We start from the raw sequence: 72,089 nt of genomic DNA, 5'->3' as shown, positions 1-72,089 counted from the left end.
ACATTCAGAATAGAACTGATACAATTTTGAGAGTTAAAAAAGTGCTGACCATGAGGACTTTTGTGCAGACTTTAGAAAGGAAGTGCCAAGAAATGCAAGCAGAAATAAGCACCTTCAAGGAGAAGTTTGCAATGTTGCAAAGCAAAGGCTTACCCAGTTTGTTGACCAGCAGTGGAAGACTGCTCACACATGAACAATATGCTCACAGGGTGAATACTTATGTTTCAAATCAAATTACAGCATCATCCAGCAGCTCAGAAGACACAGGGCTTCCCTCTGGACAGGTTTTATATGACAGATTAGAGAATCTTTTCTACATTGAACATGAAATGGCACACCTTTTTGAAGTCTAGCCAAATTACTACACATACACTGAAGCTGATGAAACATTGATTAAACTACAGAGACACCAATTGCCAACAGATCAATGGTGGGACAGCATGCTGGAGGTTTTTCCAAGATAATTTTGATTCTCTCCCGTTGATCAGCTACACATCAGCAAATTCAAATGCAAGAGCCACCTATCAGAAAATCAAATTAACAAAGGAAGGAATGCGCGCTAAAAAGCATTAAGGCAAACTCAGGCACAAGTGGCAAGTGACAACACATCAGGAACGCAAGTCAAAGAAACAACTATCAGCCGACTAGTGGAGCCAAAAAGTAAACAATAGCTGAACACCTAAGGTGGCCAGTATAGCATAGTTACTCCTTCATTCATTCTGCGTGGATTTCCATATCAGTTATTGCCTTTGCCAAAGTAGATGGATAAATTTATTACTTGATATTTTTCCTACAGGATATTTTGTAAAAACTCTTTTATAAATATTGTCTCAAGAGATGTATTATTGTTGACTGGTGAGTATCATTCTGGACTTGCGTTGTATGCTCTGAGAACTCTTTTGAAATAAAATTGCTGGAATGATTTGCTAGTGAATTTGCTGATTATGGAATCAATGGAAAGAATTCTTAACTTCTCTTGTCTCCCTGGTTCTTACAATTTAAATATAATTAAGGAATCCTTAACTGCTCCTTGATAATATTTACCCATCATTCCCTCTGTTAGCATAATGAAAGATTCTTAATTGCCTTTCATTCCCTGACTTCACTTCACCCTATTCCAGTTTATAATTGGTTCCATGTGTGACTATCTTGCTCTGTAATATTTCTTTTGCCAAAGAGACCATGCCCAGAAATTTATCCTTCTTTGGACTCCATCAACCCAATGGTCTGAACTTCTCCCATCTTGCAGCCCTGCTTTACTGAATGTCATCTTCCAAACACCAAACAAAAACTTGTGCTTCATAACTAGCCTAACATAAAACAAAACAAATCTAAATCATAAAGAGAGAGCCCTCTCTAGTTGCAGATTGGCTAGAATCTGCAGCTAAAAGACTGGTTAGTGGTTACCTCGGCCGTATTCCCTTTGGAGGCTTAGGGAACAACCTAAGTGATAACATCATTGGCGACTCCACTGGGGAACTGAATGACTATTTGTTATTGATGTCTATTTCTTAAAGCTACAGATGGAGCCTGAAGTTAGCCAGGTAGCCTTTGAAACTATTTTTGCTCTGCATTTACAGGATTAAATAAACGTTGCTTCAGTCAATCTCTAGTCTAGCTTTAGGCTGCAGACAGCTTCCCTAAAGATTTGATCAGTTCCCTCATTTTAACATATTCAAAGGAAAGCCCAAAGCCTCCTATATTTCAAACAGAGCTTCCTTTTGGAATATTGCCAAAGGCTGTGATCCTTAAACATTTCTAGAAAATACCAAAATAGATTTAGAAGCTGGCTCCAAAGAAGAAAGTACGGTATACCAGATCAAATCCTGATCCTGATCCTCCAGCTGTTTTTGAAAATCCCAACTTAATTCCTAAGACCCTAAGAAGACAAGGAAGTCTAGAAAATTCTGCTGATACAAAGTTTGATATCCTTCAGCAAAACTTGACCCAATTTCCTCCTGGGAAAGCAGTGGTAATTCCCATTGTTACTACAGCTCCTCCTAGTTCACCATCATCATCCCAAAGTACATCTTCCACCCATCCATTCACTCCATTTATCCCAGCTGTTATCCCTCTGTTACCAGTTGTCCCATTTATACCTCCAAACATGGCGAACCGTTATGCTCCTTTACAGTTGCCTGCAAATCCAGGGGCTATGCCTCAGGATTACCAGAGTAAAATAACATATTTTGATGGTACTGGCTCCTATACAGCCCAACAACACACAAAGAAAATGATGGACTATTTTGAGAACTATGAAATTGATGACGATGATGTTAGAATGAAAATTTTTGTTCAAAGCCTAACTGGTGAAGTGAGGACCTGGTTTAGGGCACTTGGTGCACATACAATTGCTGATCCTGATACCCTTTACCAAGCCTTTCTCAATAGATGGGAAAAGAAGAAAGATCCTTTGCATATCCTTTCAGAATATGACAGTTTGAAAAGAGGCCCTCAAGAAGCTGTCCAAGACTATTGTGCTAGATTTAACAATGTATACACTGCTATCCCTCAAAATCTTAGACCTCCACCTGACTTGGCTTTAATCAAATTCCCTGATGGATTTGACCCTGACATGGCATATCAGCTGAGGGAAAGAGCTCCCGCCAGCTTGGAAGACATGCACAGCATAGCTGTTAGTGTAGAGGCAAATCTGATCTCCAAAAGAGCCCGAGCGAGAGCTGAAAGAAGAACTACTTTCAAAGAAGAGCCTTCAACATTTGAACAAAAACTTGATGCAATCATCAAAGGAATGGATAGACTAGGTGACCAAGTGGAAACCATTGAAAGAAAATCCTCTTGGGAGGGCCAACCAGGTAACACCACTAGAAATCCAAACTTTAGAAGAAATCAAAATCCTAACAGTGGCAAGGCCGGCCCTGATCAGAATATCAGACCTCCATTTCAAGAGAACTATGCTGAAGCCTCAACCTCTAATGAACCAACAGAGGATATCCAAATTAATCTGATGGGTTTGAACACTGAACAACAATTTTTTTTTAACACAAGATGATCAAGAAACTCATAATTTTAACCAATTCCAAACCAAATCAGGAGAGTCATTTGATTTCAGAGAAGGGTATGATGCAGCGGTCTATGAAGTCCATAAACAATATAAATTAAGAAGCAGAACCATAGATGTGTCTGAGCCTAGTAAGCTGAAAGATACCAAGTAGCCAAAGAAAATGAAAGATAAAGCTGCCCTGACAGAACCCCCTCTTGAAACAGACCTCAACACAAAGCAACCCATTGTTGAGGACATATCTGACTTACAGCCTCCAAAAAATCAGCCCTCCGCATCCCTTCCCTCAAAAGAAATTCCAAACAACCCCTTGGAAAGTAATGTCAAAACAGGTTCAACCCACAATAACACTCAGGATGAAGAAAAGGTCATTGAAAATACAACAAAAAAGGAAAATCTTGCTGCCAGCAATACAAGAGTCCAAGTAGAAAAACCTTTCAACTTGGAAACAGAAATAGGCAAACTTAAAATAGCCATTCCATTGTCTGAATTGGCTAAACATGAAGTGTACAGGGAACAAATCAACAGGTCACTTCAAATATCAGAGAATAGAGATGCAGTCAATGTATTAGATGACCAACCAGAACTGATTTTTGGTCCTGAGGTCAATGGTAAAACAGTAGATGGTGGAATTCCTCCATTCTATGTGAGCTTAAACATTCATGATAAGGTGCTGCATAATGCAATGTTTGATTCTGGTGCTTCCCATAACCTAATGCCTAAGTCTGTCATGGAAATACTGGACCTAGATATCACCAGACCCTACAAAGACTTGTTCTCATTTGACTCCAGCCAGGTCAGGTGTCTAGGCCTAATCAAAGATTTGTGTGTATCCCTAGTGCAATACCCGACCAAGACAATCTTGATGGATGTGGTGGTAGCTGATATCCCACCCAAATATGGAATGCTTTTGTCTAGATCTTGGGGTGCCAAACTCCAAGGATCCTTGCAGCTAGACATGTCATATGCCACCATTTCTGTCTTTGGTCAACCAAAGAGATTATACTGAGAAACATTGATGAAGTATGTGGTCAGCAGTCAAGATAAGCCCCAAAACTTTCCCATTTATTCTGTGCATTCAGATATGGATTCATTCATTTTATACAATGCTGAGATATGTCCCAAACCTGATCCCAAATTCCTACAAACAGCACAAATGAAAAACATAAATGAACAATCAAGTCCTCAAAATCAGGAAACTGTTGAAGTAATTCATGCAACAATGGAACAAGATATACCATATGAATTATCAAAACCAAAATTTCCCATTCAGCAAGTCTCCAAAACCCCTAATGCTAATGGTGATAAAGAAATCTTATGGCACTTAGAGTTTGATGGATCTGTGAACAAATTAGGAGCAGGGGCTGGGATTTGGATACACAACATGCAAAATGACCATGCTCAAGGACATGCATATAGGCTAAATTTTAGATGTACAAACAATATGGCCGAATATGAAGCCCTTTTGCTGGGACTTAAACTGATTAGAAATCTAGGGGCAACTAAGATTTCCATCCTAGGGGACTCAGACTTGATTATCCAACAGATGAAGGGGAGCTTTGTCACAAATGACCTTAGGCTAAGATCTTATAGAGGGGTGGCCATTGAAATACTGAACACTTTCTTAGAATATCAGCTCACCAAAATTCCAAGAAAGCACAATTTACATGCACATAGTTTGGCAACTTTTGCTAGCACTTGCAAACTGCCGTTTGAACCTAACCACCACTTCACTGCTGAAATCAAACACAGACCTGCTGTCCCAGATAATGTGAAAAATTGGCAAGTGTTTGAAAATGATACACAAATCAATAATTTCCTCACTTTGAAAGAGGAATTCTCAAGTACAAACATAGACACAAGCACCATTGATGATCAACCCCAAATGGACAAAATTGAGCAAAATATGTCAGCTGAAACTACAAATGTGATTTTGCATCCAACAACCTTTGACAACAAAAGCTTTCAAGAGCTAAAACAAATGGACCTTGATGAAATCACTGAGGGAGAATCTGAAGTAATTGAACTGAAGGATAATTTCCTCCCCACAAGACTAACTCCTTTGGAGGATATATTTGATTCAAATGATATTCCAAAAAAGCCAAAAATGCAACCATTAAATGTAGAAATTGAGGACTGCAACATAGGGACTGCAGAGAAACCCAAAATGATAAAACTGTCCAAAGCTCTACCTCCTGATCAGAAACTGAAATACATTGAGTTGTTCAAAGAGTTCCAAGATGTCTTTGCATGGAGCTATGAGGACCTCAAGTCCTATGATACTTCGGTCATCCAACACACAATACCTTTAAAGGAAGATCAAAAACATTTTAAACAAAAGCTGAGAAGGGTTAATCCAGTCCTCCTTCCCCTCATTGAGAAGGAAGTCAAAAGAATGTACCAGGCTGGAATAATTGCTCCTATTAGGTTTTCAGAGTGGGTTTCAAATCTAGTGCCTACTAGGAAGAAAACCAGAGAGATAAGACTCTGTGTTGACCTAAGAAATCTGAATAAAGTCTCTCTCAAAGACCACTACCCCTTACCAAAAATGGATCATATCCTACAAAGGGTGGTAGGAGCTTCTAGGATCTCACTGTTAGATGGCTTCTCAGGATTTAATCAAATTTTAGTTCATCCAGATGATCAAGACAAAACTGCCTTTACAACACCATGGGGAACCTTTAAATATGTAAAGATGCCTTTTGGACTTAAAAATGCAGGGGCTACATTTCAAAGGGCAATGGACATAGCCTTTGCAAAGGAGATCCATGATTTCCTAGTTATATACCTTGATGATCTCACTGTCTTTTCAAAATCAGACCAAGAACATTTACAACATCTGAGACAAGTGTTCATAATTTGCAGAAAGTATGGCATATCATTGAACCCAAAGAAATCATTGTTTGGTCTTCAAGAAGGCAAACTCCTAGGTCACATAATTTCAAAAGATGGCATAAGAATTGACCCGGAAAGGATACAAGCCATCCTCCAAGTGCCTCACCCAAGAAACATCGAGGAACTACAAGCCTTTCTAGGGAAAATCAATTTCCTAAGAAGATTCATTCCCAATTTGGCCGAGCTAATAAGATTGCTAAATAATATGTTGAAGAAAGATTCAAAGGTCAAATGGACCATAGAAGCTAAACAAGCCTTTGAGGAAATCAAGACAGCTTTGACCAAAACACCTGTTCTCACAAGCCCCAAATTTGATAGAGATTTCATAATCTTTTCCTTTGCATCTCAGCATACTATTGCTGCTGTCCTACTACAAAAGGATGACCAAGGATGTGAGAAGCCCATCGCCTTCTTCAGCAAAACACTTAGAGATGCCCCACTCAACAACCAGATCATGGAGAAACAGCCCTATGCCCTCGTTAAGGCAATCAAGGATTTTAGAGTCTATATCTTGTATTCTCATGTGATAGCCTATGTCCCAAATGCCGTGGTCAAAGACATTCTGACTCAAGAAGGAATTGAAGGTAAGAGGGGAAAATGGATAGCCAACATTTTAGAGTATGACATTGAGATCAAGCCAACAAAACTCATAAAAGGACAAGGGTTAGCTAAATTAATGACTGAAACCAATTTTCAAGCCCTTGACATCAATGAACTGGATAACGAACAGGAGATGGCGACTCCACAGATCAATCAAGCCTTTTTACAATCTCCTTGGTATGCTGACATAGTTTATGTATTGTTAAACCTGCAAGCTCCTCCAGGGTTATCCAGAACCAAAAAGAGATTTTTGAAAATGAAAACTTCAAGGTTTTGTATTATAGACAATGTTTTATTTTGGAAGAATCATGAAGGTATTTTGCTGAATTGCTTGATTCATGATGAAACTGACAAAATACTTAAGGAATTTCATGCAGGGGACTGTGGAGGACACTTGTATTGGAAGTCAACAGCTGATAAAATTCTGAGAGCTGGTTTTTATTGGCCCTCCCTGTTTACTGATGTGAAAAAATTTGTAATGTCCTGCCACAAATGCCAAATCTTTGAAGGCAAGAGAAATCTCTTGCCTTTACCTCTAAAACCCATTTCCACAGAAAGACCATTTCAACAATGGGGTTTAGACTTCATTGGAGAGATTCACCCTTCTTCTTCTGGCCAACACAGGTGGATTTTGACTACCACAGACTACTTTACCAAGTGGATAGAAGCCATCCCCTGCAGGCAAGCCAATGATTCAATCATCATGCAATTCTTAGAATCCAATATCCTTTCTAGATTTGGCTGTCTAGAGAAAATTATTACAGACAATGTTGCTACCTTTAAATCAAAGAGAATGATTGCTTTTTTCCATAAGTACCATATTACCCTAGGCCATTCCACAGCTTATTACCCTCAAGGTAATGGCCTAGCTGAATCCTCCAACAAAAGCCTCATCAACATCATCAAAAAAGTTTTGGAGGAGAACAAAAAGAATTGGCATAAGAAGTTGGTTAATGCACTATGGGCAGATAGGTTAACTACAAAAAGATCCATTGGAACAAGCCCATATGAATTGTTCTATGGCTTGGAGGTTGTGTTCCCCTCCTCCTTGGGAATCCCTGTGATCAAATTGCTACAAGAAATACAAGCAGAGCCTAATGATATTCAAAGGAGAATCAATCAAACCATTCACTTGCAACAAACTAGAGAAGAAGTATATCAGAGAACTCAGGTTCTGCAAGATAGACTCAAGAAGATTTTTGACAAAAGAACAAAAGCTGAAGATTTCTTCATGGGAGACAAAGTGCTGAAGTGGGATTCTAGAAGAGAAGACAAAGGAAAGCATGGCAAATTTGATTTTCTGTGGAAAGGCCCTTTTGTCATTCAGGCTGTACAAGGAAACAACACTTACTTTCTAAGAAGTTTTGATGGTACAGAAGCTGAAGAAGGCCCAGTCAATGGGCGAATGCTCAAACATTATTTTGATCCCCTTTGTTGAAAATAGAAGGACTGTTTTGTATGTAAATAGTGTCTTTTCAGCAGTTTTTATTACAACAATTAGATAAGGGATAACATGCAACAAGTTTTGAAGGAAGAAAGCAAACAGTTGTGCCACCTTTTGTACATATTTTGAGATCATCAGAAGAAATCCAGAAGAAAACCAGGAATCCATAGAATGGCAAAAAACAGAGTTGTTATTCTATTCACATTAGCTCATGAGAAGTGTATACATGTTACAAAGATTCAATTATGTGTCTACAGCAGAAGGCACTTTCAGGTTGTAGCAAGAGCTAAAAAGAAGGCCATCTGACCTGCTATTCTTAGCTTTTCACCTAGAAAAGCCAACTCCAAGTGGAGCCAATGTTAGGTTCCTATACCAATAGGTTTCATTTCTCATGATTGACTATGGAAGTGTCGAATATGAGCATCCTTTTCATGCCGCAAAGGTTCCATATTTCCACAAAAGAATCAAAAATCTAAAAAATGTAAAGAGGGTATGCCCTAAAAGAGAAAATCAAAGGGAAAGAAGAATGAATTGGTCAACAAAAGAAAAAGAAGATGAACCCCAAAGAAAGACCAGGAAAGTGGCCAGTCAATATGCCACTACTGTCCTATTGGTGCAAGGCAAGTTTACAATGTGCAAACACTATTTCTTATCACACTTAATGGATGGCCCAATAGTTCAATATAGACCAGTCCATATTTAAATTTCCTGTTGTAGAATAGAGAATGAAGGTCTATCCAAACAGTTCAAGATTGGCAGATCACTAGCTAGGTAGAGAAGCAAAGGGTCTCAACTGCTTAATCTGAGCCCTTGGAAGAAATAAGGGTAGATCTAGATAGGAAGGCAGCCAAAAGAAAAGAGGAAAACCAGGGTCTACAAGTTCAAGTGCACCCATTAAAAATGAAGAAAAAATGTTAGGAATTGTAGAATGGGTAGGTAGATTGAGGTTGCAGAAACAGGTCTATCACCAGTGCCATCTTCTTCAACATGATCTATTTTCATGGATATCTCAAAGTGTCAAGGTAAAGGTGTGATGAAAGATCAGATGTTGCATGTCTAACTTCCCCTCTTCCCCCCTTACAAACAATCATTCACTAACATCCCTTAAAGAGATTGAGATCTGCTCAAAAACTCTTAACTTCACTCCATTTCCATGAAAACTTAAGTGAAATTGCAGGTTTGCTTAAGAGCTAAAAGCCACATTTCTTGTGTAAAGTTTTATTTCTCCCCACACCCCCAAGCCTAGGTGATTCAATTTCATGCACCTAGCACTTCCCCTCATATTCATACTAACATTTTAACTCTATTATGTAACTCCCACTTATATATCCCCTCCCCTATTATGCATTAAAATACAAAAAAACCCAAAAAACATTATAAATATCCTGCCGCATCCTAATATGGCTATACTTTAATTTTCCCAGGAGTCATTGGTCCACCTAGGACCAATAACAACCCACCACCTGTTCCGCTGGGATTTGTTTGACCCCTGGTTAAGCAAATAACCATAGTTTGCCGCACAGTAATAGTGGGATTTAATTAATATCTGATTAATTAAATAACCACGTTTATTAAACCCATAACCAAAGGTTTAAACCCCGTCAAACAATTTTTAATGGCTAAATATTAGCGCGGGTCCCGTAGAATAAACCGTCGCCACCTACGCCTCCCGTCAACCATTGGATCGCGCCCTCTAGATTCAATGGCTTTCGTTAATATCGGAGCCACCCCCATGTATGACCGTTAGATCCCGATAGAAAGCGGCTTTCTCATCATACCCTGGGACACGTGTCCCATTTCCATTTCATTAGGGCCACTCTGACATAAACTGCCCCCGTACAAAAAGCGGTCCCATGGAAACCACATACCGCCTCCTGTTCCCGCCGCGCACGTCATCCACCACATCTGCACTCGCGTCAGCGCCTGCGTTACTATTTCATCCACCGTGTCTGCCATGTCATTCTTCCATGTTAGTGACCACGTCACCTTCCGTACCCCACTACGCGACAAAGATACATCATGATGATGTCATCCCAAAAAAGCGCTAAAAAAGCCCGAATTTTGTCAAAAGTCCCGAAAATCATGCTTTTCTGTTTATTTCTATTTTATTGGTTGCACAGACTGTGCATGGGTATTACATTCAACTCGCCACCAACGCTCCAGTCCACCACCCAAGTGAGTTCAACCTGCAAACCCGACCCCCTCAGCTCACTCTGCAACTGCATTTTGTGCCAAGCGCCTGTAAAACAGGTATTTATTCAACAGTCGCCCATAAACCCTGTTTTTATGAAATTTCTCTGTTACAATCACCAGAAAAGCTGAAATTCGAGTAAATTGCACCACTACCTTTATAAACTTGTGCATTTCAAGTCATTGTTCATCATTGTTGCCAAAGAAAAACCTGCAAGCCTATTCTCCTCTGCAAATTGCCTACTAGTTTGTATCTCAAGCCCATTTCTGCAGGCAAAATCTCAAAAAATGCCCAAATCTTAAGTCAAAATTGTCAAATTCACTTCCGAAAGAGCACCATTTCCCCTGTTTCTATCCAGCTTCTCGACCAAACTCTGCAAACTCTAGATTCACTGTGAATTTCATCAAAATCAGCACTTTCTGGGAACATAACTCACTCTTTGATTTCCTAAGCAAAAACAAAACCGATGTTCTATTTTTTGTTGCTCCAAAACTCTAACTTCAAGTTAAAGGTCATTCAACACACTGAAAATGGAGGCTCCAGTGGCCCTGAATATTGCACCCTTAAATGCACCACATAAGGAGTTGGAGTGGCTACCTCTTGCTGACAGAGATTTCCATATCAATGACATGGAAGGTGACAAGCCTCACCTTCAAGATTTTTGTGAAATAAGGAATAGCTACATGAACAAAGTTGACATATTTGGAATATGGGAGTCTAATATGCCTATATATTACCTGCCTTTAGTAAATATCTTCCCTTATCTCATTCATCAATCTTGTGCAATCTATTCTTCTGCCATTGATTCCATAACCAGCAAATTCACCAGCAAAGCATTCCAGCAATTTTATTTCAGAAGATTTCTCAGAGCATACAACGCAAGTCCAGAATGATATTCACCAGCCAACAATAATACATATCTTGAGAGAGTATTTATAAAAGAGTTTTTTACAAAATATCCCGTAGGAAAAATATCAAGTAATAAATTTATCCATCTACTTTGGCAAGAGCAATAACTGATATGGAAAACCGCGCAGAATGAAGGAGTAACTATGCTATACTGGCCGCCTTAGGTGTTCCGCTTTTGTTGACTTTCAGGCTCCACTATTCGGCTGATAGTTGTTTCTTTGATTTGCGTTCCTGATGTGTTGTCACTTGCCACCTGTGCCTGAGTTTGCCTTAACGCCTTTTAGCGCGAATTCCCTCCTTTGTTAATTTGATTTTCTGATAGGTGGCTCTTTGCATTTGAATTTGCTGATGTGTAGCTGTTCCAAGGAAGAGAATCAAAATTATCTTGGAAAAACCTCCAGCATGCTGTCCCACCATTGATCTGTTGGCAATTGGTGTCTCTGTAGTTTAATCAATGTTTCATCAGCTTCAGTGTATGTGTAGTAATTTGGTTGGACTTCAAAAAGGTGTGCCATTTCATGTTCAATGTAGAACAGATTCTCTAATCTGTCATATAAAACCTGTCCAGAGGGAAGCCCTGTGTCTTCTGAGCTGCTGGATGATGCTGTAATTTGATTTGAAACATAAGTATTCACCCTGTGAGCATATTGCTCATGTGTTAGTAGTCTTCCATTGCTGGTCAACAATCTAGGTAAGCCTTTTCTTTGCAACATTGAAAGCTTCTCCTTGAAGGTGCTTATTTCTGCTTGCATTTCTTAGCACTTCCTTTCCAAAGTCTATACAAAAGTCCTCACGGTCAACACTTTTTCAATTCTCAAAATTGTATCAGTTCTATTCTGGATGTCTAAAGCTGCTAACTTCTCTCTAGTATGAGTATTCAAAAAGTGAATTAATCTATTTGCCTGTTCTGTCTTGTTTGCCAAAAATGCTCTGGTTTTATGAGTCTCAAATTGAGTTATCCCTATTAACTCAATCTGGTCATGAATGGTTTGAATTGATTGCCATTGATCAGTGATAGACTGGCCAATTTTGGTCCACAAAATGGTTTTGATTTCTGCCAGAGGCTTGTGGAGAGTAAGGTCCTTCTCCAATTCCTTTATTCTTTTCTCCAAGGCCTTAACTTCTCTAGTTTTTTCTGCCACAGTAATCTTTGATTTGTCATAACTGACCTCTATCTTGGCCAGCTTTTCCTTGGCTTCCTTTAACTCTTCCATTTGGAGTTCTAGAGCCTTTATCTCTTTCATCATATCCTCCATACTTAGGCTGGTGTCCGGTCCTGCTATAACTGCTGCTGTTGTTGTTGTCGCTGAAGTTGAAGTACCTGCTGTTGATGGATGTTCAATAGGAAGGACTGCTGTGGTGACTGTAGGAGGAGCAGTTGCATGAATTGGAGTTGTTTCTAGTGGCTGGGATGCCACTTCACCTTGCTTTTGTTGTAGCGCCACCTCCAGGGCTTTCTCTGTTTGTAGCAGCCTTTCATTCATCCTCATCAATAGACTTACCACGTCCTCTTCTTCTTTCTGTTGTGCAACTTCTGTGGTATGCAGGTGTATTGTAATTGGCAGCTTGAGTTGCCTTCTGAGGGCTGCTATATCTTCTTCTTTCTTTTTAATCAAGGCCTGAATGCCCTTAGGATCCTTGGGATCATGTCCCAATTCCATGATGATTTCCTCCAAGGATTTAATTCTGTTATCCTTGCCCAATGAGGAGGCTTTCTCCAATTCCAACTGGGCAGAAGTATTATAAAGTGAATTTTGCAGTCTGTGGGCCAATATTGCTTTATCTACCAAGGTGGAGTACACCATTTCTCCGGTTTGTTTATGTAACTCAATCTGGTCCATTGGATGGATGTCTTTGGAGAGAACTTCCAGATTGGTTCTGATATAGTCAGCAGCTGATTGTGGTTGCTGCGTTGTAGGCTTGAAATGACTAAGGGTCATTTTCCCTTCTTGGATGTCATAGGCTGCCATTAGCCTTTGTTGATTAGTGGGGGCCATTCTTAGCAATTGATTATACAACTGCAACCTTACTGGCTCATTTCTGGCCTTGATATCAGTGAATGCCTTCTTGATGTCAGAGCCTTGCTTGCTTTGTTTCCTGGTGGATGTAACTTCCACACCATGTTGTCTTTCTTGCTCTTGCTAAAAGGAGCTAGCTGAAGTTTCCAAAAATAAGGGAGCATGCTACCAAGTTGTCTCCTCTGGCAATTCTTCTTCTGAATAAGGATTTAATCTTTGTCTCTTTTCCCCTTGTTGTTCAGCTGATACTCCTGTGGGTGTCTCCTCCTGTCTATCTCTTTTCTTGGCCCTTTCCTCATTGAGAGGAGTTTGTAGCACAGGTATTTCAGGTGCTTTTGTTTGCGTTGAGGGGCCTTGTCCTTGATTTTTCTCTTCTGCTGAAACTGGCCGGTCTGCCATTGTATCTTGCTGCTCGGAATGTTGTACCTCCTTGCCTTTGGATGTCCCTGCAGGTGGAGCACTTTCTTGGGCAGGCTGCTGAGAAGTTGTGGCAGATGATGTGCCCGCTCCAATATGTTGAGGCAATGTGAAAGTGACCTGTCCAAAAGAATCCAGGTCAAGTGTCTTTTCAAGGTCTTTGATTGCTTTTTCTGTTTTCTCTTCTTGAGTAAGCTCCTCAACTAATGTGCCCTCTACCCATTCTTGTTGATTGGCATATTGTTCAATTTCAGGGATTTTGTGGTGCACATACCCTGTGAGCTTGTTTTTGACTCTTCTAAAGCTTATGAAATGTTGAGGGTCATATGGTGACCAAAGGAAACTTAGTTTCAGCTTAAGTTTGTCTCTCAGAATAATGTCAGCTTCCTTCCATGCTTCTTCCCTTTTATTAAAGATAAAAGGGCCCAATTGATGTCTTATCTTAAGCTGTGCTTTTTTCCTAGCACCATAGAAATGGGATAAATCTGCACTGTTGAATTGCCGGTAGTACTCTAAGGCAAAGAGTCTCATAGGGACATATTTTGGCAATCTGCAGGGGGCTAATTCACAGCCATAAATCCTAATTACTGTGTGGTTTTGGTAAAAATACCAATCACCAATGCTATATTCCTTTGAGAGATGGAGGATTTTCTGCATTTCAGCAGAGAGCCTGGCAGGAGGAGTTGTTGACAACAAGCAAGTGGCTGGATAGATGAAAAGGTCAATAAACTCACAATATGTATATGGGGAGCTTTGAACTTGATGGAATACTGGGGTCCAAAATATCACAGACCTTCGCTCCCCCTTAGCATCCAATTTTTTAAGGAAAACTGGGAAACTATCAGATTGATAGTACAACAGCAAATGATATATATATGAAGTGTATTTGAACACTCTTTCTCTGTCCAAATTCATGAACTGCTCATGAATTTTGTTAGCTATGTAGGTGGCATAATCATACTTGACAGCAGGGGGCTGTCCTGGAGCAAACATGGACATTAGAGCCAAGACAGTTTCATCCACAATTTCACTTGTTCTGAATCCCAGGATGTAAGAAATCATGTCTATGACCAATCTTCCAGGCTCATCAAACCAGGCATGGTGATAGGGAAGTGTGTATCTAGAGTAGCATTCTGGAGGCATGAACATCTTGGCAATTCGGTCAACTTCTGCAGAGGACAACTTTGAGGCTTGATCCAGCAACTGTTTCATGGAGAGAGGGACCAAAGGCTGAGTTGGCTTGAATTGCAGCATCTCATTTATAGACTGAGGGGTGATGTAAAAGAGGACATTTCTAGAAGGGTCCATCACTGCCCTTTGAGAAGGCTCATAATTAGCACAACATTGATGGATGAGGTCAGGGAAGACATTCACTGAAGGCAGGTAGTAAATAGGCATATTAGACTCCCATATTCCAAATATGTCAGCTTTGTTCCTGTAGCTATTCCTTATTTCACAGAAAGCCTGAAGGTGAGGCTTGTCTCCCTCCATATCATTGATCTGGAAATCTCTGTCAGCAAGAGGTAGCCACTCCAACTCCTTATGAGGTGCATTCAAGGGTGCAATATTCAGGGCCACTGGAGCCTCCATGTTCAGTTTGTTAGATGACTCTTTAAGTTGCAGTTGGAGTTTTGGAGCAATAAACAATAAAACACTGGTTTTATTTTTCCTCAGAAAATCAAAGAGTGAGTTATGTTCCCAAAAATTGCTGATTTTGATGAAATTCACAGTGAACCTAGAATTTGTAGAGTTTGGTCGGGAAGGTGGATAGAAGCAGGGGAAATGGTGCTCTTTCAGGAGTGAATTTGGCAATTTTGACTTAGGATTTGGGCATTTTCTGAGATTTTGCCCACAGAAATGGGCTTGAAATACAAAGGAGTGGGCAATTTACAGAGGAGAAGAGGCTTGCAGGTTTTCTTTGGCTACAATGATGAACAATAACTTGAAATGCACAGGTTTATAAAGGTAGTGGTGCAATTTACTCGAATTTTAGCTTTTCTGGTGATTGTAACAGAGAAATTTCGTAAAAACAAGGTTTACGGGCTACTGTTGAATCAATACCTGTTTTACAGGCACTTGGCACAAAATGTAGTTGCAAAGTGAGCTGAGGGGGTCAGGTTTGCAGGTTGAACTCGCTTGGGTGGCGGACTGAAGCGTTGGTGGCGATTTGAACGTAATCCCCATGCACACTCTCCGCAACCAATAAAACAAAAATAAACAAAAAACCATGATTTTCGCGACTTTTGACAAAATTCGGGCTTTTTTGGCACTTTTTTGGGATGACGTCATCATGACGTATCTTTGTCGCATAGCAGTGTATGGAAGGTGAGGTGGTCTCTAACATGGACGGATGACATGGCAGACACGGCGGACAAAATAGTAACGCGGGCGCTGACGCGAGTGCAGACGTGGTGGATGACGTGCGCGGCAGGAACAAGAGGCGGTATGTGGTTTCCATCGGATCGCTTTTTGTATGGGGTGGTTTATGTCAGAGTGGGCCCGATGCAGTGGAAAGGGGACATGCGTCCCGGGGTACGGTGGGAAAACCGCTTTCTATCGGGAGCTAATGGTCGAACGTGGGGGCGGCTCCAATATTAACGAGAGTCGTTGGATCTTGAGGGCGTGATCGAACGGTTGATGGGAGGCGTAGGTGGCAGCGGTTTATGCTACGGGACCCGCACTAATATTTAGCCATTAAATATTGTTTGACGGGGTTTAAACCTTTGGTTATGGGTTTAATAAACGCGGTTATTTAATTAATCAGATATTAATTAAATCCCACTATTACTGCGCGGCAAAATATGGTTATTTGCTTAACCAGGGGTCAAACAAATCCCAGCGGAACAGGTGGTGGGTTGTTATTGGTCCTAGGTGGACCAATGACTCCCGGGAAAATTAAAGTATAGCCATATTAGGCTGCGGCGGGATATTTATAATGTTTTTTGGGTTTTTGTGTATTTTAATGCATAATAGGGGAGGGGATATATAAGTGGGAGCTACATAATAGAGTTAAAATGTTAGTATGAATATGAGGCAAAGCGCTAGGTGCATGAAATCGAATCACCTAGGCTTGGGGGTGTGGGGATAGATAAAACTTTACACAAGAAATGTGGCTTTGAGCTCTTAAGCAAACCTGCGGTTTCACTTAAGTTTTCATGGAAATGGAGTGAAGTTAAGAGTTTTTTAACAGATGGTGATATGTTTTTCATAGTGGCTTGGGAATCCTCATTAACAATGGGAAACCCAAATGAATTATCCCCATCTCTATTTCCTCCTCCAAGGGGACCTCTACCTCCATTATTGTTGTTGTTTCCTCCTCCTCCTCTACCTCTACCTCTACCTCTACCACCTCCTTCTTCCTCTGCCATGATGGTTCTCCTAGGGATTTCAAAATCTTCTGGTTCCTCTACAAAAGGTCAATGAGAAGAGATTTCTCCTTCTTCTTCAGATGATTCCACTTCCTCAATTACAATTGGTCTTTCTGTAGGAGAAAGAGAAGAGTCTCTTCCTGGTTCAAATTCAATAGAAGGTGTAGGAGAGTCAACTCTTGGCTCTTGAATTCTAGGAATTCTAGGACTAGGAGTGTCGGTTGGAGATAAGGGAGGTGTCTCTTGTCTATCCCTTGAAGCAGATGGACTTGTAAAAATTGAACTTCGACCTCTAGCTAAAAACCTTCCCCTAGAATCTCTAGCTCTATGCATGTCATTTTTTTATTATTTTTCTTCAATTCAAGTTAATAGTTCTTTTTTCTGATCTTCCAGTTCACTCTAGGTGCAAGAAGAGAGCATACTCAAGAAACTACCAAATCAATAAATTTCTCTTTTCTGATCCTCCAGATCACCTTGAAATGCAAGAGGAGAGCATACTTTGTTAGATTATCAACTTCTTTCCTTGAAATTTTTATGTTTTTTTTTTTTCTAAGAATATGGCTACTTAATTTCACTTCCCCGGCAACGGCGCCAAAATGTTTATTCAATTTAGTGTTTCTAAATTGATGTCATTAATTGTCAACCCGGGGCTCGTAAGCTGATGAAGTGAAGGTGTACTATATGTACTTAAGCAACCTCTTAGATCTTTTTGTCGTTTGGGGGTGTTGTTTGTGGTCAATTTATCTTCCTAAGATGGAATGGAGATTTTATAAACAGATGAGTGAGTGTGTGTGTAAGGTGATTTCTAAATGAGTGAGTGTGTGTTACAGGTGATTTCTAACTACCTTCTAAACTTGCAAAGAAAAAGCTTGAAAGAAATAACTTGAAATGAAACTGAAAGCAAAGAACCACTTTCTAATGGCACTAGACACTATTCATGCTGCTGCAAATAAAAAGGTAAGAAAACCACTTTAAAAACCAATGATAATGTTTATCTCTTCCTAACTCTCTGCTTCCAACATATGGTACTATGTAAAACACGATTAGGAAGTAGTTAGAGATGAGTTTAAAAAGTGATAAAAAATGAGAAAAATCTACTTTAAAGACTAGTTATAATGTTCAGCTCTTCCTAACTCTCTGCTTTCAGCATATGGAATTATGTGAAGCACGATTAGGAAGTAGTTAAAGATTAGTCTAAAAAGTACTCAAAGCCAGCTGTAATTTATCAGTATTCTGATCTCTAAAAGATGAACAACTTATGATAAAGAGACCATCAATATGTTAACATACAACTTTGAGAAACTAAACTAGAAATCAGCTATGAAAATACAGTAAAGGCAGCAACTTTGAATATGTCAACTGAAAATACCATCAGATATAAAGCAAATACACAAAGACAAAAAAAATCCCGGGTTAAAAACCTGCAAAAGAACAATACTGATCAGTTTAAAATAAATGCTGGAAATGAAATGACATGAGATCAAATGGTACACTATTATACATGATGAAAGAAATAGAAATTGCTTAAAGCAGGAAAATGAAATCAAACACTATGTACACGGGCTGTCATAGATGGGGGCCCTCCATCCACGCAACCAACTTAAAAGATCAGCTACGAAAAGGTAAACAGAACAGTCTTCTTTTTATAAAACCAGCATGTCAAAATACAGTGAAAAGTGTTCTAGGAACAGCCTTCTAAAACAGAGTTTTTATAACAGAATCAGCGCAGCAATTACAATATTCAAAAAGCTAATCTATAAGCGTTGGCACACACTTTATTTATAAGCACAGAGGAAACTACTCTCTGGGTGAACTAAGCAACTACAGCCTAACTTATTAACTACGGAGCAACACGCAGTCTTAGCTAATTAACTTGTGCAGCAAACACGTAGGCAACTCCGTGCACTTTTGAGGGAAACGGTCATCATGGGAGACAAATCTATGTTTGGATCCTGTCTTTAGCTGTCTTCGTGGCATGGAGGAGGTGCCAGCTATAGTTCCGTGTCCCAACTGCTCACGGCTCCCGTGCCACCGTTTAGAACTTGACCGTTTGACCGAGGGAATACCTGCGTTGACCAAAGGCATACATGACTGGTTTGGCTCAACCAATAGCATACGATCCATGTGTACATCCAACCTAACATGCCCATGTGGACCATTCCTTGAGAAGACACGTGGAGTATATCAAACAACAAAAAGGCTGCGGAATCTCTGAACAGCTGCGGAATTGCTGAACAGCTGCGGAATTGCTGAACAGCTGCGGAAACTCTGTTTATATGTCAAAAATCTAAACAAACAGTACAAAATAAGCAAATTTAACTAATTATGCTTAAAGACATCAAATGTAATGATCTAGGCAAGTTTATGCGGAAAATAGAGCAAAAGAGAGGGATAAGTGAGGAAAATCTGTAGGTAATGATGGATAATCAAGTGCAAGTTAGAGGCTCTACATACCCCCACTACGAGGGTGTTGCATGTCCTCATGAAACGAAAACATTGTTCAATCCACCTGCTGAGATGCCTCTGCTAAGACATCTAGTCTTCTCCTCTTCCTCTGTGTGGCCACATTGACTCTTGGTCTTTTCATCAAACATCTGAATTTTAAATTGATCAAAGCTCTGCTTAATTTCCTGCATTTCTTCTTGAGCTTCTTGTTTTCCTTTTGCCAAAGGCCCATATGAAGCATGGTATTATCTTGGACCATCTTGTCCACATTGCTCTGTTCCTTCAGTTTTTCATTTTCTTGTTTGATGTGGCGATTTAGTACCTCTAGCTCAAATACTTCTTGCTTCAGTGATTGAACTTGCTGTTCAAGAGGTAGAACAGTGCTTGGACCAACAACAGCTTGTTCTAATGTTTCCAAGTAGTTATATACTCTCTGCTGGTCTGGGTCAATCTCTGGTGACCTCTTTGGACTAGGCTCATGCTCAAATTCAGGTTCATGTTCAAATTCAGGCTCATGCTCAAAAGGACTTTCCTCACGTGGAGGGCTAGTCTCAACCTGCTCAACATGTGGAGAGCTTTTCTCAAAGTCAAGTCTTGTAGCAACCTTTTTAGGTGTGCTCAAGTCAATAAATAATGACTCTTTATTCTTTGTGGCCCCCATTTTGCTTTGTAACCTGCTGCTCCTTCTCACGGTGGTGATGCTCTGTTTTTCTTTTTGTTGCTTCTGTTTTTGTTTTTGCATCTTCTTGGAAAGGGCAGCCTCATGAAGTTGGGCCAACCTATGTGCCAATGGCTGAGTGTCCTCTTCACTGGAATTCTTAGGAGTAAGGTAGGTTTCTTGGGCTATGGCTTTTCCTTTATATTTCTTTTGTTTCTTCCTACTCTCCTTTTTCTTTTGAGCAGCTTCTTGTACAATTTCTTGCAGGGTTTCTGTAATGATTCCTTGGGCTGTTTGATCAATGTCTACAGCAGGTTCAGGGTCAATTTCATGTTCAGAATGATGGGCAACATTTTCTTCTTCAACAAGGTCTTGGACGGTTTCTTCTTGGACAACAGTTTCTGGGGTAACCTCTTCTCTTTTTCTTCTACTCTTTCTAGGCACAGAGGCTTTTCCTGCCTCTTCGAAGTGGTTTCTCACAAGAAATCTTTCCCAGGTATCCCTTTTAGCCTTTAATTGTTCTTCAACTAGTATTTTGACAAGCCCATGATGGTATAAATGTGGCTCAATGTTTCTTGGGTTTCTTTGGACTTTTGAGCACATTTTTCTAAGGCTTGAGAGTAAAAAGTATGGAAGGTTAATGTCATGCTCTCCTAAGAAATGCATCATAATTTTGGCATGATAAACATATAGAACTCCAAACCTTCCCTCACATGTAAAGAATTTTTGTACTAGTAGAAGCAGAGTTGTCCATTCTTCTTTGACAAGATTAACAGGGATTCCTTTTGTAAAGATGCTAGTGTCCATACCTGGATTCTTCAGAATTTGCTTCCATTGCTGGTCTTGTACTGATTGGTTTTTGAACCATCTCTCCCCAGTTTGTGGTAGTGAAGTGGCCTGTGCCAAACTGCTCTCGGTGACTATGAATTTCAGATCTCCTATCTCCACTTGGTTGTCTTTCTCTTTGAAAGAACGTGCAAAAGTCTTTGTGACCTTTCTATGATAACCCTTGAATTTTTGAATGCACTGGAGCCAATTTGCCTTTTGCAAAGGGTCTTTCACTTGGGGATATCCTTCAAGAAATTTGGAGCCCTCTGGCTCTACCCTCAGAAGTTTACCCATCGATTCTCTGGCTCTGTTTTACGGCTCTGTTTTAATACTCTTGAGGAAGGGTTATACGGTTTCAACAGTGGTTTCCACACAGTAGACTTACGGCTTCAACACAACAGCCGTAATACATTCACAACAGTGGTCAAAGTTTAGCAGAGGAGAGAAACGAAACAGAGTATGGTTATGATGACAGAGTGGTGAATAAGGCAGAGCAGTGGAAAGCAAGGAAAATGCGGAAGTGAAACAACTGCGTGAATGAGATAATACATGCGTAGGAGGGTTATGAATGATGGGAAGAAATGGTTAAGTCCTTAGACTTCGGTCATGAGTGTACATTTGGCTGCGGAATCATAACGCAGAGAGTCGTAGTACAATTGTCTACGTCACTTAGGTACAAAAATTTAAATGGAAACGCAACCGTGTGTGGGCTTTTAAATCGTGATGAATGGTGGCTGTTAAGGCTGAGAGATACGAGGATTTCGGTCGAGTAATGGAGAGGATTGGCAATCATTACATTGAATGGCAAAAAACACAACCCGTAAACTATGCAAAATGTTATAACCATAGGTTTAGAAATTAGATCATACCTTAGGTGTCCGCGTTTTGATTCCTTTTGCTTATATGACATCAACCTTTCATTGTTTGTTGCTGCTACATGACCTTTCAATTTTTGCTGATGACCTTTGGACTGCAGATTCCTTCTTTAAACAGACTGTGTTTTTTTTATGCAGGTGCAGAAAGTGTATTGGCTGCGGAATTGGGATATTGGCTGCGGAATTGCTCCTCAGCTGCAGAAACTGTAGAAATACCCTTCTGACTGCACAAAACAACTTTAGCTGTGTAAAAATAAATCTGACACTGACTTTATTGGTGGATGGAATGTAATGGATGGATGAATGGAAAGAAATGAGGTGGAGTGAGAGTGGTTGAATGAATAAGATGGTGAATGAAGTGGATGAAATGGTGAAATGAGATGGAAGAGAGAGAGATTTTTTATTTTTTTTTGGAAAACATGAGGTGTCAGGTGACCCTGATTTTCACCTCAGGTTTTTTGCATAAGACTGCCAATCAGAGATTGGTTTTCAGGCTTATACATTTATTCTTTTCTTTTTTTTTTCCTTTTTTTTTTTTTCAAAAACCAAAGATTAGGCTGATGGAGGAGAAGAATCCTTCTCCACCAACCTGATTGCAGAATCTTCTTTAAACAACTTGACAAATTCCTGTTTTGAGAGTGGCCTCTGGTAGATTTTCAGGCGATGGCCATTCACAATAAGAGGAGTATGAAATTCATCAATAGTTTTCACTCGAACTGCTCCATTATTAAAGACTTCATCAACCTCATATGGCCCAAGCCAATGAGTTGAAATTTTCCTTTGAAGTCCTTAAACTTTGAATCAAACAATAGAGCCCAATCTCCTTTCTGAAACTTTCTTTCTTTGATATGACGATCATGCCATTTAGATCTTTGGTGCTGAACTAGATCGGTCCTTAGAATTGCATCTTGTCTTATTTCATCTAGCTCATTTAGCTGGTCCATTCTGTGTTTTTGGGCTTCTGAGAGGCTCATTCCCAATTGGACTGCCATCTTGAAGGTCTTTATTTGGAACTCAATGGGAAGCAGGACTTCCTTCCCATAAACAAGTTCATAGGGAGAATGTCCTGTTGTGTTCCTCCATGTGGTTCGATAGGCCCATAAGGCTTCAGGAAGCCTTTCCGCCCAATCTCTTCTATGAAGATGAACAGTCTTGGTGATGATGCCTTCAAGAACTTTATTGGTAGATTCCACTTGGACATTGGATTGCGGATGGTAGGGAGTAGATGTTCTGTGCTTGATCTTATATTCCTCCATCCATAGAAAATTTTAGGGGCGAATGTTCGCCCTTTCGCGAAATTAAGGGGTTTTAAATTTTTAGTGGGCGAATATTTTGTATCATAGTACATTTTTACAAATCACCTCAAATAGCCCACCTTATTTTAAGGGAGAGGGTAAAAAAGGTAAATTTAGCCCTCGAAATTAGGAGTTACAACCTTCCATTCACCCATTTTCAAGAATAGGTTTTATTTAAGTGAATCCATTCGCCCATTTTCAAGAATAGGTTTATTTAAGTGAATCCTATGGGCCAAAGGCCCAAACACCATATTTATAAAAGAGGTATGGTAAATTAATAAAAATATAAATAAATGAGAGGTATGGTAAATAAATAAAACATTTTTTATATTTACTCCATAAGTCACCTTATATACATGCAAGGGCGTAAACAAATAAAAATATAAGTAAAGTGGAGGTATGGTAAATAAATAAAACGTCTTTTTATACTTACTCAAAAGGTATGGTAAATAAATAAAAATATAAATAAACTAGATGCATGGTAAATAAATAAAACCTCTTTTTATATTTAGTCCATAACCCTCGTTTTATTTATGAAGGCTCAAGAAAGAGGTTTTATTTAAGTGAATCCTATGTGCCAAATACCATATTTGTAAAAGAGGTATGGTAAATTAATAAAAATATAAATAAACGAGAGGTATGGTAAACAAATAAACCATTTTTTTATATTTACTCCATAAGTCACCTTATATTTACGAACGCTCAAAAAATGCGTTATATTTAGGTGAAACCATGGGAAAAATACTATGGGACAAATACCATGGACTAGATTGTTATTAATACCATGAAAAAAAACATTATTAACCCTAATATTAGTATTAATGAAAATAAAAATGGCACATGGTATTCACCCATGGTATTCACCAAAATGGCACATGGTATTCACCCGTGGTATTCACCAAAATGGCACATGGTATTGACCCATGGTATTCACCTGGAATGTAGCCTATTTAAATGAGGGAATTAAACCAACATAGATCCACCTTTACTCTGGATCTACTAACCCCTGAGAGGTATCAAATATCGTGATATGCAAACTAGCATAGAGTGAAAAAATATTTGATCCGATCAAGAGTAAAAATGGATGTTATAATTTAATGTATGTTAAACATTTTAGCTTGGTTAAAATAAAAAATCAAATAAAAATCAACTATTAGTTTTATTAATTTTTATAAATTACTAATAGTAATTTTTAAGCTCCAGGTTTATGATAACCCATGGTATTGATGCATGGTAATACCATGGTATTCATGTGAGCATAGACTATTTAAAGGGGAAATTTTATCATCTTAGATCCATCTTAATTCTGGGTCGAACAAGTGATCAGAGGGATAAATAGATTTCATCCCCCTAAGAGTGGTAGATGTGGAGTTAAGATGGATATAGGTTGGTTTTTATGATAATGAAGATATTAAATAGAGTTAGGAAATTATATTGTAAAAACATCTTAAGGTGAATGGTTAAAGCATAGACATTGGACAATTATATTTGTATACTTCTATTTTAAACTGAAACAAATCCATGACTAAAAGGAATGGATTGGTTGCACTAGTCATCCTTCTATAACTTTCCAACATATGCTGGAGTAAACAGATTGTAATTTGGGTAATTTTTCTAATTGAAAACAGGAACATACTTGTGTATTGGCAGGGTGGTTACGAGGTCCCTAGAAGTGATGAATTTGAATTTTTCTTGGTTTTATATATAGTATTAGGTTTTTTCTCATGCTTTCTCTGAATGGCACGGGTGAATTTTATCCTACACCCACTAGGTTATCGATATGTAATTTCGGTAATTTTGATTTCAAAAGATATTTTAAAGAAATGCAATGATTTCATTTGTGTATTCAATAAACACAAGATTTTATAATTGAGTAAAATATTCGCCATGCCTGGTGAGAGATTCGCCAAAAAATTATACATACATATCATATTATTGATAAAATCGCCTTCCATTTTTCCTATATACCATGGAGATTCGCCCATTTATTATAAATGTAAATTTAGGGGGGGTTCTTAAAATTTTCCCTGCCTCCATCAGCTTCTCCATCAATTCAGATGTAAATTGGCTGCCCTGATCTATTACAATTTCCCTTGGGACACAAAAACGAGTGAAAATATCCTCAAAAAGAAATTGAACAACTGAATTTTCAGTGGCAGAAGGCAATGCCTTGGCTTCTACCCACTTAGTAACATAATCAGTACAAACCAGTATATACTTCTTTTGCTTTGATGGTGGATTAATTGGTCCAACGAAATCTAGAGCCCATTTCTCAAAGGGTTCGATGCATACCTGAGGCTGTAGTGGCATTTCATTTGAAGGAGTTGGTCTCCCAACTCTTTGGCAGCTGTCACACCTTCTAACATACTGCTTTGCATCTTTAAAGAGAGAAGGCCAATAATATCCTAGAGAAAGGATTTTATAGGCTGTCCTCTTGTCAGCAAAGTGCCCGCCGCATGGTTCATCATGACATGCCTTAAGGATATCAGGCATTTCATCTTCCCGAACACACCTTCTGATTATACAATCTGGCCCTGTTTTGAACAATTAATTAGAAATCCAAGAATAATGTGAAATCTCCTGAATGATTTTCCTTTTCTCATTAGGAAATAAGTGTAGAGGAAGCTTCCCTGTAACTAGATAATTAGCCATATCTGCATACCAAGGAGTCTTGGTGGTTACTGCAAACAAGTATTCATCTGGAAACTTATCTTCTACTGGAGAATCCTCATTAGTGTTTTGGATTCTAGACAAGAAATCAACTACTGTGTTTTGTTTCCCAGGTCTATCTAACACAGTAATGTTGAATTCTTGTAAGAGTAAAAGCCATCTTGTAACTCTACCATTAGTAACAGGTTTGTTCATTAAATATCTTATGGCAGAGTGATCAGTATGGACAAAGGTTTCATAGCCGGTTATGTAGTGTCTAAACTTATTGATCGCATGTACCACAGCTAAGAACTCTTTTTCTGTAACAGTATAATTTAACTCAGTGGGAGTCAAGTTTTTACTGGTGTAATAAATGGCATAAGGGATCAAATCCTTTTGTCCCAAAACAGCTCCTAGAGCTGTATCTGAAGCATCAGTAGAAATGTGGAAAGAGAGTTTCCAATTTGGCCCCCTTAAGATGGGTGCTTCAGATATTCTAGTCTTTAAAGCTTCAAAGGCAGATTGACACTCAGGATCCCATTTGAACTCACAGTCTTTGGTAAGCAATTTGAAAAGAGGAGATGCTATCTTAGTGAAGTTTTCAATAAATCTTTTGTAATATCCAGTAAACCCAAGAAAACTTCTAACATCTTTCTGTCAATTTGGAACAGGTAACTTAGAGATGACTTCAACTTTGGATCTATCAACCTTAATCCCATCTCCTGAAATATGATGTCCTAAAACAATCCCTTCAGTAAACATCATAAAACACTTTTCATGACTTAAAGAAAGATTTGTTTCCTTACATCTTATCAGTACTTTTTCCAAATTTTCCAAAGCTTCTTCAAATGTATTACCATAAATTGTGAAATCGTCCATGTATACCTCTACACAATCATGAATCAGATCTGAAAATATTCCTAGTACAGCCCTTTGAAATGTAGCGGGTGCATTGCACAATCCAAAAGGGAGTACTCGGTAGGCAAAAGTTCCCCAAGGACAAGTAAATGTGGTTTTGTCTTGATCTTCAGGTGCTACCTGAATTTGATTATACCCACTAAAACCATCCAGAAATGAGAAATACTTTTTACCTGCTAAAGTGTCTAGTACCTGATCAATAAAAGGTAGAGGGAAATGATCCTTTAAGGTTGCCTTGTTCAATTCTCGATAATCAATGAAAACTCTCCATTTACCATTCTTTTTGGGCACTATAACCAAGGGAGAAACCCATTGGCTATCTGAAATGGGGTAAATGAAGTTTACCTTGAGCAATTTCTGGAGTTCTTCTTTCACGATTTCCCTAAGGTTTGGATTCATCCTTCTTTGTGGTTGCCTAATAGGTCTGCTGTTTTCTTCAATATAGATGTGATGAATACAAGTCTTAGGATCGATTCCTTTCATGTCAGTGTATTCCCATGCAAATGCAGTGGAATTTTTTTGCAAAAGTTTAGTTAATTCTTCTTGTTGTGGTCTTTCCAAGTTTTTGTTAATGTTCAATGTTTTTCCTGGAAGGATTTCAACTGTAGAACTACCAAACTCTTCCATTGAGAAGAGAGACATCTGTCTAGAGGAGAGATATTCAATGTCTGCATCTAACTGAAACTGTGTAGAGTCATATTCTAAAGGTATTTCTAAATTTTCTAATGTATTTAGAATTTGACTATCCTCACTGATCTCAGAGATGGTTAGAACAGGTTGAATAGTATCCTCATCATCAACCCACTCATCTTCTCCTATTTCTGTTATTGCCTTTGCTGGAGGATACAAGTTGAATTTCTTGGTGGAATTACCATCTGATATATACATGTCCCCAGACCTACAACTGATAAAAGCATCAACTGTTGCTAACCAAGGTCTTCCTAAGATAAGAGGATGTCCTCCTAGATTGTTATTGGGAGTTAAAATCATAAAATCAACTGGATATTCCCAAGAGTCTAGGGAGACTGGAATGTCTTCCAATACACCATCAGGTTTAATGATTGATCTATTTGCAAGTTGCAGTAAAGTAGGTGTGAAGAGAAGGTTAGGAAGCTTTAACTGATCCATGGTCTGTCTACTCATGATGTTGATAGCGGCTCCTAAATCAATCAAAGTATTTGGGATTTCAACCCCATTAATATGAGTCTTGACAATAGGGCTACCGGGATCCACATACTTTTGCATGGTAATCTTACCCATCATAATGTCTGCAATTTTTCCAACTAGATGTATCCTTTTGGTATCTCTGGTTCTCTTTCCTGTTTTCTTCAAACTCAACTCCTTTATTGTCTTCGCTAGAATGGGAATTTCCTTAATGGCTTGTAACAAGGGGATCTTCATACAGACATTCTTCAATTCATCTAGAAAACTATAGTCAGGCACCCATATTTTCTTTTCCACTCCTTTGTCAATTTGTAATCTTTCAGGAAAAGGAGGTGTAGCTAAAGGTGTAGGTTGCTCAACTATGGGAGTTGTAGAGGTTGATTCTTTTTCTTTTTCTTTTTGGATATTTTGGTTTTGAAGTGATACTTCAGAACCCTTATTGACTTTGAGAGATTCTTCCTCAGAAATGATTGGTTGTTGAACACTTGTAGAAGGTTGATCTAAGATTCTACCTGATTTGAGTTGTACTTCATTGAGAGGAACAACCATATAGGTAGGGAATGGTTGACCTTCCATCATGTAAGCATTTTGAGGGTTCCTATTATTTGGATTTGGTAATGGCTGAGAGGGAAGTTGATTTGATTTCTGCTGGGATTGAAGCGATAGTTGAGAATTTTGATTTTGTGGAGGAGGTTGTTGTTGTTGAGGGTATGGCAATGATAGTTGTTGACCTTGATTTGGAAGTTGTGGAGCCTGCTGATTCTGAAATGATGGAGGATATTGATAGAATTGAGCAAATCTCCCATAAGGATTTTGCATGCTTTGCATCCATGCTTGAAAAGCATTTTGAGGTTGAGGCCAAGGTTGTTGCCAAGGATTCCAATTTGGTTGGGATTGAGAATTCATAGAGTTGTTAAACCCTTGATTCTGTTGCCCTTGCCAAGGTCTCCTTGCAATAAAACAGAGAGATTCAAGTGTATTTGGATCCTCTTGAAAGACTTCTTTGAGGCCAGGTATTGAAGGACAATCCTTAGTCTCATGAGTTTCTGAGCAAGTTACACATGTTTCTACAACATGTGTGTCCAAGGGACATTCCCTTAAAGCATGTTTCTTTCTACATTTCGGGCAAAAAATGGCCAAAGCCTCAGCTTCTGCTTTTTGTTTATTGTGAATCTTAAGGGTATCTAGTTGTTCACTAAGACTCCCTAAGATGTCAGTTTTGAATTCATCAAGCATATTGCCGATTTCAGCCCTACTTACTGATCCTGTTGCAGATTTATTTGCTCTAAGGAGAGAAGGATCTCTAGGCCCTTTTTGAGTTTTTGATTTGCCTCTTGAGAGATGGATACAAAGTTCTGCTATATCATTGAGTGAAAGTTGAGAAATATCCCCTTTCCCCATCATGTTTAAGATATCTATCCATTCATCCCTAATGGCTTTTAATAAGAGGGATTTTAAGGTCTCTTCATCCAAGCTACTCATTTTTGCTCTTTTCAAGTTATATTGAAATCTTTCAAGTAAATCTTCTAAGCTCTCATCTTCTCTTTGTATCATTTTAAAAACCTCGTCCTTGTGATTAGTAGGCATACAATAGTCCAAATACCTATCCAAAAATGTCTGTTTCATTTCATCCCAAGACCTAATGGATTGAGTGAGTAACCCCATGAACCATTTCAAGGCTTGATCCTTCAGTGTTGAAGGGAACAATTTGAGTTTCTGAGAGTCATCCAGGTAGTCATAAGTTCGACACACCACTTCAAACTCAAATAAAAATGTTTCAGGGTCCTCAGTTCTTAACCCATGGAAATTTGGGAGGACAGATGGTGATATGTTTTTCATAGTGGCTCGGGAATCCTCATTAACAATGGGAAACCCAAATGAATTATCCCCATCTCTATTTCCTCCTCCAAGGGGACCTCTACCTCCATTATTGTTGTTGTTTCTTCCTCCTCCTCTACCTCTACCTCTACCTCTACCACCTCCTTCTTCCTCTGCCATGATGGTTCTCCTAGGGATTTCAAAATCTTCTGGTTCCTCTACAAAAGGTGAATGAGAAGAGATTTCTCCTTCTTCTTCAGATGATTCCACTTCCTCAATTACAATTGGTCTTTCTGTAGGAGAAAGAGAAGAGTCTCTTCCTGGTTCAAATTCAATAGAAGGTGTAGGAGAGTCAACTCTTGGCTCTTGAATTCTAGGAATTCTAGGACTAGGAGTGTCGGTTGGAGATAAGGGAGGTGTCTCTTGTCTATCCCTTGAAGCAGATTGACTTGTAAAAATTTAACTTCAAGCTCTAGCTAAAAACCTTCCCCTAGAATCTCTAGCTCTATGCATGTCATTTTTTTATTATTTTTCTTCAAGTCAAGTTAATAGTTCTTTTTTCTGATCTTCCAGTTCACTCTAGGTGAAAGAAGAGAGCATACTCTAGAAAGTACCAAATCAATAAATTTCTCTTTTCTGATCCTCCAGATCACCTTGAAGTGCAAGAGGAGAGCATACTTTGATAGGTTATCAACTTCTTTCCTTGAAATTTTTATGTTTTTTTTTTCTAAGAATATGGCTACTTAATTTCACTTCCCCGGCAACGGCGCCAAAATGTTTAGTCAATTTAGTGTTTCTAAATTGATGTCATTAATTTTCAACCCGGGGCTCGTAAGCTGATGAAGTGAAGGTGTACTATATGTACTTAAGCAACCTCTTAGATCTTTTTGTCGTTTGGGGGTGTTGTTTGTGGTCAATTTATCTTCCTAAGATGGAATGGAGATTTTATAAACAGATGAGTGAGTGTGTGTGTAAGGTGATTTCTAAATGAGTGAGTGTGTGTTACAGGTGATTTCTAACTACCTTCTAAACTTGCAAAGAAAAAGCTTGAAAGAAATAACTTGAAATGAAACTGAAAGCAAAGAACCACTTTCTAATGGCACTAGACACTATTCATGCTGCTGCAAATAAAAAGGTAAGAAAACCACTTTAAAAACCAATGATAATGTTTATATCTTCCTAACTCTCTGCTTCCAACATATGGTACTATGTAAAACACGATTAGGAAGTAGTTAGAGATGAGTTTAAAAAGTGATAAAAAATGAGAAAAATCTACTTTAAAGACTAGTTATAATGTTCAGCTCTTCCTAACTCTCTGCTTTCAGCATATGGAATTATGTGAAGCACGATTAGGAAGTAGTTAAAGATTAGTCTAAAAAGTACTCAAAGCCAGCTGTAATTTATTAGTATTCTGATCTCTAAAAGATGAACAACTTATGATAAAGAGACCATCAATATGTTAACATACAACTTTGAGAAACTAAACTAGAAATCAGCTATGAAAATAGAGTAAAGGCAGCAACTTTGAATATGTCAACTGAAAATACCATCAGATATAAAGCAAATACACAAAGACAAAAACAATCCCGGGTTAAAAACCTGCAAAAGAACAATACTGATCAGTTTAAAATAAATGTTGGAAATGAAATGACATGAGATCAAATGGTACACTATTATACATGATGAAAGAAATAGAAATTGCTTAAAGCAGGAAAATGAAATCAAACACTATGTACACGGGCTGTCATAGATGGGGGCCCTCCATCCACGCAACCAACTTAAAAGATCAGCTACGAAAAGGTGAACAGAACAGTCTTCTTTTTATAAAACCAGCATGTCAAAATACAGTGAAAAGTGTTGTAGGAACAACCTTCTAAAACAGAGTTTTTATAACAGAATCAGCGCAGCAATTACAATATTCAAAAAGCTAATCTATAAGCGTTGGCACACGCTTTATTTATAAGCACAGAGGCAACTACTCTCTGCGTGAACTAAGCAACTACAGCCTAACTTATTAACTACGCAGCAACACGCAGTCTTAGCTAATTAACTTGTGCAGCAAACACGTAGGCAACTCCGTGCACTTTTGAGGGAAACGATCATCATGGGAGACAAATCTATGTTTGGATCCTATCTTTAGCTGTCTTCGTGGCGTGGAGGAGGTGCCAGCTATAGTTCCGTGTCCCAACTGCTCACGGCTCCCGTGCCACCGTTTAGAACTTGACCGTTTGACCGAGGGAATACCTGCGTTGACCAAAGGCATACGTGACTGGTTTGGCTCAACCAATAGCATACGATCCATGTGTACATCCAACCTAACATGCCCATGTGGACCATTCCTTGAGAAGACACGTGGAGTATATCAAACAACAAAAAGGCTGCGGAATCTCTGAACAGCTGCGGAATTGCTGAACAGCTGCGGAAACTCTGTTTATATGTCAAAAATCTAAACCAAAAGTACAACATAAGCAAAGTTAACTAATTATGCTTAAAGACATCAAATGTAATGATCAGGGCAAGTTTATGCGGAAAATAGAGCAAAAGAGAGGGATAAGTGAGGAAAAGCTGTAGGTAATGATGGATAATCAAGTGCAAGTTAGAGGCTCTAGAGTTCCCAAGGTGCGCGCAAAGGATGAATACATTAAGCAATGGGAAGCACAAATTGAAACCAAACCACAAGTTATTAGAGAGCTACCAATGAGTTCACATAAGGAGTCCATGGCTTCGGCTTCTTCAGTAAGAAAAGTCTCCGAATAGAAGGTGTTTTTATTTGTTTCACGAGCCAATCAAAGTCCTTCGAAAAAAAAGGGTATATAAGTCCCCCATTGTTAAATAGTGAAAATACCGAATCGAAAGTCCACAGTTAACCTTCAGCAGCCCACCAGTGGAACCTACCTGCTATCGAGATTGCTGCTTGCATTATAAGATCGAAGGAAGATCTACCTGCTCTTTATCGATTGCTGCTTGCCCGTTGAGATAGATCTTGCTTAACTTACGCCTAGGGATGTTATAACCTCAAGGACATAGTTGAACCTACCTACCGATCAAAACTAGCAGGACATGGCACAACAAGGCACGAGACAACACACCTGGAGTTCCCAGCACGGACGGGACGGTATGACGGGACGGCACAAACACTAGGCCCAACAGCTAACAGTGAACCTGATCAGTTCACAGCGAACCTCACACCCAGTGGAACCTGATCAGCGAACCTGATCCGAGCCTTATAGTTCTTCAAGTTGATGGCAGATTTTGGGGCCCCTCCCCCAAAAGAGAGTTGCTCCCATCCTCGCACGTTGATGACAGCCTTTTAGTTCTCAAGTTCCTCTCCTTATCAGTCGAGCCTTTGTCGGTCCTCTCTTTTGGGGCCCCTACCCCAAAAGAGAGTTGTTTGTCTCCTCCCACGTTACCTCACCCTACTGGGCCTCGGGGATTGGGTTGGGTGGGTAAATAGTGATCAAGCCTTAAAGCGCATCCTCACCATATGAATAATGAGCCCCTACCGGGCCTCGGGGATTGGGGTGGGTGGGTAAATAGTGGTCGAGCCTTAAAGCGCATCCTCACCATATGAATAGTGAGTCCCTCACCATACCCGATTAACCCTGAAGGAGGAATGAGGTCAAAGTTCTCACCTTTTATCAGGCGAGAGAAAGGTACTTCAATATAATATAAGGGGGCTCAGGTCCAAAATATTATGACCTTCACCTTGGTTCGATAAACTCCGAGTTACGTGGGTGGTAGGGAAAGGTAAACAGGGAGGGCCCTTCTATTATATTGAAGGCTGGGACAAGTTTTCTATTTCACTCTGCTCAGGTCCTTCAAGCAGGAGAAACCCTCCTCACAGCTTAGGTAGGGTTGGTTCGACCATTTTCCAGGTCCTGACAAATGTTTTGGTAAGGTTACGAAAGATCTGCCCACCCTATGCTAAAAGGTCCAGGTATGCCTGAACTTACTCGGGTAAAGAGAAAGGCTTCGGTTGCTCGCTCACCCTGATCTGACTGAGAAGGGCCAGCCTGCCACCGTAGATAACACACCCGGAGATGGAAGGTCAGGAAAGGTCTTACCTTAACTCATGGAAGGATTGCGTTTATGAATGAGCTCCTGCCCGGCCCTGATGGATAGATAAGGGAGTTGGGGCCGGGATTTATTGCGGTAGAGCCAAGCAAGCATGGTCATCTTATATGAGGAGGAAAGTGAAGATTGGTTGCTTCGAGCCGGCACTTCGATCGAGCGACATACCTCTCCTGCCTGCCTATAGGTCTAGCTCCTAACCCCACAAATAGAAACTAACCAGCCCTTTTGTTCCTTCATTCCATTCAGCACCTTCAAAGCTTTAAAAAGCTTTAGTATAATGACTTTCCAATAGTCATGCGGACAAATGCTTATTCGACAATATGGGGAACTCAAAAATGCTTCTTTGACAGTTAATATCATCAATTCCCAAAAAGACGGCAATGAAACAAAGTTTCTAAGCCTGTGTCTAGGATTCGAACCTTCTCTAATTCATTATAATTACTATCCAATTCATGTCTGTTCAGCCCCTGCTCATTTCTTCGGATTTCTGTCAATGATTAGAAATAAATGAAGTACTTGCCAAGGTGATGATGGACAAGCAGGCCTAGAAGGAAAGGTCTTAGAAGCAAGAAGCGCTAGAAGCAAACGGAGATAGCGAAGAGTCAAATTACAAGCAAGCAGAGAGAGCTCTCTATAAGGTAAGGTTATCACGTACCAGAAAGGTCCTTACAATACTGTCTTCAGATCAGATAGGTCTGCTTAGTCTGAACTATCTTAGCACCCGAGAATCTCAGGAGTGGATCCCACCTTCCTGAAGATTCAATAAGATAAGGATAGATCGATATATATTAGGTCCGCGGAGAATAGGTCTACGGTATTGCTGGGGGGTTATCATCTTTTTTAGCATAGCAAAGGTAGAACCTATTTTGTTAGGGAAGGTAGAACCGAAGTATTTCCAGGTTATCGGGCTGTGGTTGAATACCTTTCCTTGGTTCTGTCTCCTCCCTTATAGGTCATTCATATCCCTTCGAGCATGAGGTGGTTGTCCTTCCTTCCTTAGGTGTCCTGCCCTATTTATTCAGCTCATTCTGCCAGATTTGCTCAAATATTGATCAAAATGGCAATTAGGAAGAATGGCTCATCCGACAGAGGGTGAGGCCCGGTAGGGACTCGGCCAACGAGAGAGGAAGTTTTGGGTCATGTTTAGTACCTAAATAGGAGGGGAAGGATGCACAAGCAGGCTCTACTGTTAGGGAGAGGAAAGTTTCCCCTAAAAATAGGCACGGAACATACCAGTCAAGTTGGAAAGATCTAGATAGAAAAAGATCTAGATAGAGCTCGCTAAGTCACCTCCTCACCATGACAAGTTTGGCTCCACCTTGCTCACCTAACCATTCAATATCTAATAAAATGGGTACGAGTAAATTCCATCGATTTGCTCAAGGGGATAGCTTCTGTATCACCTCATAATCTCTCTTTATGGCTATGAACTCTGAGAACTTACCTGACCTCCCTTCCTACTAAAGCTAGTCCTTAAAACGAATAGATATATATCTTTATCCACATGTAAGTGTTATGTTAGAAGGGTTTGAAGTGTTACGATGCCTCCCATCTGATCTACCAACCATGAGTCCAGACCTTTGGGCGACCTATGAGGATATACTCTTTTTGTCATTACCAGCCTGCCTACATGACTAGATGGAAAAGGATATTGATTATTACTAGCAGGAAACCGTCGCTACGCTCCTAGATATATTTATTATTGAGTTGATCAAACATTTATTCTGTAATAGATTACTAAACAAATAGTTTCAAATGTTAAGCCTCAGCTAGTGAGATACGCCCACCACGGCTACGCTTAGATTGTGAATTTGATGGCAAGCCCCTCCAGCCAGCCCCGTTTCTCTGAAGGTTATGACTGTTGAAAACCAATCCAAGAAGGCAATTCCAACTATCCATCCTTCGGTCTAGATACGGCAGATACCTCGACTCAGCATACCTTCGATCAAGAGGAACCCACCATCAGTAAAGCTTCCCATCTGATCGGTTGAGCATACATACTTCCACTCTCCCTCCAAACCTGCCATCGATCCAGACATGTAAAGGCGCTCATCCATACATCGAGACCAGAGGGAGCTCTCGCCCACATCCCTCATGCGGGGTAGGGAAAGATCTCCACCTACCAACCTGCCATCAATCGAGCCCGCCATACCTCATGATTGTTGTTGGGCTGGACCTGACCTCGTGCTGCTATTGGTCTGGTTATCATCCCGACCAAGCTATAGTTAAGGCAGGTTTAAGCTTTTACCAATTAAGATAAGATCCACGTGAAGCTTATCCATCCAAAGGAAAAGGTAACGCTAGAGCTAGTGATTGATACCATTTTTTATACTTAAACTAAGCTAGCTGAACCTGGGATACTCTCTCTCGCTAGCTAGAGTTCCTGGGCTGTTAAGCTGTGAACCACACCTCGTCTTGCGATTGCGCCAACATCCTTGCCTCGTGCTAGTTCGTGCGCTGGAAGCTGTTCAAGCTTTCAATCTGTACGAGGAATACTTAACAAATAGATCGTGAAACATTGTATCGTGTGAACTTAACCCATAGATCGTGAACCAAACAATGGATTGCGAAGCTGAACCTCTTGATGAACCATTAATGGGTTGTCCAAGTGTTACCCGATGCTGCTCAATCAAACCTAGTCTAAATGGAAGTTGTCCAAAAATGGTTAACCATACCTGTGATCGCTAACCCTGGTCGAAACAAAACCATTCAAACCTAAACCTCGTCTACCAAACAATGGCAAAGCTAAACCTTGTTCACTAGAGGATAGAGTTCTCGTACCTCGTGAAACAATAGCTAATGGAAGAAAAAATGGAAATATCTAAGCGAAGCCCACCAAGTGGAAGCGGAGCGAGGTGAAGAAACTATGCCCATGAAGAATAGCAAAGAGAAGTTGATTGAGCCAAAGGATAAGGAAAAGGATGCGTAAGCAGGCTTGACCAACGGGAAAGGAAAAGAAAAAGGTGTTACACAAAATAATTGTCACCATGACTATTTGCAATCAGTATGGGACCATCATCATCCATACTGTCCTCCTTGGCAAGTCTCAAACCTCAGCTCTTCATGTCAAGCTTTAAAAATGAGAGAAATTCCTTTAAAAATCAATAAATCTCTGGTTCCGCACTTTCTCTTACTATTGCCTGCGGTCCCGCACCCCTTGTTCGTGTTACCTGCAGACCTGCCCGCTCTGTCTCTAAAGGGGTGGGTGCGGACCCCTGTAAAAGTCAAAAAGGCGCAAGTTTATCTTCAAAAAACTTACTTGTGGTTGATTCTGGATGATTCTAGAAGGATTCTTGACGTGGATGGTTCGCTCCTAGGTGATTCATGCATCCCAAAACTAAAGGAGCTAATCCCTTGATAAGAGTTATCCATTTGAAGGTGGACCTAGTAACTTCCCTCCATTGCACTATAAATTAAGGCAGTGGGCTGGTTGCTGGAGAGGTTATGTTGGGTATACGAACAAAGTCCCACACTGATCAGAAGTGGGAAGGATCATGGGTATATAAGGATGAACAAATATCTCCATTGGTATGAGGCCTTTTGGGGTAAGTCCAAAATCAAATCCATGAGGGCTTAGGTCCAAAGTGGACAATATCATACCATTGTGGAGATATGTGGTGTTCAGAGTCCTTACAAGTGGTATCAGAGCCATGCCTCGAAGTTAGCCAAGTGGATGAATCCTTGGAATATCGAACGAAGGTGGTGGGCCCCGGTAATATCACGATGGGATCCGTGGATGAGCTCGGTTAGACAGGCTGTGTGCTCCGGATTCTTCATGGACGTGTCCTGGTCCCAACACGGTGAAGAGGAGTTGACCTGGGATAGAGCAAGCTCTCAAGATAGGTGGTGCTCCATGTAAGGTGTGTGCTTCCAACGCATTGGAGCAGAGAATCCTAGTTGATAGAGAGTGGACGGATGGATAATCGTTTGAGGGGAGGCTTGATGGTCCTTTGTTCGATGGGAGGATTGTTGGGTATACGAACAAAGTCCCACATTGATCAGAAGTGGGAAGGATCATGGGTATATAAGGATGAACAAATATCTCCATTGGTATGAGGCCTTTTGGGGTAAGTCCAGTAAGACTTCTTGTTGGACCCTGGGAGGAGCTTGTACAGCATCAAGGCACAGGTTGTAAAGTTCTTCTTTGATTTAAGTTAATACAATCAAACTCATTTTTCTCAACAAATTGTCTTATGTGATTTGTTTCATAAATTCCTTGATCATTATGATGGATATGCTTTATTATATTGGCTTTTCAGGTGCTATTTAATGTGTGTGCTTGTTTGTGTCTGCAGATTCTTTATAAAGGAGCTCATTTGGATCAAAGGAGCATGGCTTCTACAAACTTGCACTGGACCCAAGGTAGGCCTAAAACACTTGTTTGCCTTTATTTATAAATTGCATATTTAGAGAAAGATAGAATTTGGTTGGTTTGCTTGTCACTAGATATCATTAGATACTAGGGAGGTCGGTCTTGTCCGCAAGAACGACTCATTCCGTGTGCCAAAATGGTGACTCTACTGGGGACTTGATTTTTTTATTTTTCCTTTGCTTGTACTTTGGCTTGAGAAATTGTGTCTTTGTTTCTAGTTTTTGGCTTCATGTGTGTGGGATTGGGTAGGTTTAGTAGATCTTGAATTATTTTTTATTTTTCATACTTTTGGGAGAGGACCACACCCTCTGCTTTCAGCACAGTGTGGACTTATCCGCACTTTTTCTTTGCACACAGAGCGGGACCGCACCTGTGTCAACTGGGTGCCTGCGTACCCTGTCAAAATTTTGAAAAATTTGAAATTTTCTCTTTCAGTCAGCTTAGGATTTGTTTATATGTTTTTATCCTCTGCCCAGACCTGCATGTGACTTGTCAGGGACTTTTCTTAGGTTGATTCCATTGGCGTTAGGGTTTTAGGTGAAATTCCTAGAATTTTTATCTGTGGGCTTGATTTCCGTCCTGGTCTTGTAGTAGCTCGGAGCTTGAAAGCCTTAGATACCTCAGATCACTTTGGTTTTTACTGTATTTCTCATGAGTCTGACCGTTTGGTAAAGTTTGCCCTTGTTGAGGAATCCATCTTGTTTTTCTCCTTGCGAAACTTCGAAAAAACTTGTGTTCAAAGTTTGGATTTCATTTTTAGAAAAGAAAACAAAAGCTGATTGTTTTTTGACTGATTTGTGATTCTGGACAAATTAGTCCTTAGTTTGCTTATAGCTAAGTAAAACATCCTTGAAAAGATATCTTGTAAAGCTTTTACTTCAATAGTTTTTTAGGGTTTATAGATCTCAAGATTAGATTTGTCAATAGTTTTGAGTGTTTTATAAAAATATAAAAAATCTCTTTTGAAGAAAAAGTTTGTTTTTGTAGTATTTGAGTTTTGGACAAGAAAAAGGGAAATTTTCGTGAATATAACTAGTTGTCTCGTTTTGAGTGCATTGGAAAAGACAAAAGCTCTTCTTTTGATTTCGTTGTTAGGAAAAGATTTGTTTTTACAAGCATTTGCATTCTCAACTCTCTCCTAGCTAGAAATTCATTGAAGGGAAAGGATTGCTTTTCATCTTAAGTGCATTTTTTAGTGATTTCGAGTCGAGTCTTCACACCACAAGTTTCATCTCCACACCTCTTGACTTAAAGAAAAACCAATAAAAATAATGCTTAAAGTAAAATCTATCTAGTAATCTTTTTATTTTTTAGGGCTCTTTCCACCAATCTAGCTTAGGCTAGTGTCTTGGAATAGGTTTTAGTTAACACTCCAAGACAGTAAAACAAACAAGTAGTTGTATCTTGCGGTAGGAGATTAAATCCAATTGTTACATCTATACTCTGGGAAAGCTCCTCTTAAAGGAGAAGCACGAGATCGTGTCCGAACCAGTGGGGTAATCAATCCTTCCTCATTGGGAACGACATTAGATATTCATGTATTAAAAACGGTAAACCTCGGATTAACCATTGTCGAGGAGCCTAGGGTCACTTGTTGGTAAACCTTGGATTATGTCAAGGAGCCTTCAAGGGGATTGAGCTTGTTACTCTGCCCTTGCGTGTGTATCGGATCATAGACTATTCCCCCAGGTATATTTATTTCCGTTGGTGACCATAGTGACCATATTCTATAGGATTCTTTCCTAAGGCGACGGTGGAGGGAAGATCCCACTGTACCTGGAGTAGACGTCGGCTAAACTCACTTGGATTTTCTGGGGGGTTCTCTTCACTCGAGATGGTTTAGTGGAGGAACTTGTGCCAGTCTGTTCATTAAGCAGGTTTCCGGGGTAACTATTCCAACCGCCATTTCTGTATTGAATTCTACGACGTTGGATTTCATTACCTACTAGTGTTTTCAGTACGGGAAGTTACTGTTTGTGTGTGGTTTGACCTCCTAGATTCTTTAGGTGTGTGTTTCAAAATTGTTTGGTTCTTTAGAGGCTTTAGGTGGTTTACTTTGAGATTTTTCTTTGTTTGCGTGTGAAGTAGCTAAAACTTTTAATCGTGGCTGAATTACCGAGGAAGTCCCGTATACTTCTGGGCCAACTTCCTGAGTGTTCACTAAGCCAGCTTGAAGGGCTACGAGCCCTTGTGACTCCTAGTGACAGTATAGTAGGGTCACCTAAAGAAGGAGAGTCTTCTTTGGTTGTACATCCTGATTACCAAGCTTTAGTAGCAGATTATAATCCGCAATCTATTTCATTTTCCGAAGTTACTGGTAGTTTTTCATCTACTAGTGATATAGCTGAGGAACCTGAAATATCTGAACCTGAAACTGAACCTCCTGCTACTCCAACATCGGGGTTAGCCTCTCCAACTTCCAGTGGTCCTGGTTCACCTAGGGTAGAAAGAGTTATTACCCAAAATATTCCTTCTGGACTTATTGCCATTGAAGAACTTGCTACTCCAGAAGAAGAAGGTATCCCTATCCCTGAAAATCAACCGGTTATAGAACTTAGGGAGCGTGAATCTATCTTTTACAGTTCACCTAGGAGTGACGCTTGGTATCTTTCATTGACCAATTTTTTGGAAACCCCGGGACTAAGTTTTTCACCACCTCGTATTCCTTTTCACCCAACACCTAGGGGTTATTATCCTCCATTAAATATGTCGAGACAGTCATCCATGTTTTCTCAATCTCCAAAAACCTTTTTATACGGCGGTCCTTCTGTTCCCTTTGGGTATCAGTCACTTACTGGTACTTTTTCGGGAGCATCTCCTCAACCTATTGAACAAGGTTTATTAACTGGTAGTAACGGAACTAAACCATTGAGTGTAGAAGATATTCTTATGATGTCAGGAACTATTCCTAATCCGCAACCTCAAGGTGGCCAGTTGCTGCCTGGGGGGCAGCCTCAAGGTCCTCAATTATCGCCTGGGGGTCAACCTCAAGGTACCCAATTACTGCTTGGGGGGAAACCTCAAGGACAGTACATACCTACGGTACAGTACATTCCTCAAGGTCAACCCTAGACTCAGTATGTACCTCAAGGTCAACCACAGACTCAGTATGTTCCTCAAGGTCAACCCCAGTATCAATATGTACCTCAAGGTCAACCTCAGTATCAGTACGTGCCTCAGGGTTATCAACCCCAAGGTCAGTACCCAACCCAAGGTTTCCAACCACCTTCTGGTCAATCATTTATCCAAGGAACTGGAAATGTACCTTTGAATTATCAACCCTACCCTCAACCCGGTTATGGTCCTCAATATACTCAACCTGCTATGCGTCCATACCCCGTAATGAACTTAGTGTGGGATCCATCACAATCTCAACAGGTCTTGCAACGGAATGTACAGTTGTCATCTCAAACTGGATAACCCTTAGTATCTGGCTCAATCTAGCAACCTGTCCAGTCTATTATTCAAACTTCTGCACCTTCTGTAGTTTCTCAGCCTGGGCCTAGTTCACCTCGAACTCCGCCTCAAACGGCTGCTGCAACTGCTGCAACATCTGTTCCATCTACCCCACCTACTTCCGGAGTATCTACAGCCCCAATTTCTACTGTTCCTGTATCAATTTCTCAAGTATCTTTACCTCAGTCTGGACCCACAATTCAGACGTCGGTTCAAATACTTGTAGGACAACCTGGTCCAAGTACGGTTGTCACAAGTCAACTTCTTATATATCGTCGCTTCCCATTCCACCATCAGAATGGTACTAGTTCAGGAAGATGAATTCGGTAGTGAACATGTCATATATTACCTTAGTTGGACCTTAAATCCCACTGAGCTAAAATACTCACATGTGGAGAAATTGGCTCTGGCATCTGTTGAAGCTGTCTAGCGTTTTCGTCATTACATTTTACTACGCAAAACTACAGTAATTTCCGATTGCAACCCTATGATCTATATTCTAACAAAACAATTGCTAGGGGGCAAGTACTCCAAATGGATTGTCATCTTGCAGGAGTTTGACTTAGAATTCGAAAAGTCTAAGTCAAAGAAAACTTTAGTTTTTGCGGAGTTAATGTGTGACTTCCCGCGTGCTGACACGGAAAGTGTGGCAGAGGAACCCATTGCGGATGAATCTTTGTTTCTAATCAACACTTTAGATCCATGGTATGGAGATATCATAGTTTCTCTCCAAACCCAATCCTTTCGGCCTGAAAGTTCAAGATCAGAGCGTCAAAAAATACGATTCCAGTCCCAACAATTCAAAATTATTGGAGATACACTTTATCGTCATGGGCTAGACTCCGTTTTCTGACGTTGCTTAATTCATGAGGAAGCCGAAAGGGTTCTAAATGACTGTCACTCTGGAGCATGTGGCGGTCATATGTCTGGGTTTGCCACGGCCCAAAAGATATTGCGTGCTGGCTATTTCTGGTTGTCTTTGTTTAAAGATTGTATCAACGCGGTCTGAAAATGCGACAACTGCCAAATTTTTTATCGAAAGATGCGCGCTCCACCTGCTCCTCTCCACCCTATAATTTCCGTCGGTCCTTTTGCAAAATGGGGTATCGATTTTATTACATGTAACCCTCACTCAGCCGGGGGCATGCGTATATCATCCTTGCGGTAGATTATTTTACCAAGTGGGCCGAGGCGATGCCTACATTTGAGGCAGGCAGCAAACCTACTGCGATTTTCGTGTTCAATCATATAATTGCTAGGTTTGGTGTTCCACAAGCGATTATCACTGATCATGGGCGTCATTTTCGAAATATTATGATGACTGAACTTACAGACCAACTTGGCTTGCGTCACGATAGCTCAACTCCATATTATCCACAGGCTAACGGTCTGGTTGGAGCCATCGAAAAAGTTCTAGTTATCATGATCCGATGAATCATTGGGATTCATAGGTTGAATTGGCATAACATGTTATTTTCAGCGCTTTGGGCGTATCGAACCACAGTAAAAATGTCAACTGGTTTCACTCCTTTCCAACTAGTTTATGGTTTGGAAGTTGTGTTACCCATTGAATGTGAAATCCCATCATTGCAAATGGCCGTTGAATTACTTCCAGCCACTTTTGAAGAGGAGAGGCGTTTGTTATACTTAGCTCAGCTAGATGAGAATCGACGAGATGCTGCACTAGCAATCGAAACTCATGCCAAACGTATTAAAGCTCAGTATGATCGAAATGTCACTCCTCGAAATTTTTCGGAAGGAGACCTAGTCTTATTGTACGATCAAGCAAATGATAAATTAGGTGCTGGAAAATTCGTACCCATGTGGCATGGTCCTTATATTGTTAAGCGGAAGCTGGCAAAAGGGGCCTATGAACTAGTAGACTTTGATGGGGTCTCTTTAGGTAAACCCAGAAATGGTCTTTACCTGAAGAGATATTATGCTTAAATCTGGGTGTGGAGATCTTAGTTAGGTTAATTTTCTTTATAGCTGGTGTGTTTTAGATTAAAAAGTGTGCTTAGCTTAGAGAGTGTTTTTTGTCATCATTCCTGCTTATCTTGATTTTACTCTTGATATTGCAGATGTCAATGTCTCTCCAAACATACATTGGTTTTGCTGATGGTGCTTGTCGTAATACATGGAACATTTCTTCCGCAACTTGGGTTATCTATTCGCCCTCTAATGAGTTGGTATCTATGCATAGGGTAAGCCTCGGTCAAACAGCGAACAACATTTCAGAGTATAGTGCAGTGATTGAGTTATTATCCGAATCCATCTCATTTGGGATTCAGAGTTTGATAGTGAGGTTAGATTCTGAACTTGTTGTGTTACAACTTAATAGAGTATATGCCATTAGAAATCCAGTATTATTGAGATTATTTTTGAGAGTTCGTCTCTTGGAACGTGAGTTTGATTACATTGAATATCAGCATATTCCAAGATATTTAAATACATTAGCAGATGCAATTGCTTCTCAAATGTTAAATAGACATTTGCAATAAATCATACAAGTAAATTTAAAAACATTTCATAACATGTTTTACAAGATAAGCCGGTAATAATGATATAGTATACCATAGAAGTGTGTCAAATATACATCATCTTCGATCATAGGTTTAAAAACACCTTATGATCAGCAAAAATGATAGTACAAAAAGTAAAAATGTCATATGTGTCTACGACAAGCGATCATCCTATCACTGGTGATGATCACGATACGAAACCACTGTACGGGCCACCCTACAAAGGAACCTCCTAAAAGGTCCTGGGACTCCGATCACATAGCGCTGCAGCCGAAGAGGAATGTCATCTATGTTGGTCTCTGGAATTTCTGCTGTCAATCGCTCTATATGGCTCTCCAACTCGGCCAAAGTCTTGGTGGCTTCGTCCTGTGGGGCTGGTGCTATTGCAATTGGTAGTTTTCTCTCGTAAGGCTAGAGAGTGGCTAGTCACTTTGGACCTACATCTGCATTTGAAAATTTTTACTATCAATTTTGGGACGAAATAAAAACAAAAAAAATTTATTAAACTAGAAAATGTCAGAAATGATGTTACCTGAGTCATCCCATTGCTCTCCTGGTGGAAGAGCCATGTCTGGATCACCTCGAAAATCTACCCCGACATAAGGAAAATCCTGAATAGCAAATATTTGGTTCTCTAACCAATGAAAATACTCAAGAGTAAATCGAACAACTTCCATCCCCTCCTCAGGATGACAGACCATAACTGCGACCCATCGCATCAGTTTGGGCTCTCGAGGAAGCCCAACTCCAACGGTAAGATGCTGCGGGACCAAGATTTGGACCCTCTCCAGAGAAAAGCTCATGACTAAAGCACCATATCCAAAGGTATTCAGTTGTCCATTCTTGGCTCTGGTCAGTTGGCCTTTTATATTAGCCAACACAGCCTCGCACCAATTGAAGATGGTGCCTCGAAAGCAATCTACTACCATCCGCATCTGGGATCCAATGGCCACATGTAGTGTTGCGCTCCCACAGAGCCTAGCAACAGTAAAAGCAATAACCATGAGTTCAGGATGGGATATGGTTTTGATATCTATCCCTTTGTCTCTGGTCTGGACATTGCAGTACTCTAGCCGGAGGCTATCGACAGACTGGCCACCTGGCCTAGTCCCGAATAGAGTCAAATGTTCACCTCTCTTAGGCAAACCAGTCAGAAAGTAAATGTCTTCCGGCTCCATTTCGAGCTGGTGACCACCAATAAAGAAGCATTGATCCTGTACGTTCCACCTGTCTACCAGCCACTGCAAGAAGTCCACCTGGGCCCTCATGCCAGGTATGGCCCAGAATTTGTACAAACTGCATGCCTTCAATGCATCAATCGAAGGTTGATGATTAATCACAGCTAAATCCACGTCCTCGTGCTCCCGTTCCCGCCAATCAAGCATGATGTGTAACCTACATTCAATAAAAAGGCGGATTAGAATATATAAAATTGAAATCTTTGGGTGAATTTTGAGTTTGTTAGGTTTTAAAAACCTTTGCGCGGGGTCCGCACCCTCTCTTTTAGAGACAGTGCGTGGGTCCGCACGTTGCCTTAAGGGCAGGTGCGGACCCCTGACTTTTTTCCTTATGCGAAAAAGTCGGGGTCCGCGGGTCCCCTGTGTTATACCTGCGGACCCCCGCGTGCGGGTTTTTTAACCTAAAAGCTCCTAAAAAACTAATTTAAAGCCCTAAAAATTAAATTGAAATGGATGAAATGAAAGAGTAGGATGATGTGGATTACTTGGAGGAGACGACGTTCGATTTCAACGGTCGGATTTTCCGCAATCTTCACGGGAAGTTTCTGACCAAAAGCCCTCTTTTCTCACCTCAAAAGTCAAATGGTAAAAATGAATTGACAAAAGTCCTTTTTATAAGTTTTTTGGATAAATGAATTGTTTATTTGTTTATTTTTCACTTTGAAAAGGTAATTTTTGAAGCATTTTTATCTATCTTAAACAGGTATGAGTAATGTTTCGGTTTTTGTGCAGGATAACAGATTTTTCAGGTAAAGTTGATCATTTTTGACGAAAAAAACATTAGAGTCACCTTTAAGCTCTTTTCTGACTCCTAAAACATGAAAAGATCGCCGAGTTTTTCTTTTTAAACTCGTTAAAATGGAACTAAAAAGACGGTCCACTTACAGCCCTTTTCTGACCGTAAAAACACAAAAAGATTGTCGGATTTTTGTCGTTTCAAATTTGATATTGGTTATAAAACGACGTGTCCTTGATCACTTTTTTACTTTTTCAGATCAGAGGCACTAATTATGAAAAGTACTCCTTGGTCGTAATGATCAAGCGGTTCTCTCAAGTATTATTTTATACTTTTTCGGGCTTGGGAGACACAAATTTATGAAAAAGGACAACCATGGAGTTTTCTTAAGTTTTTTCAGACTCCCTAAAATTGAAAAACGCCGAGTTTTTCCTATACTGGACTCGTTAAAATTTAACAGTAAAGGACCTGTTCAATTACAAATAGGAACAGACCACTCCTTCTTAGGGTTCGAATTTAAACTAAGTTGGACTCATCCGAAGGATGAGATTATAATCAAGCAAATGTTATCCTCCTCAAGCTTGTTAAAAAATAAAGAGGTACTTGCCAGAAATGGTGGGGGAAAAGAGAGGAAAATGAGCCTGTTTGTCATACTTTGTCTCAGAAAAGCTTTTAACCACTCTTGAACACGACACTTTTCATTCACCTGGGTTGGGAAATCCTTTGCCTAACAGTTGATCAAACCATATTGAAAGTCTTCAGCCGGTTTTTGGATATTAACTTTGGGTCAATTGTCACCAAACCATCTACTGTGTCGTTATGTGTTCAACAGATTAGTGAAAATAAACCATTCATCTGCAAAATATCCGTCATTCATCTTGACCGTCCCTGAGTCAGTCCTTGCAACTATGTTTCTTCAAACTTGATCTATGATTTCGTGTTGTGGGCTTGCCTACGACGGATCGCTTTCTATCGACTCCAGCTCATTATCTAGAAAGATGATCTAGAAATCGTCAGTACCTTGGGATCTGCATGCCTCAATGGCAGGTTTCTCGCCTTCGACGATAGGTTACATCATTGACCTTCGATCAAAGGGCTCCATGACATGTTCGACATCAACACATCTATTCACATTTCATGGATTGTATTGAGTACTTTGAGAGCCATTGACATTAATGGTGGTTTCTCTAACACTTGTTAACAGTTTACATCATCGACTGGTAATCAAGTGGTTTCTACCATGTTCGACTTTGACATATTTATTCACATGGACAAAATCGTACTATTTCGGGAAGTAGAAATCAAGACCCTGGATCTAGTTTCCACCATCCAGGTTGCGAGGAATTTTGTATTCATTATACAGTGGACTATTCATAAACAGATGGTTGTGTCCATACTGTGTCTACATGTGTCTATACTTATGATGTATCGCAAGATCATTCCTATATCAGAGTAGTAGTTAGTTTGCTAGTTAGTTTTGATCTGAGTATGGGAATGCCTACCTCAGTGATGATATGATCTCATATATATATTTTGTATTGAATTTTTTTACAGGTTCCAACTGGGCTATCCACAAGATAATCCTCGAAATTGATAAAGTACTTCACTCTTCTTAGATGATACATGAAACCCCCATCTACTACAGACTTCGCACTTTAGGGGGCAATCTGTTACACAAAATAATTGTCACCATGACTATTTGCAGTCAATATGGGACCATCATCATCCATACTGTCCTCCTTGGCAAGTCTCAAACCTCAACTCTTCATGTCAAGCTTTAAAAATGAGAGAAAGTCCTTTAAAAATCAATAAATCTCTAGCTCCGCACTTTCTCTTACTATTTCCTGCGGTCCCGCACCCCTTGTTCGTGTTGCCTACGGACCTGCCCGCTTTGTCTCTAAAGGGGTGGGTGTGGACCCTGTAAAAGTAAAAAAGGTGCAATTTTATCTTCAAAAAACTTACTTGTGGTTGATTCTAGATGATTCTAGAAGTATTCTTGACGTGGATGGTTCGCTCCTAGGTGGTTCATGCATCCCAAAACTAAAGGAGCTAATCCCTTGATAAGATGAGTTATCCCTTTGAAGGAGGAGCTTATCCCTTTGAAGGTGGACCTAGTAACTTCCCTTCATTGCACTATAAATTAAGGCAGTGGGATAGTTGCTAGAGAGGTTAGACGTGAACATTTTTAAGGGTAAATGCTGGTGGAATTGAGACTCCCTAGTTAAGCTTGAGAGGAGAGATTACATACCTTTTGGCTTCATTGGGAAGAGAGTTAAACTTGTCAAAGTAGAGGAGACTTCTTGCTGGACCCTGGGAGGAGCTTGTACAACATCAAGGCACAGTTTGTAAAGTTCTTCTTTGATTTAAGTTAATACAATCAAACTCATTTTTCTCAACAAATTGTCTTATGTGATTTGTTTCATAAATTCCTTGATCATTATGATGGATATGCTTTATTATATTGGCTTTTCAGGTGCTATTTAATGTGTGTGCTTGTTTGTGTCCGCAGATTCTTTGTAAAGGAGCTCATTTAGATCAAAGGAGCATGGCTTCTACAAACTTGCACTGGACCCAAGGTAGGCCTAAAACACTTGTTTGCCTTTATTTATGAATCGCATATTTAGAGAAAGATAGAATTTGGTTGGTTTGCTTGTCACTAGATATCATTAGATACTAGGGAGGTCGGTCTTGTCCGCAAGAACAACTCATTCCGTGTGCCAAAAGGTAAATCTAGTGATTGATACTTTGACTGGTACTAACTGGGAGCTAGCTAAACCTCGTCTCGTTATACTTCTATTGCTAGCTGTTAGGCTGGTCATCATCCATAGTAATTGGTATGGTCAAAGCTGTAATGCAATAGAAGTTTCCCCGTCAAAGTGGGTCGAACCAAGCTGTGAAACAGTGTATCGTGCAACAAGTGCCAGAGCTAGCAAACCAAGCAGAGCAATAAATAGGTGTAGCCATCTCAAGGTGAAGCTAGTGTCACTGAGACTTATTAACTTATTGAAACTAAAACAATAAATAACTCACCGAATCTAGGTCTTCGACCCTTACAGACACTATCGAAACAATAATGAAAACATCTAAGCCATCAAACCAATCTATCCGTCCAAGCTATCCTTCCTAGCAAGAAATCTCACTGCCTACTAAGACTGATTCACTTAATTGAACCATTCAAGCTATCTAACCCACTACTGTGTCTCGCTAACCCATTGTCCAAGATGAAATGGTCTAACCCGAACTGGTGGCACACGAACAAGCTATTAAGAAAGAACCGTCCAATACCTCGTAGCGCACCTACCCTGTCAAAGTCAAACATCAATGGAACACCATCACTGCTACTGCCACTTTCACTACCCTTTCTAACTCTTACTTACCATAATCGCTACACTCACTGAACTCATATCGCTACCTAATTAAGCTACGTAACGCTCTTACACAAGGTCCATTCCACTTTGCTGTTCAACTATCCTCTGAAAGGACAGCCAGAAGGAAAGCTATTGTCAATTGTGCTCTGGAAGGATTGATTGTGAGACTGCTTAAGCTACCACCTATGGCTAGATTGAATTGAAATGAGTTCTTCCCCTCAATCAAAGAGCTAGAAGGGACTTCAGATTTATTCCCCTCAATCGATCAATCACTCAGGATGTGCAAGCAGGCTCGACCATAAGGGAGAGGACTAAAACTTGTCCGTGATTCCAGTTATGAATGAGATATGTCATTATGCATTCATTCATTATAGACGTAATTACGCTTATGCAGATCATGCATATATTAAATATGTAATTATGATTTTTCTTGATTGCTACAAGAAGGTGGGGCTCGAGGCACTTCGTTAGGCTGTAAAAAGGTGAACCTCCACCATAGTCAAATGGCCAATCTCGGAGGGTGAAGTAATGTGCGAGGAAGGACCCGGTAGGGGGAAGGAAACCGCCATTCTTCTCTTGTTTGCTTGTACTCCGGCCCTTGCCCCTACTCCTTCCCTCCTTTTGTTTATCTGTTTTTACACCCCTCCCTCTCTTGTTAGTCGAGCCATGTTGTAGCATGATGGCGGCCCTCAACTGTCAATAAATCAAATGAATTTGATTGGATCCCGATTAGGAGGTGGGGCAGTATAAGTTCATAGACCAAAAAAATTATTATAGGAGGGGCGAAGAAGCCAATAAACTTAAGCCTAAGACCTATAACTTTCGGCCTTCATCTCCAGAATAAACAAGCATGAGGAAGCAGCTTTAGATAGGAGGTTTTAGACATGAGCCTTTAGATAGAACTTGAACCTACAACCTCTAGCCTTTCACCTTCTGCCTTCAACCTCTAAACAACTAAGCCCAAGCCAGAAGCCATTAGACGGAAGCATCGATATAAGAAAGATTTTTACTTTTCTACAATTAGGCAGATCGCAGTATTAAGCTTAGGCGTGGGTTATATTCAACTAAATTCTAAGCCCATCCCTTCAAAGCAAGTTTCATCTTTTTGGGGGTTGTGCCGATCCCCCACCCAAAGCCTCCTCCAAACACGGTTTGTTGAAATAAAATTTTAGTTTATTGAGGCTACGAGTAATATTCTCTATTTTCCATCTTAGTTTGATCCTTATAATTTGTGATTACCAAACTAACTAGATTTCCCACATTTCATGTGATTTTCCATTCGTCTATGCAATCAGACAGGTCGAAGTATAAGCTTCGGCGATAGAAAAAGTTTGATAGGGATGGTCCCACGGATGGAAAAATGACGTCCCACATATACTGATAGGGATGGTCTCACATCACATGATACCCATTCAATCCATACACCGTGCAATCCATACCCGATAGAGGAGAAAACCCCCTTTGCAATTCATACCCGACAGAGAAGCCATACCCCTGTAGGGGAAACACTTACCGATACGGAACACTGGTTCCTACCTCGAATAGATGCTATGACGAAGCTTACCATTTTGACCATTTGAATAAGATCATAGCCAATAGCTAATCATAAACATATGTGGGTAGAGCCAATTGTCGATGAGAATAGTCAGAAGGGCAGAGCCATAAGGTAATTACCGAGAGCCAGTTGTCATTGCCAAAATAAGAAGACCCCCCATAACATACCCGAGTTACCTTAAACACAGACCCCACCTTATTGTTATGTCTTCTTTAGCACCTCACCTCCGTCCAGTCCTTCTGCATTTTCTTATTTAAGTTACTTATTGGGTGGGGGGGCCCACTCTTTCTCCTAACCTTTGTTTCATATGCCACGGATACTTTTCTTTAGTGGGGCATACCAAGAAGTCAATATGTATGGTTGTAAGTTCCCAAGGGGTAGGTATGATGCATAGGTTGTTACAAAGTCTAGTCCAAAGGAGGGCATAGCGTGTAGGTATGAGTGTACCAGGGCTAGTCCCACCCGGAGGTAAAGTTTCCTAGGCGTAGGTAAAGTTCCCAAGGCATAGGTATGAGGCAGAGATTTCCAAGTACGTAGTTGAATTCTGGAGGTCTCAAGGCCCGCATAGGCTTAAGGGTCTAGGGAGTTTTTGAAGTATAGTTCCAATGATAGCTTTATATACGTGAAGATCCAAAACACAAGAAATTAAGCACCACCCAACTTCCTAACACGACTTTCCTTCTTATTCTTTTTCCACCACCACTCTGGTTTTCTCAACTTTATCAATCTTTGTTTCAATCAAAATTGATCTGTCATTTGGCTACAACTTCCACTATCGGTAACACTGAATGCATGGATGTGTCAATGTTAAGCATCCTGGTACTGGCCCAAAGGTGTTAGCCCCCCTATACAAGGCTGTTTGTAGCGGCAACGAACATCCCATCCAATGGCTAATATAAAGCGGGAATGGTAGGCCATCGAAGTCGATTTGAATTCCCAGGCCATCTGCTCACTTTATTGGATTTCCATTTAGCTCTAGTCAAGTTGAATTGATGGAAATGGGTGAGCACCGCTTATATAATAATGAGCCTTGGAAGCCAAATCAGAGGAGTGGTAATTCAGCCCACACTAGAACCTTGTAGATGGAAGGTAGTGGGTCATCTATCACGTATTAAATACTGGATTCGGTTGAGCAAAGGCGGGAATGGAGCAAGAAAGCGTAATGGGATTGGGATTGAAGAATGTCGAGAAGGTTTTTCCAAATACATGGATGGCTCTCACTCATCTCATGGGGAGATAGCTATGTTCAACAAAGGTGTGTGGCGATGCCGAATGTCCATCTGTTTTGCATCCCAGGTGTTTCGCACTACACCGATAGCTGGCCCCAGGGAGACTCTTGAAACCATGAATTAGGGTTCCCCACCCATACCTGAATTTAGCATTCGGCTACAGGCGAGCCGATAGCCACCGCATAAACGGGAAAGTTGTATTGTTGCCCCTCTAAAATAATAATAACTCCATCGTTTTCCCTATTATTATCTAAGGGCGAGTTTCAAAGTGGTTATCCCACACGTATATATGACCTCCCCACTACTTATAAGGATGTTGCACCAAACATAGGGCCCCTTCAATGGCCTTACCCCAATCTCCCCCTGGAATTCTGGGAAGCCACACCAGACCTTTTTCTTTCTCGTTCGAAGGCAAACTGATCCAACCACTGGGTTTACCCCAATAAAGAAGTCCCCCTCATTCACCCCTACACCACGGACAACAATCAATGTTGGGCACTCTGGCAGCTGAACAGCGCCATGCATTGCCCAATGATCCCGAGCTATGATGAGAAATCGTAAATCCTGTGGAACTAGATTCTAAAAAAATGCTCACTTTTATTTGTGCCAGTTCTAAACATTCAAAGATATACCTATACAAATTTAGGCAACTGAACAGAAGCAAAAATCCATTAGATATTCTTATAAGTTCTATTCTTATAAGTAAGTATGGATAAATTAGATCAGGCCCAGCAGCGACCCGCATTCCTACTCATCCCCACCCTCACGTCGGTAAATGCTACATACAAGGATTATTATCTTGCTTGGAGCATACCTATAAAATTTGGTAAATGCGACATACAAGGCCTTTAGATTCTACCTTAAGGGTCGTACTTATAATAGGTATAGTCTTCCTCTTATAGGTTCGGTCCACCAGAGGAGAGGCCTTATATCTTCTCTATGGATAGAGGGTCTTCTGGGGCTCTAGACCACGAGGAGTGCATGCCAGTGTTCTCTCTCTTCTATTGGTTAATTACTATACACTTATTGGTAAATGTTGCATACAAGATTTTGTAAGGCCGCTCAACCATAAGGATGCGTAAGCATGCTCGACTGTTAAGGAGAGGATGCGGAGCACGCTCGACCAACGCCCCCCACCCAATAAGCATCAAGGAAGGCAGGGTGAGGGTGAGCCTGTCGAACTCTCGACCTATGGGAGAGGAACAAACGCTCGACTAATAAGGAGAGGGCTCTCAATATAAGGAGAGGGAGAGGAGTATTTTCTTTCTTACTATACACTTATGATAAGAATGCAAGCTTACCTCTTCCTGAATGGCTGATGGAGATAGAAGATGGCTATTGAATGGACGCTTAGTTCTTGGTGGGATGGCTCCTCACCCACAGGGTGAAAGGAAGGAGAAAGCCAAATACCCTCCCTCTTATACCAGTTCAGAACAGACCCTTCATCCATCCCTTTCTACCTGTTAAGCAAAGATACTTACCTAGTCCCAAAGGTGAAAGCACAGATAGTCACATTCGTAAGTACAACAATGAAGAAAAAGGACCTTCATGGGCTGATACCACCTCTGTGGGGTTAAAGTGGGGATAAACCGCATTTTCGTGCCAATGATCGATATTCTTATTCGACCGAAGAGAGGAGAGAAGCCAGGTAAGGTCACGTTGCTTAGCTCGGTCTTCCCGTAGTGCCTTAAAGGAGGAAGCCGAACCTAGTCCGTAGGTCATGTTTCGCTATTACCCAATCATACCAGTAAGAAACTACAGATATATCAGGCTGGAGAAGAGCTCCCCGTACGAGTAGGAGGAGGAGGCCAATCCCTGTACGAGTAGTTTGTTGCCGGGCGGGATTACCTCAACCTGTACATTTTCGTGCCGGCTGCATAATAGCTCCCTGTACCAGTATTAGTCCAAACCTTTAGCTCCTAAACACATGCTTGCTTAGATAAATAAGGAAGTAGCCTTACTGACCTATGCTAATACACGGGCTCGTCATACCTCGTACGCTAGTTGTTGGGCTTATAATCTTTTAGTTTCACAGGGGTGCTGCTCCCCTTTTAGTTTCAGGCTCGTAAACCTCCTAAAAGGTGGGCATCCTCCCTACCACGTACGATTACCCTGCCTCACCTACAAGCAAGCAAACCTACCCTACCTCTTGACTGATGAAAATGACTATTACAACTTAAGCCAGCAAGTAAAGTAAGTGGTTCAGGGTGCAGGATGGATGCGAAGCTCTGATGACTAAGGTTCCCTGCCTGCTCCTATTATACTATACTATAGGTATATAATGGAGGGCGACTGTAGGCGGTAAGGAAGCAAGCTATTCCTTCATCTCCCCTCTCCCGCCATTCCAGCCGACATCAGGGAGTTGAGGGAGAGAGCATTCACTCAACAGTAAGGATTTATCGCTCGACCATAAGGGAGAGGGGCGCCATTGATGACTCGCTCGACCGCCAAGAGTAGGGTTTATGGAGAGACGGACGTATTAACCACTTCACTCTTGATAGATATAGGTCTCATCTGCATCGATCTTTCTCATATCATATTACTTGACTCTGTATTAATGAGAATATATCTAATAGACCCAACGAAAATGATTATGAATCATTGGAGGAACTGAAGATCCAATGCTTTGCTTTATGTCCCTAGTCTTTTCTTTTTGATGATACTACTTAAAACAAATAAGAAAGGCGGTTCTTTTCGAAGCTATTCGACGCGGCATTGTAGCATGGATGATAAAACACCAGCTATTTGGAGGGCCACGATTATGCCTATTGTCTCGGACCCACAATGACTATTCTCGGTGAGTGGTGTTGTTAATATGTATATATTGATTGATAGTACGTACGACTGGCTCTCTTTCTTTACGATAGGACTTTTTTATTGCTAATAGCATATAATAGACTCGACCCTTTAGAGAAGAGGGAGATCGAGGGGTGAGTTGTAGAGCCGCTCTATTGACTAGCCAACCACAATTAGGTGAGCGAGGTAGCTGCGCTTTGAAATAGGCGGTGCAAGACCAGACAGATATCACACTTATAAGATTTCCTAGGCAGTACTTATCAAATGCATCATCCCTTCTAGCCTTAAGAGAGGGCTCGGAACTAGGCACTTCAATTTTCCCAAAGATGATGTAACCACCCTCAAATTTTGGCTATACTTATCGTGGCCATACTTATATCTAATCTTATATCTAATCCGTTCTAATCCGTATTGTAATGTGTTTCTAGAACTCATATTTCCTTATTCCTTCCTGCCTGCGGCTGATAAGGTAGCGAGGAGGAACCCGTCATTGTCGAGATTATTCCTGCAATATGAACTAGCCAGCCTAGCCATTGATTGGTCTAGCCAGCCACATCCTGGCCAGTGACTGAAGGCGAATGAATGATCTCCTAGCCAGTGAAATATCTAACCCTGATGGCTGTAAGTAGGTGAGTAGCAATAGTAGGCAGGGTATGGAGAGAATAGGGAAGTAGGTGGTTCCTCCTAATGAGTCCAAAGAATCTACTCTGAAAGGGATTGATGTAATTAGGTGTACTGCGGTTGCTGCTTGTTCTCTTCCTAAATCTACGAACCCCCCCCCCCCCCTAACTAAATAAGTAGAGGTAGCTGGGCGTATGGATGTGCTAGTTTCGATCACAATTTGGCTTTTCGCCTTATCTTGATGAATTCGACCTTGCTTGACCTTTCTCTTCTTGATATCTGGGTGACCCAATGAGATTCAATGGGCATAGGCATGCATTTTCTACTGGTGCTGGGAGTTTTGGTTCTAATGTGGGTGTTTCCCTTATTCGAGATTGGTGTTGAACTTAGTGGGAGTTTTGCTCACACTGTGAGCCCATACGGGGTTGAAGCAAATATCACAGATTTGACCCGCCCCATAGAAGGGAAAATGGAAAGCTGTGAGCCCATACGGGGTTGAAGCGGACCTCATCGACCTTTCCTTAATAATGACCATGCTTCACTTTCTCACTAATTGACATGGAATTTCTTGCTTGCTTGACTTTTATATTAGTAGAGCAAGCTTCCAATTCCTCTCCCCTCGGGGATTGGGGTGGGTGGGAAAATAGTAGTCAAGCCTACTTGCGCATCGTTGGTTGAGCGATTTTCATTCCTCAATTTGAGTGAGTAAGAATAATAGGTAGAAGTAAATGGAGAACTTAATCAATTTATGATGAGATTTAAACACGATGTTTCCTAGGGAGTCGGCATTCGTTATGTGAAAGTTGGGTTACATCGTGGATGTACATAATGAGAGATTTTCTCCCTACTCCTTTTCGAGAGCTCGGGATCACTGCTTTCTTTTTCCTGAGATAGGTAGATCCTTTCACTCCCACTACAACTAGCTTCCCTCTCTTTTTTGCGGATCGCCTGACATGTTTTGCAGTTGCTTCAGCAGCATACTTGGTCGAGTGATGAGCCCCCCTTTCATTTCCTCCAAGCAACCCGCGGAGGCCCCAATTTTTTTATTCCCCTTATCATCCGTCGTGGTTACAGAGGTATTATTGTGGATTGGTGGGGAATGGATGAAATCTTTGTTCTTATCCCTATTTCTTTTCCACTCCAATTGCTCATATTCCTCCGGGATGCTTTGTACAAAGTTCATGGATCTGAAACTCCTGTCCGCAATAACTTGTTTCTCTACGTGATCCCTCTCCATCGTTTTTCCCAAGTGCTTGGGTTTTCTCATCATATTAGAGGTGTTTATTCAAAACTATAGCTCTATGCTCTTCGTAGCACTCCCACTCACTCATCAGTCGCTTCTTCTTTCCTCGTTCCTTCTCTTTTCATTCCTAATAACTCTTTTTACTTATATTTCTTCCCTTCAAATTGCTAGAAGGTCCCCTAATTATTTGGTGGGGGGCCAGTCGAGAGTTCGCTTACTCACGATGGCGACCCCACCAAAATGGTCGAGCAACTCAAGTTCCTCTCCTTAACAGTCGAGCCCTGCCGGACCTATATTTTTGACCCTCAATTCAAAATGATAAAGGTAAGGACCTTACTGGGCAGGACCTTACAGGTTTTACCTTTCATATCTTCCCAAACCTAATTTGAACTAGGGTTGGGATAACCTACACAAATTCCCACCTCTCAGTTAGGCAATAATCTATTTGAAGGATCAGATCCTCTATTAAGGAGTCAGTCCCCTTCCTCGCACCCTCAAGATATGTTCCAGCATTATGGTCACCTACCTACCTGGAAGTAGTGGTTGTGGTGGTATAGCGGTGGCCGGCCTATTCACCCAAAAGAATTTCCCAAAGTCAGTTAGTCGATTCGGGACTGGAGGAGTTAGGTGTTCCACTGGCTGCATTTGACTTTCCTGAACCACACCACCCTTCTTGACCTTCATGTATTTAGATATGTTTTCGAATGGCAAAAAATTGGAAGCTTGCTCTATTCATCAATACAGATTTGGATGGAATTGAAGAGCACCAGTTCATATTCATAATTGCACACACATATCTGGAGTAAAAGGATTCGAAACTTTGCATGTCGGTACCAAAAACTGATGCCTTACCACTTGGCTATACTCCATACGCCTGCCCAAAGGGGAAAGGAAAAGCAGGGTGAGGTAGTGAACTCTCGACCACCGGGAGAGGGCTCGAAGAACAAGCAGATCGGGGAATTACTTGACCGTACCAGGCGTCGGTGCTGGGGAATTATTTGACCGTTATCCCGCCTCTAACTACGATATATAGTGACAGAATTTTACTTACTGACCTGCGATAGTGAAGGTTATCCCCTAATATTGATTCCCTTCAAAGCCTGAGCAGAGCTCACTCAGGACCAGGACCTTCCCTGAGCATAGAAAAGAAGGTGTTACCTTCGCATCCATCAGGTAAGGTCCCTTGCTTGCCCGAGCATAAGGTAAAGAAAAGCATAGCGAGGATGCGCAAGCAGGCTGGACTAATAAGGAGAGGATTTCCCTGAGTTACGATCTAGGACTTACGTACGCATAGCTTAGGTTCGCTCAGGTAAGGTGAGAAGGTAAGGAGGTTTACTCGATTGTCTGCATCGGGCAAGGTCATCCCCTATATTGATTCCCCTCAAAGAGCTCTGGAAGGTAAGTGACCTTACCTGCGCTCTGCGAAGGGTTGGTGATTATACCCTCTAATTTGAACCCGGTAAGTACTGGCCTTACCTACCAGAGCATAGCTCGGGTAAGGATAACCTTACCTCCGTTCCTTCCTTCGCTTCAAAGGAAGCAAGCAAAGGGACGGAGTCACTCACTATTCATATGGTGAGGGATAACGTTCCCTTCGCTATGCTCTCTGAAAGCCTACACAAAGTAACACTGCTCTGCAGGCAGGGGTATAGAAAATAAGCCTGTTTCCTATCCCCTGGAGGGTATAGCTTCCATTTCCTCTCCTGTTGGTCGAGCCTGCTTGCGCACCTCTCCTTAACAGTCGAGCCCTGCCTTCATTTTACTTATTGGGTGGGCCCTCTCAAATAAGTAACTAAAGGTTGGTCGAGCAACTCAAGTTCCTCTCCCTAACAGACGAGTCGATGGTGGCCTTTTAGTTCTTCAAGTTCCTCTCCTTATCAGTCAAGCCCCTCACCCATCGGAATGAGTGAGTGACCTCTAAGTCATATGGGGCCCTCTCCTTGATAGTGGAGTGTGCTTACGCACCCTGTCGGTCCTCTCCATATGGTGGAGCGATGGATTCCTTAATAGTTCTTCTCGTTCCTCTCCCGTTGGTCGAGTCATTAATGTACCTCTCCTTATTAGTTGAGCCCCCGACGGACCTCTCTTTTGGGGCCCCTCCCCCTTCTTTGGTCGGGAGAGTGGGTTCGTAACCTCACCCCCTACCCCAAAAGAGAGTTGCTCGTCTTAGTGACTTATTTGAGAGGGGCCACGTTACCTCTCCCATAGGTCGACAGTTTGACAGGCTCACGATGGGGGCCTTAGCAGACGAGCCCCTATCAGTCCTCACCCTGCCTTCCTTGATGCTTATTGGGTGCCCCTCTCAAATAAGTCACTAAAAAAGTCATGCTTACGCATCCTCTCCTTAACAGTCGAGCCATGCTTCGCATCCTCTCTTTTGGGTCCCCTCCCCCCCCAAGAGAGTTTCTCTTCTCCTCCCACGTTACCTCTCCCATAGGTTGAGAATTCGACAGGCTCACGATGGTAGCCTTAGCAGTCGAGCCCCTGTCGGTCCTCACTCTGCCGGTCCTTGATGCTTATTGGATGGGGGGTGTTGGTCGCTTTGTTCGTTCTTCTCCTATTAGTCAAGTCACTTAACGTACCTCTCGATGGCGGCCCTCACCATATGAATAGTGAGTGACTCCATCCCTTTGGTCGAGCAAGAAATTCCTATCCTCTCTTTGTTTGGAAGTGGGGACTTCTACTGTTACTGTAGGGGAAAGAAAGGAATAGGCTTAGTAGGGCTCGAACCTACAATATCACTGTTATGAGCGGTACGTTTCAACCAATTAAACTATAAGCCCCTACGATTCTCTCTACATGCAATTCACTCACTTTCCCCCCACCTCTTAATCAATCGCAGAAATATGAGGGCCTCCATCTATCTATTTCCTTATCTTTCCAGCCAGAAATTGTTCATCCATCTCCATTTCCCATTCATTCATTTCTTTCCTATTTATTCATTTGAAATGAAAATGATTTTTTAGGTTCTCCTTCCACCCGCTTGCTTACTTACACGACTGACTCTACTTACTCGACTAACTCTACTTACTCTACTTACTCTACTTACTTACTTAAGTGACTTACTTACTTGACTTACTTACTGGCTTTCAATACATGTAGCCTAGCCTGTCTAAGACATTAGTGACTCCTAGCTTTCAATATACCTATGGCCTAGCTTGAAATATGCTACACCTAGCTTGAAATACGTTACGTATTATTTTATTCCCCCTCAATACTTACATACGCATCCATATTTGAGGGAGGTGAGGTTGTTTCTAGCTCACAATAAAGCTAGGGCCCGGAAACTAGTAGTCCGTCCTATCTATCTACCTCTCCAAACACAATATCTTGAGTACCAATTATGGTGACCACATCTGCTGGCATGTGATGTTTGGACATAGAATCGAGTCCTTGTAAATGGGCAGAGCCAGGTGCTCTTATTCTACGACGATAGGGACGATTGCTTCCATTACTGACCAGAAACACACCAAATTCTCCTTTAGGTGCTTCAACTACGGTATGGGTAGAAGAGGCTAGTAAGGAAAAACCTTCTGTATGGGGTTCAAAATGGTGAATTGAGGTAGAGTAGACTGATGATCCCATAGTCATTCAGGCAGGCCGTTCTTTGGACAAGCTTTCTCCTGCTCCCCCAGACCATCTTTCTCTCTCCAAACCTAACGTGATAGTTTCCCATCATAAGGCTCTCTATCTATAGATTGAGCCATTACTAGTTGGACAAGAAGTTGATTCATCTAGACAGAACTCAGTTGACTGAAAGAACCGGTCTGCGAGGGGTTATCCCTTCCCCAGTTATCCTCGCCGGAAGGTTATACCCCTCGCTACTATAGGTCTAACCGAGAGGTATTACTGATGCTGCATAGCGCTTTTTGCTCCAGACCCCTCCCTAGTTCCCATTCTCTCGCTTGTTGAGCGAGATCTGCTACTACATGATATGATCAAAATGGGGCGGGCGCTACTTATAAAGGCAGAACAGAATTTGTGTAGGCGCTATAGATCTATAGTGCATGCACAAATTCTGAACCTCCGCAAATGCATAACCTTACCTTTACGGTCTAATATTACTGACATAGAAAAGTGGGATTCCCGGAATAGCCAGCGATCAATCTATTTTTTCTGCTCCCGCTTCCGAGCTAGCTACTTCAAAATAGGGGCGCGTACTTATATAAATAGAAATAGAAATATACATATCAATATTCCCATAGGGGCGCGTACTTATAAATAGAAATATTGATCTAAATCTCAATATAAATAGGCAAGCCCACCCACTCGGTGAAACAGCAATATGCGCAACTCGTCAATCAAAATGTATGTTTGTTTCGCATATTATTAATTAGATTATTGGAAATCAAGGGGGTTATGCCTGTACACAATGGACTTACTTACTGGCTTTCAATACGTGTAGCCTAATAAATAGGGAGGGGCAAGGCAGGCTATGTGGATGGAAGGGGCAACCTTAATGACGAAGGTAGTTTTGGCTTTTTAGCCCCACTATCTTCACCGGACAAGTGAATGGGGGAGCCGTGGCGAACGAAACCTCGGTTCATCTCGCCCCACCCCTATTCTTATTGTCATATAGGGGGGAAATTGCCCCGCACCTGACTGTGATAAGCCTTCCCGAGACCAGTGGACCTCGAATAGCTTCGTAACTAGCGATCGATCAGAGCCTCAGGCTCGGAAATAATCCCGATAAGGCACTTAGCCTGAGCATAGCGAGCGAAGGGTAAGGTCCCGGAGGGGCTTGCGCTTCCTAGTGCAAGGGATAACGTCGCTGGAGCGTCTTTCCAGTGAATGGCCCAACAAGGAAGGTGGGTGTTAGTGGTTCATCATGGTCAATGATGCTAATCTGTGCTGCTACCCTATTCTTATTCATCGGGAAGAAGATAAGGTTCTACCTTTCCTGAGGCGGGCGAGGGGATTTCTCCGCTCGCCTGAGGTACGAGGGCGAGGGTGGGCCCGGCTGGTTAAGTGGTGATTCCAGAATTTGGAATTTCATAATTGGTGTAGGATTCCGAAGGGAGGGAAGGTGAGCGATAAATCCCTCTCTCGGGGGTCGAGCATTCGTTACCTCACCCTCACCTTTTTAGGGAAGGTGAGCAAGAAATCAGGCTTTTTAGTCGAGTGTGCTAACGCACCCTCCAGACCTATTATTTTAGTCGAGATTTCGCTTACTTACCCTGCCAGTCTTCATGATCGACTAATGAATTAGATAGGTAATTCCTTCATTCATTATATACGTAATTACAGAATCCATAAACCCAAGCTGGCAAACTAGAAATATTGTAAGTAAAGGGGCTATGTGATCCTTCCTTCCATCATACCTACCTATGTGGTATGGGTAACCAACCGTATAGCCTAAAATAGAGAGGTGAGCATATCTAAATCATAGAGGTAAATGGAAGACCCGTTCATCTGAGCAGGAGTAACAGTGTTTCTTCGGTCTATGTCCCTTCCATATTTGATTTCCTCCCTCCCCTCCTCATTGGCCTTTTCCAAGGCGTTGATAGCCACTTTTTACCTCCAAAGCCACTTGTTACCCTCTGACCTCAAATCCATCCTCAATGGCCATTACCCCTGCCCTTGTAGGCTCACCCTCACCATATGAATAGTGAGCCCGATGGCGGCGTTTTAGTCGAGCCCCCTACTGGGTCCTAATGGGACCTACTGGTCCTTTAGTTCATCGAGTTGATAGCGGTGGTCGAGTCATGCTTACACATCATGACTAGAAGAAATGCATGATTACGCATGCCCCTAGGCACTTTTATACAAAACAGATACGTCCGGATTTGAACTGTGACCCTTCCATTATTGAAATGAGTGGGTAAAGCGACCAAGCTTTCGTCTCTCCACCTACCCTCCCTTGAAACTTCCATATGAACTTGATATTGATAGCATTTCCTTTCTAGATCGCCCAGACTCTGAAAATAGATAAGTTACATATCACCTCCTTTGGTTTGCCTGGATTTGGATCGGGTTGACTTTGGGGCTCATCATCGAATACCGCCCTCCAAAAGTTTTCTTCGGACCTGCTCTTCTCTTCTTTAGAAATAACGTCGAGTTTGACCCTTTAGTTATTCAACGAAATCCCTAACCGTTGCAAGTAGAGAATGGCTATTATTTTTACAACATATTTTATTTTACGTTTCTTCTACTCGAACAATTCTTCGGATGGGATCACCTTCAAACCCATTCGCACTCTATCGAAATGGAGAAGGGCTAAGGTATAGGCGATAAAAGGTAAAGCTTTGACATAAAAATGATCAAGTTTCCAATAAAGTACATTCATAAATTGATGCAAAATCACTCTCAAATCGTGCTTCATTGCATATTTCAGCGATTTATAATCTTTAGTTATTACACGCGAAAAATCTTCCATAAAATGGAAGAAATTTACCAATCGCCATAGAAAGCGAAAAAACCACATAGATTCTCGTTTATTCTTTAAGTTAATCTGTTTTTCTTGCTAGCTTCTGACAAGATGCTAGACTTTTCTTCACGCATCAGGCGCAACTTTGAGTCGAGCCCACTACACTAATTGGGTGAAATACTCGTTGGTTTTACCGACGAACTACGTGGGCATTATACAGTGAAATTTTTCAGTTCAACAAACATCCAAAATCTCTTCGTTGAGCAAGAGCCCTCCCACACGGGACTCTCGGATCACTATGGCCAACTTTCATCTCCGTTCGACCAGTGAGTCTCACAGTCAGGCAGGCTTAGACCATTGCGCTTGCTTATTTAAAGTGCCTACCTTCGCACACCGCTGTTACTCTTTAGGAGGCATCTGCCCCAGATAAACTACCCACCTTGCAGTGTCCCGCCCTGAGAATCAATAGAATCAATTTAGAGAAAGAAGCGGTTAGGCATCCGTAGATGAAAGAGTGGTATTCCAGAATTGATAGTTCCCCACCTCCCACCTATCCCACACATTCGTAAGAGGTTGTCATTGCAAAGCTATAGTCAAGGTGTACAAGGTATTACCTTATAGTAAAGGAGACTAGGCTCACCTTGAGGGTGCCATACATCGCTGTCACTTAGGTGTGTTCCCAATCACACAAGTGCTTCGTCGGGTTAGTAATTACGCCCTAGAAAATCATGCATATATTATATATGTAATTATGCTATCGAATTCATTATTCGATCGATGGAGCGTGAATGCATATATTATGCATGAATGACTTGCGTTGCTCAATATTGCATACCTCCGCCGAGGGTGAGCCTGTCGTGTGAGGAGAGGAACAACTCTCTTTTGGGGGAGGGGCCCCAAAAGCCGCCTTCAAATTGAAGAACTAAAAGGCCGTCATCACTCGACCAACGGGCTGCCATCGGAGAGGCTGTTCATTAATATCAGTGAGTTAGCGCTTGACCAATAGGGCCAATTCCCACTCCTCCCTACACAGACCGGACCCATATCTCCCTAAATATCCCTAAAAGGCACTATATTGCTCACCCATATTAGGGTTTTCTCACTCAATCAACCTCTCCTGTTGCTCCCTACACAGACCGCACACCCATATATCCATAAAAGGCACTATATTTAGACCCACCCCCACCAATCTAGTGCTGTAAGGCCCCCACCCCAAAAGGTATAGGAATTCTATTATTCTTTCCTAGTGTATTTCTCCTTCCCACCCAGTGGGAGGATAGGAAGGTACAGTGAGCCTTCCTAATTTAAGGTCTTCCCTAGACCATGGGTGAGAGGCAAGGAGAACTCCAAGGGCGGGCTGCAGGCTCAACAGCAGGCCGCATTAACGACAACCAGAAGGAGGAAGTAACTACCTGAACTGAACACTGGATGGGAGAATTCAAACAACTCCTTTCCTCCGGCTAATGAAAATAGTTGGGAGTTAAGAGCTTGGGCAGGCAACCCGGCAAACGAAATAGAATTAGCAGCAAGTTAGATAGCAGCAAGTTAGTTCAAGTCGACTAAGCCACTCGGAGTTCAACAACAGATTCCCAATGAGGTAGTTCCTCAGGCAGGGACCCATACCAGTTTCGAACGAGGAAGATTACATGAAGGACCCCCAATTATATTTCTTTCCTCTGGCTATAACTAAGGGTAGTCCTTCATTTCCACCCTTTTCAACCCCTGTTCGGAAGGACTTCTATATCCTCCATAACAATCGGACCATTGGTAGCTCCAGCAGTTAACAATTAAACTAGTTCGGAGAATTGGCCCCTTCCATAGTAGCCAGCAGCACCAACTCCATAATTACGTTGGGATGGGGGAAATAAAGTTTCCCTGGGTGAAGGAGCATGCCTTCATTATTGGATTGATAGCTAGTCGATGGAGCCCGCCCCAACAGCATTGGATTGTTCGGAAGCCAGCCCATCTCCAACTACATGAAAGCTATTGGGAACCCTCAGTCTCAAATAAGTGGGGTTAACCCTCCGGAAATAAGAACTCACTAGCTACCGGTTGCCTAACTAATTATAGTTAAGGTAGGTTCAAGCTAGCTGCCCTCAACTAATCTAGATCCGGAATTCAACTAGTTGAATCGGAATTCAAGTTGCTGCTAATTGTGTGGAAGGACTAGTTCTACCAGGAGTTCAATAAAGTAAGGGTACTCTGCAGCTTCATCCGGGTAAGAAGGTCCAACTGTGGGTGAAGGATGGGTAGGGGTTGCATGAAAGGGAGGAAGAGATGAAGGACATCCAGTTGCCACGATGACAAAACAAAACACCTATCCTATCACTATACAGCTTCAGTTCAACGAACGAGACATAAACATTGTTCCTACCTGCGCTTAGATATAATCGAAGGGGAATAATACATGGGGATACACGTAGAGGTACACATAGTAAAGTCAATTTGCATAATTGCATATATAATATAGGAGCTAATGAGTGCATGCAGAGCTCCTTAATCTTGCATGCTCACCTGATTCACAGTTGATTGCTTTATATACGTGCATGCCAGGGGAGGAGGACTAGTGAAATGGGGTTGGACAATGGCTCTGATGAGGTGTTCACTTAACTGATGAGGGTTATGAATTGATGAATGAGGTTCGCCATCAATGCCGAGAGGAGTTATCTTCAATACAGTCCCATAGCACTTAATACCCATTACCCAGTATAGACCTTCCCATAGACCGACTCCCTTACACTATATATAGGATTTGAGACCGATGAGGAGTGATTGATCATACTGATTAACATCGTTGGGCATGGGGCGTAGGACAACATCTACTACCGATAGGGGTGAGCTAAGAGGCGATCCTAGATTGCGATGCTGGTAGTCATGTCAGGTTCTTTGCCACTACTCAATCTAGGTAGGTTTCGATCCACTAGATGGAGGTATTCGATCCAAGAGTTGATCCAGATGGAAATGAAAGAGTAAATGCCAGGTGTTGAGGCACTCGATCACAGGAATAACTGGGTTGGGATACTCAATTGGGCCACTTGGCAGGTCTACTCAGCTTGGCTTGGATACTCAGACTGCATGGCTGCTATAATATTGCTTGGTTGCTCTGCTCTGCTTGGTTTTTATACTTAGATACTCAGCTTTTGCATACTTGGCCTGGATACGGGTTCTAGAAAACATCCTCATTCACGTGTTTGAATATCTCAAATTGATTCTCTTGTACGGCCAGGCCACCCTCTCATCAGACCCATGAAATGGATTTTCTTATTAATGAAGCATGCCCTTTCAAATTGTTTACCCATGATTGCCAGGTGTCGCTTATAACCAGGAGTCAATGCCAGTACTTTATGCCAAGTTTAGATTCCTAGTAGGAGGTGCCAATGGTTGCCAATACCCGAAATACCCTTATTCCCCACCGCGGTCTATGCATTTCCGCCGATAGGAGAAGATCCCTAGTCAGTCAGTGAGGGGCATTATTGATAGCTCGTGCCCTGGAATGTTCTTCTATGTGACATGTTCTCAATCCCCCATGCCCTGGAGGGAGGTATTGTTCAGCCCCAATTTGATAGCTCCCATAAAACATTACCCATTTACCTTTATTACCCATTGACTTACCTTTCCCCCCTAGCAGTTGTTTAGATTAGAGCAAGCCAGATCTTATACGACATGCTCGTAGATGATATGAGCAAATGATGCATTCTTCTGTTTGGGTCATGCTCTTGGTGCTTGAGCTTGTTGGTTGATATACCAGGTTCATGCTGAAGAGGAGGTCTTGCTGCTTCTTGAAGCTCTTACTCGATCTTGAACTAAACCCCTTGACTTTGATAATAGGATCCTCGGCTTAGGCTGCTCGGCTTGGATACTCGGCTTATAGGGGCTTATAGGCTTTGATACCTGGATACCGATCTCTCCTTTTGGTTCAATCACCTAATGAAATAACCCAATATCTTATATATTTTGCGGTGGTTCATTAAGTTGGTCAGGCCCCTCAAGACAGCAAGCCAGCTAAGGATGTGCTTTAAGGCTCGACCACTATTTACCCACCCACCCCAATCCCCGAGGGGCCGCCATCATGCCCTTGGCAGGGTGAGGTAACATGTGAGGAGACGAAAAACTCTCTTTTTGGGGAGGGGCCCCAAAATAGAGGACCGACAGGGGCTTGACTAATAAGGAGAGGATGCGGAGCACACTCGACCAGTGGGAGAGGATGGCCCCGGCAACACTCGACCAACGTGAGAGGAACTTGAAGAACTAAAAGGCCGCCATCGCTCGACCAACGGGCCGCCATCATGCCCCTGGTAGGGCTCAACCAATGGGCTGCCATCAAAAAAGGAAAAGGAGATCGAAGGAGAGTGAAGTAGGATGCGGAAAAGCTACTTCATTCCTTGCCCGATGCGGACAAGCGAGTAAACCCCTTACTCTTTCATTTATTACTGCCTACCGACGATAGGATAGAGTGATGCCTTTCCCATTCTTTATACCAGGAAGACCAAGAAGTTCAATAGAGTATGACATATATATATAATCCCTTTACTTACCAAGCATGCTATCCACCTAGTTATAGACTTTGATAGACTTTCCTTTTAGCCTTCACCCAACCTCTTATTATGGATTAAGTCCTTAGCCCTAGACCATGAATGTAGTTAGTGAGTCGGGCTATGAACCCCTTCCCTTATAAGCACCAGATTTGATGGAACAGGTGATGCCCTTACCTTATGCCTAGACCCAGCACTTTCATGAAGCCCATATGCCTTCGATGCTTGGGTCTTTTCCCTTACCCTTTTCTTTTGGGATTCGATCCAGCCGTAGGTTCCCCTATGGCTACCTTGTTACGACTTCACCCCAGTCGAAGACCCCACCATGGTATGCGCCAATAAGACCACCCCAACCATAGTGGGCCACACTAGTGGAACATATATAGATAGGGTGATCATTTGTCTGATGCTTCGGGCGAAATCAACTCCCAGGGTGTGACGGGCAGTGTGTACAGGGCCCGGGTACATATGCATTGTGGCATGTTGATCCGCGATTACTAGCGATTCCAACTTCATGTTCTCGAGTTGCAGAGAACAATCCGAACTGAGGCAATCTTTCCTGATTCGCTCCGCCTTACGACCTTGCTTCCTATTTTCATTGCCATTGTCGAACGTGTGTGACCCAGCCCATAAGGGCCATGCGAACTTGACTTCATCCCCACCTTCCTCTAGCATATCACTGGCAGCCTCCTCCAAGTGCAGCATGCACCTGCCTTCATAGGAGTGTCATCAATCAAAAAGAGGCGCTTGCCTCCGAGAGTTCGCTTACTCACCCTCGCCATTGAGAAGGGGCAATGACATTGATCTGTTAGTGCATGTCTCAGCAACACAAAACAAGGGTTTTTCTCATTATAGGACTTAACCAAACATCTCGCAACACGAGCTGACGACAGCCATGCAGCACCTGTATGAATTTTTGCACCATCCGGTTAAGGACATGCACACTTGTTCATATGTTAAGGGATGGTAAGGTTCTGGGTGTTGTATCAAATTAAACCACATGCTCCACCACTTGTGCAGGCCCCCGTCAATTCTTTTGAGTTTCAATCTTGTGACCATACTCCCCAGGCGGAGTGTTTCACGCGTTAGTTAGACCCCTGATCCTAATCCTACCTAGTAAGCAAGTAGACCAAGGATGAACACTCATCGCTTACGGCATGGACTACCAGGGTATCTGATCCTATTTGCTCCCCATGCTTTCGCACCCTAGCATCATTGGGGACCCAGAGAGCTGCCTTCGCGGATGGAGGCCCCTTGGGGATTAGGGTGGGTGGGTAAATAGCGGTCAAGCCTTAAAGCGCATCCTCAGCTGGCTTGCTGTCTTGAGGAGCCTGACCAACTTAATGAACCATTGCAACATATATAAGATATTGGGTTATTTCATTAGGTGATTAAACCAAAAGGAGAGATCAGTATCCGGGTATCAAAGCCTATAAGCCCCTATAAACCGAGTATCCAAGCCGAGCAGCCTAAGCCGAGGATCCTATTATCAAATCCAAGGGGTTTAGTTCAAGATTGAGTAAGAGATTCAAGAAGCAGCAAGACCTCCTCTTCAACATGAACCTGGTAGATCAACCAACAAGCTCAAGCATCAAGAGCATGACCCAAACAGAAGCATGCATCATTTGCTCATATCATCTACGAGCATGTCGCATAAGATCTGGCCTACTCTAATCTAAACAACTGCTAGAGGGGAAAGGTAAGTAAATGGGTAATAAAGGTAAATGGGTAATGTTTTATGGGAGCTATCAAACTGGGGCTCAACAATACCTCCTTCCAGGGAATGGGGGATTGAGAACAAGTCACGTAGAAGAACATTCTAGGGCACGAGCTATCAGTAATGCCCCTCGATGACTGACTGGGGATCTTCTCCTATCGGCGGAAATGCATAGACCGCGGTGGGGAATGAGGGTATTTCGGGTATTGGCAACCATCGGCACCTCCTACTGGCAATCTAAACTTGGCATAAAGTACCGGCATTCACTCCTGGTTATAAGCGACACCTGGCAATCATGGGTAAACAGTCTGAAAGGGCATGTTTCATTAATAAGAAAATCCATTTCATGGGTCCGATGAGAAGGTGGCTTGGCCCTACAAGAGGAGCAATTTGAGATATTCAAACACGCGAATGAGGATGTTTTCTAGAACCCGTATCCGAGCCAAGTATGCAAAAGCTAAGTATCCAAGTATAAAAACCTCTCCTGTTGGTCGAGCCCCCTACCGGGTCGTCTCCTCACATGTTACCTCTCCTTTGTCGAGAGTTCAGCAAGCTCACCCTCACCCTAGCAGGCCTCACCATATGAATAGTGAGTCGATGGTGGCCTTTAGTTGAGAGTTCGACAAGCTCACCCTAGAACACTTGATAAATTAATAGCCATGGAGGGCTACTTTCCCTTTCAGAACTAGATCACCTTCGATGGCAGCCTTTTGGTCAAGCGTGCTTACATATATTACTTATTTGGTTGGTGTGGGATGTGGACAAGCTACTTCGTTCCTTGCCCGATGCAGACAAGTGGGTAAACCCCTTACTCTTTCATTTATTACTGCCTACCGATGATAGGATAGAGTGATGCCTTTCCCATTCTTTATACCAGGAAGACCAAGAAGATCAATAGAGTACGACATATATATATAATCCCTTTATTTACCGAGCATGCTATCCACCTAGTCATAGACTTTCCTTTTAGCCTTCACCCAACCTCTTATTAGGGATGAAGTCCTTAGCCCTAGACCATCAATGCACTTAGTGAGTCTGGCTATGAACCCCTTCCCTTATAAGCACTGGATTGGATGTGACAGGTGATACCCTTACCTTATGCCTAGACCCAACACTTTCATGAAGCTCATATGCCTTCGATGCTTGGGCCTTTTCCCTTACCCTTTTCTTTTGGGATTCGATCTAGCCATAGGTTCCCCCTTTTCTTTTGGGATTCGATCTAGCCATAGGTTCCCCTATGGCTACCTTGTTACGACTTCACCCCAGTCGAAGACCCCACCATGGTATGCGCCAATAAGACCACCCCAACCATAGTGGGCCACACTAGTGGAACATATATAGATAGGGTGATCATTGGTCTGATGCTTCGGGCGAAATCAACTCCCAGGGTGTGATGGGTGGTGTGTACAGGGCCTGGGTACATATTCACCGCGGCATGCTGATCCGCGTTACTAGTGATTCAACTTCATGTTCTTGAGTTGCAAAGAACAATCCAAACTGAGGCAATCTTTCCGGATTTTCTCCGCCTTACGGCCTTGCTTCCCATTGTCATTGCCATTGTAGCATGAGTGTGGCCTAGCCCATGAGGGCCATGCAGACTTGACGTCATCCCCACCTTCCTCCAGCATATCACTGGCAGTCTCTTGTGAGTGCAGCACGCACCTGCCTTCATAGGAGTGTCATCAATCAAAAAGAGGCACTTGCCTCCGAGAGTTCGCTTACTCACCCTCGCCCTTCAGAAGGAGCGATGACATTGATCCGTTAGCGCATGTCTCAACAACACAAAATGACGGTTTCGGTCATTACAGGACTTAACCAAACATCTCATGACACGAGCTAACAACAGCCATGCAACACCTGTATGAATTTTCGCAGCATCCCGTTAAGGACAGGCACACTTATTCATATGTCAAGGGCTGGTAAGGTTATGCGCATTGTATCGAATTAAACCACATGCTCCACCGCTTATGCAAGCCCCCGTCATTTCCTTTGAGTTTCAGTCTTGTGACCGTACTCCCCAGGCGGAGTGTTTCACGCATTAGCTGGGCCCCTGATCCTAATCCTACCTAGTAGGCAGGCAGACCAAGGACGAACACTCATCGCTTACAACATGGACTACCAAGGTATCTGATCCTATTTTCTCCCCATGCTTTCGCACCCCAACGTCAGTGGGGACCCAGAGAGCTGCCTTCGCGGTTGGTGTTCCTTCGTATATCATAGGATTTGATCCCTCCACACGAAATTCCACTCTCCCCTATCTCACTCAAGTAAAATGGTCAAGAAAGCACCCTGCCAGTGTTTTGGCGACTTTCACTTTCCACCCTTTTCACCGCCTACGTGCCCTTTACGCCCAGTCATTCCAAATAACACTTGCCCCCCCCCCGTATTACCGCGCCTGCTGGCACGGAGTTAGTCAGGGATTCTTCCTCAAGTCCTATCATGATCGAAACTTGATGAAAGAGCTTGAAAAGTGACTGTTAGAGCCCAAATCTGCCTTAGGCTGAAGGAAGGAAAAATTTAGGATAACCACAAACCACGGTCAGTCTGGTAGCTAGCCCTACCAGAATAGGAGAGGGCTCTCTCCGAGTCACACTCAGTAAAAATAAACAATAGGGTCTGAGATGACTCAAAATGAATATTGATTTTAGGCTAGTAAATAAATATGAAAGAAGAAGTTTTAATGAAGGACTGAATTTTCTGGGTTGTATGGGACAAAGGACAGCACGAGCGGAGAAAATTGAATAAAAAA

General features: G+C 41.7%; 1 pseudogene; it reads right to left on the bottom strand.

Moving 5' to 3' along the window:
* Positions 1 to 56,239: 56,239 nt before the first annotated feature.
* LOC149184034 (small ribosomal subunit protein uS11m-like) lies at positions 56,240 to 56,751 on the bottom strand (annotated as a pseudogene).
* Positions 56,752 to 72,089: the final 15,338 nt, after the last annotated feature.

Source organism: Pinus tabuliformis, chromosome 3_2 (assembly GCF_031772625.1).
Source record: "Pinus tabuliformis cultivar Carrire ecotype Pingquan chromosome 3_2, CPIR1, whole genome shotgun sequence".
Classification (NCBI taxonomy): Eukaryota; Viridiplantae; Streptophyta; class Pinopsida; order Pinales; family Pinaceae; genus Pinus; species Pinus tabuliformis.
The sequence above is the reverse complement of the archived record's forward strand: the minus strand, read 5'-3'. Positions and strand labels throughout refer to the sequence as shown.